General features: G+C 44.6%; 1 protein-coding gene and 1 long non-coding RNA gene across 5 annotated transcripts; one reads left to right on the top strand and one right to left on the bottom strand.

Annotated features, from left to right (window-relative positions):
* Positions 1 to 7,606: 7,606 nt before the first annotated feature.
* LOC119936772 lies at positions 7,607 to 36,113 on the bottom strand. Of its 2 annotated transcripts, XR_005453844.1 has the most exons (5): positions 36,028 to 36,113; positions 28,579 to 28,660; positions 28,021 to 28,099; positions 20,775 to 21,030; positions 7,607 to 7,730 (listed from the first exon to the last, which is right to left on the bottom strand). It is a non-coding gene; the product is annotated as an uncharacterized LOC119936772 (long non-coding RNA). The 2 variants fall into 2 exon arrangements; XR_005453842.1 differs by lacking the exon at positions 7,607 to 7,730 and having other exon boundaries at positions 20,663 to 21,030.
* A 138-nt stretch (positions 36,114 to 36,251) lies between these two features.
* On the top strand, positions 36,252 to 61,117 carry NFYB (nuclear transcription factor Y subunit beta). Of its 3 annotated transcripts, none has more exons than XM_038756278.1 (8): positions 41,778 to 42,164; positions 43,095 to 43,164; positions 50,285 to 50,380; positions 52,660 to 52,790; positions 56,072 to 56,269; positions 59,207 to 59,288; positions 59,648 to 59,727; positions 59,914 to 61,117. In XM_038756278.1, exons 3-8 carry the CDS (start codon positions 50,287 to 50,289, stop codon positions 59,944 to 59,946), a joined length of 618 nt encoding a protein of 205 aa, XP_038612206.1. In that variant the 5' UTR covers positions 41,778 to 42,164; positions 43,095 to 43,164; positions 50,285 to 50,286; the 3' UTR covers positions 59,947 to 61,117. The 3 variants fall into 3 exon arrangements, with proteins under 3 accessions (XP_038612205.1, XP_038612206.1, XP_038612204.1); XM_038756276.1 differs by having other exon boundaries at positions 43,048 to 43,164; XM_038756277.1 differs by lacking the exons at positions 41,778 to 42,164; positions 43,095 to 43,164 and adding an exon at positions 36,252 to 36,359.
* The last annotated feature ends 1,837 nt before the right edge of the window (positions 61,118 to 62,954 follow it).

Raw genomic sequence — 62,954 nt, 5'->3', positions numbered from 1 at the left:
GCATACCTGGGCGGGAGTCCGCCGGCCCCACCACCGCTCCCACCGCCGCTCCGCCTTTCCGCGCCGCGCAGGCCATGGCACAGCCCCCTCCTCCCGGCCCCTTCCTCCTCCCAAGCTGCTCTCCCCTCTCCTCCCAGCCCCCTCCTCCTCCAGGACCCCTCCTCCTCGACCCCTGCTCCAGAACCCCTCTAACTCCCCGCCTCCCCCTCCCAGCCCCCTTAATAATAATGATGGCATTTGTTAAGCGCTTACTATGTGCCAAGCACTGTTCTAAGCGCTGGGGGGGGGGGGGCGGGATACAAGGTGGGCATGATGTCCCACGTGGGGCTCACAGTCTTAATCCCCATTTTACAGATGAGGGAACTGAGGCTCAGAGAAGTTAAGTGACTTGCCCAAGGTCACACAGCAGACATGTGGGGGAGTCGGGATTCGAACCCATGACCTCTGACTCCCAAGCCCGTGCTCTTTCCACTGAGCCACGCTGCTTCTCTATCTCCCTCCTACCCCTTCCTCCAGGATCCCCCTCATCCCAGCCCCCTCCTCCTCCAGGACCCACCCTCCTCCCAGCCCCCTGCCCCTATTTATTTATTTTACTTGTACATATCTATTCTATTTATTTTATTTGGTTAGTATGTTTGGTTTTGTTTTCTGTCTCCCCCTTTTAGACTGTGAGCCCACTGCTGGGTAGGGACTGTCTCTATATGTTGCCAACTTGTACTTCCCAAGCGCTTAGTACAGTGCTCTGCACACAGTAAGCGCTCAATAAATACGATTGATTGATTGATTGACCCCTCCTCCTCCTCCCTACCCCCTCCTCCATCCAGGACGCCCCCTCCTCATCCTTCAGGACTCCCTCCTCCTCCTCGCCCTCCTCCTCCTCCTCCTGGGCCGGGCTAAGCACCTCTCTTGAGTCGCGGCTCCTCCTCCTCCTCCTCCTCCTCCCCCTCCCCCTCCTCCTCCTCCTCCTCCCTCTCCTCCCTGCCTCCCCGGGCTCCGCCTTCGGGACTCAGTTTCTTCTCCCGTAAATATCCCTGCACTCCCTCCTACTTAGATTGTGAGTCCCACGTGGGACAGGAACTGCGTCTGATCATCTTATTGTATGTAATAGTAATGGTATTTGTTAAGCGCTTACTATGTGCGAAGCACTGTTCTAAGCGCTTGGGGGGGGGGGATACAAGGTGATCAGATTGTCCCACGTGGGGCTCACAGTCTTCATCCCCATTTTACAAATGAGGAAAGTGAGGATCAGAGAAGTGAAGTCACTTTCCCAAGGTCACACAGCAGATAAGTGGCAAAGTCAGGTTAGAACCCATGACCTCTGACTCCCGAGCCCATGTTCTATCCACTGAGCCATGCTGCCTCTCTATTAAGCCCTTACTGTGTGCAGAGTACTGTACTGAACGCGCAGGAGAGTACACTATCACAATAAGCAGACACATTTCCTGCCCACAATTACCTTACAGTCTAGAGACTAACCTAATGCTTTGTACAGTGGTTGGCATGTACTTAAATGCCCCAGTTACAGTACCACCGAGCCATTCTGACTTTATGGACAGAAATCCCTGTAAACTCTCACTGCAGACAGGCTACCTCATCAATATTCACAGTCATCCTCATACTTTCCTTTCCAGCTGAACTTTTGCTGCACTCAAGATTTTGGGTTTATATTTCTTTCGTTTTGGCTTGGTTTTGTGGCCAGTCCCATTTTCTGCATGCTTTAGAGAAGTCCTTAGGTCAAGACGCTTTCAGAAAACATTGTGCTTCTCCTTTGCTGAAAAGAAAGTTCTCACTGAAAATATAAATCCTTTAGAACAAAAATGCACATTCAGAACCAATTCTAATATCAAGTACGTCTGCTAAAGCTTTTTTGTTGGTGTTGTTTTCAATAGGTTTCTTTTTTCTTTTCCTTTGGTTTTCACAATAAATTGGACAAGATCAACCTTAGGAAGCAGCGTGGCCTAGTGAAAAGAACACGGATCTGAGAGTCAGAGAACATGGGTTCTAATCCCGGATCCCCCACGTGTCTGTATGTGACCTTGGGCAAGTTACTTAACTTCTCTGTGCCTCAGTTACCTTATCTGTAAAATGGGGATTAAGATTGTTAGTTGATTGTTATTGAGGGGGAAAATTCCCATAGATTCATTACCAACCTTAAAATGGTATTCGTTAAGCATTTACTATGTGCCAGGCACTGTACTAAGTACTGGGATACATACAAGTTAATCAGGTTGAACACGGTCCCCGTCCCACCTGGGGTTCACAGTCTTAATCCCCATTTTACAGATGAGATAACTGAGGCACAGAAAAATTAAGTGATTTGCCCAAGATTACATAGCAGACATGTGGCAGAGCCAAGATTAGGCCAGTGATCTATCCACTACAGAGAAGCAGCGTGGCCCAGTGGAAAAAGCACAGGCTTTGGAGTACGAGGTCAGGGGTTCAAATCCCGGCTCTGCCAATTGCCTGCTGTGTGACTTTGGGCAAGTCACTTCACTTCTCTGGGCCTCAGTTCCCTCATCTGTAAAATGGGGATGAAGACTGAGCCCCCCGTGGGACAACCTGATCACCTTGTAACCTCCCCGGCACTTAGAATAGTGCTTTGTACACAGTAAGTGCTTAATAAATGCTATCATTATTATTATTACACCACACTGCTTCTCTGGAATTCATGTACCCTGCTCCCCCGCTAAAGAACCCTACCTGAATTTCTTTATTATTCTGTCCTATTCTGACACTTTATCAGGGTTATTTAAATGTTCGAAGAAGTCTGCCATGTACCTGATTGGTTGAAATAAGCCTTTGGAGTTAGGGGTACATTTTAAAGACTAGCAATCAATCATATTTATTGAGTGCATACTGTGTGCAGAGCACTGTACTAATCACTTGGAAGAGTACAATATAACTGAGTTGGTAGACCCATTCCCTGCCTACAGTGAGCTTATGGTCTAAAGGGACTAACTGTGCTCTCTACCCTCCTGGATCATACAGCCCAAGGGGGACGATATGGCGGGCGACATAAGCATAAGAATCAATCAATATAATATGCATATACAGTGAGAGAGTGAAACAAGTAATTACACAGAAAAGTTTGGATAACTGAACTCAATCTTTGGTTTTCAGCATAGGTCCAGATCAAAGGTCTCAAGTAAAACAAATGGAGGTTGTTGAAGAAACCATTCAAAGGTCTTCTTGCTCCAGGCCTCCATTGCCTTGTGCTAATTATGCATCCTTCTCTGCCCCTTTTAATAAATCATCAGTAAAAACAGCCAAGTTAATTTATGATTACTGGCTATTCATCCAGTTCCTTCCTTAATGTTGCTTCAGGGGTATACTGTCCTTACAAGATTGCAAAAAGTCATCACACAAAAAAAGATTTTCTGTACTAACTTAATCTTGTCAAATTGCTGGTTTTTCAGATTTTGCAGATAGGTGTAAGACCTATAATTTTATGCTGACTTGAAATCCCCTAGTTAGTGGAATTCCCCTTTTATTCTTTTGAAGAATTGTAGGGAACCTGGGAGGCAGGAGCCCTGGGTTATAGCTCCACATCTGCCATTAGTCTGCTATGTTAATTTGGGCAACTCACTTAACCTCTCTTAGAGAAACAGTGTTGCCTAGTGGAAAGAGCACCACTGGCCTGGGAGTAAGAGGACCTGGGTTCTAATCCAGACTTCACCACTTGCCTGCTGTGTGACTTTGGGTAAGTCACTTCACTTCTCCATGCCTCAGTTACCTCATCTGTAAAATGGGGATTAAGACTGTAAACCCATTGTGGTACAGGAACTGCATCCAAACTCATGATCTTGTATCTATCTCAGTGCTTAGTTAAGTGTTTGTCACATAGCACTTAAGGCAGGGAATATGTCTGCTAATTCTGTAGTATTGTCCTCTCCCAAGTGCTTAGTACATTGCTCTGCACATAGTAAGTGCTCAATAAATACTACTGATTGACTGATTGATCACTACCATTTAAAAAAAACCTCTTTTGCCAGTTTCCTCATCTGTAAAATAGGGATAAGATGCTTGCTCTCCATCTTAAACTGTGAGCCACTTATGGGACAGGGCCTAGATCCTATCTGATTTGGATCTACTCCAGTGCTTAGCACAGTGCTTTGTCACCTAGTGCATAAAACTTACTATTGTTATTAATTATTATCATTATTATTAACAGTAATAAGCCTAGGTTTTCTATAAGCCCTATTTTTCATCCTCGTGTAAATCTGGTCATGAAACTGATGACTCCTCTTACCAGTTCCATTTTATTGTTGTTTAGGAACTGTGAAATTTATTTTGATATTTAGTAATAATAATAAAGTAATAATAAAATGTGTTAAATGCTTACTATGTGTCGAGCTCTGTGCCAAGCCTTGAAGTACATGTAGGCTAATCTGACAGGACAACTAGAAGTGCTGATTGAAAGTTCCTGGGAAATCTATTTTACATTATCTTTTAATCAATCAATCAATGGTATTTTTTGAATGCTTACCATGTGCAGAGAACTGTACTAAGGTCCTGAGAATGTTCAATACAACAGAGTGTATAAATGCGATCCCTGCCCATAAGGAGCTTACAGTCTACAGTTTTAAGAATTTCTTCTATAGTCTATGGAATTGTGTAGGTGGTTTATGCAAAATCATGACATAGCATTAGAAAAGAGTGAAGTTATCAATGTCTTTTAAGGTGTAGCTACAGGTGGCAAATAAGCAAAAGATCTATTAATCTTTATTATTTCAGTAACATCTGGGATCTAGATGTGTTGGGAAGTCCACGGGTTTTTCTGTTTTTTGGTTGTTGTTTTTTATGGTGTCTGTCAAGCACTTACTATGTGCCAGCGCTGCACTAAGATACAAGGTAATCCAGTTGGACATGGTCCCTGTCCCACATGGGGCTCACAGTCTCAATCCCCATTTTACAGATGAGGAAACTGAGGCACAGGGAAATGGTACAGCTGGGATTAAAACCCAGGTCCCCTGACTTCCAGGCAGTATAGCATTTTATATTGGCAAGGTGGCTTCACATTATCGCAAGGCCATTAACCAAGCTGTGGCATTTCTTGAGCACTTACTTTGTGCAGAGCACTGTACTAAGCATAGCAATAATCACGATGTTCCCCTAAACGTCCCACAGCAACTATCGAACACAAGTACTGGGCTTGACAAAAAGTGTTCTGACACAGTAATAACATTCATCTGGTCTTACATTCTTAATCACAGAGAAATTGTGACTCGTTCAAGTTCACCCAGAGAAGTGAACTTCTAGTGGAAAGAGTTTGGGCCCAGAAGTCACAGGACCTGGGTTCTCATCCTGGCTCTGACACTTACCTGCTGTGTGACTTTAGGCAAGTCTTAGTTTCCCTCAACTGTAAAATTCAATACCTGATCTCCCTCCTACTTAGACTGTGAACCCCATGTGGGACAGGAACTATGTCCATCCAACCTGATTAACTTGGATCCATCCCAGGGTTTAGAACAGTACTTCACACAGATAAGCAACTTAATAAATTCCAGAAAAACAAAAAGTGGTGAAGTAGAACCATGCTCTTAGGTTAATTTTCACACCAGTGCTCTAATCCCAGGGACACTTTTCCAATTACTGGTACCTTTTAGATATCCATTGTTCACAGCTACCTTAGGTTGCTTTCTAAGTACCCTAGGTTAGCCTCTAGCAAGTGGGCAGAGAATTTAAAATGCCATTACAGCAAAATGTTTCTTCTTTTTCATTTCCTTCTGGGCCTTTTCAGCACCGTTGTAGAGCTAGGCTTCAATTCCCATTACTGGAACTTAGTTCTTTAATATTCTACTTAATTTTTATTTATAAATAGAACTAAACTTGAGATTATCAAAATAGCCATGAAGCCCAGTAATTAAATCAACTGCAGAACCCCTGGAGGAAATAAATCTTCCTTACTCCCTTGCCACTTCCACAACCACCCCCCGGCTAATTAAAAAGGGAATAAATGCACCACCTCCTCGTTTAAAACACATTTCATTTTTAATATCTTTAATTAGCAATTACAGAAAAGTAGCAGGTAGAATGCTCTCATTCCAGCTCTAGGAATAAATTAAACCACAATTAAGCAAAACATTTTGAAACGCGATCTACCAAGTTCAGTTCAGTTGATGGCTCCAGCCATCCTGTGGGAAGGGAAAGTTGACTGTGCCTTGACTAATTTATCCTCATTTTAATCTCATTGGTGATTTTCAACCTCCAAAGCGATAGCTAAGAATATTATCCTCTTTCTTTCCCTTTATTTCAGGTGCAGGATTGAGAGGAGAATATGGTTGTGAGCCCTGGGCCTCAGTATAGCTTTTTGCTTGTTAGATAAGCATACAAATTATAATAAAAAAATAAACAATTACTGATGTTACTCAGGCGTCTGCTGGGCTTTCAGCTTTAATGAGTTTTCAGTGTCTGACATTTTCCTCCTCATCTTGTCTAATGCCCTACTTTTGTTCTTTTCTCCAGTAAGCAGTTTGTGGATTTCAGTTCCCAGAAAGTACTTGGTTTCTTACGATAAATAAAGGAAGAAGGAGGCCCCTGTTTACTTCAGGAAAACCTGTTTTGGCCTTGATCACTGGGCTGAGAGCTGGGAAAATTAAAAAAGCTTCCTCCTCGTGGAACAGAACATACAAACAAGAATAAAGAGGCCTGCGATGGATAGTCCCATGAGAGGATTTGCCGGGAGCAAATGCAGGTTTCCCATATATACAACTCAATTTCCTTTTGGCTGGGGACCTGAATGAAGTGTTCTTTGAGTGTTGTATAATCCTTAGAGAAGCAAACAGGTGACAACACTAATAAGCATTCATACAAAATCGGATGTTTGCAATAAACTTTATAGCTTTTGTTAAGGATTCCGTGGTGGGTTGGCCTAAGGTGACTGGAATGTTCTGTGCCACGTTTCACGTCCAGGCAACACCAACCTCTGAATACAGGGATAGGTGAAATTGTCCCTTCATTGTAGGTGTGGAAAGTTTCAATCAGTCAATGGTATTTATTGAGTGCTTACTTTGAGCAGAGCACTGTATTAAGCACTTGGGAGAGAACAGTACAATCAATCCATCTTATTTATAGAGCACTTCTTGTGTGCAGGGCACTGTACTAAGTGCTTGTGGGAGTACAATATAACAGAGTTGGTAGACACATTCCCCTCCCACAATGAGCTTACAGTCTAGAAGAGGCGACCAACATTAATATAAATAAATAAATTACAGATAAGTACGTGAGTGCTGTGGAGCTGAGGGAAGGGTGAAGAAAGGGAGCAAATCCAAGGCAAGGGTGAATAGCGTTGATAGACACACTGTAGACTCATTGTGGGCAGGGAATATGTCTATTTATTGGTATAATGTACTCTCCCAAGTGCTTACTACAGGGCTCTGAACACAGTAAGTGCTCAATAAATACGATTGACTGACTGACAAGGAGCTTTCACTCTAGCGGAGTGTTCCCATTACATTTCTTAGGTAATAGGAGTGAGATGACCCACAGGGGTACGCGGATGGAGGCATACTGGAAGACAAACTGAAGCAAGGCAGTAGCTGCCCACCTGGTTCAATGTCACCACAGTTCTATGGACGGTTAAATCCCCACACCAACTTACCCTATGCATAACACGCCCTTCTCCCAGCAGAAGCCCACCTTCTGGCAGCTTGGCCATTCTCCCCTCAATCAGGGACAGGTGCATACGTGTCTCCTCTCCAAACCCGGGGGGATTTCCAGAGAGAGTCCTTCTGTACAAAACAGAGTTGAAAAAATATTACTCAGAGCCAGCAACTCCTTGTCCAAGACCACTTAGTGGCTATTTCAGGATTAAGACTTTCAGCCTTGGATCTTCTAAGCTGTTGATTAGCTCAGGACAGTGCGACCTCGGGTCTGTGGGCTCCAGGAGGCCCATAGAGTCACCTATACTGGCTCACCGGGGCTGTTTCAGGCCCCTGGATGTCAATCCCAGCTTTCTTACCAGGCGGGCTCCACTGCCCCAACTTCACTCTGCCATCCAGGAGCATAGAGACACACACATACATATACACACCTCTGGAACCATTTTATAAAGTTCTCTGGGAGGTCTGGGAGGGTGGGTGAGGGGGCAGTGGTACCCTAGAGCCCAACAAGGAGATGGAGACACTGGGGCTGATCTGGGATGGGGGTGAGGCCTCTGAAACCAACAGTTTTTAGGAGGGTTGCTTCCCTCAGGACTGTAAGCTTGAAGTGGACAGGGAACGTGTCCACCAACTCCATTAGATTGTACTCTCCCAAGTGTTTCATACGTGCTCCGCACCCAGTAAGCGCTCAATAAGTACTGTAAGTTGATTGAGGGATTGACCGATGGCTCTCCCTCCACCGCTAGAGTTAGAGTGATGAGATTCTAGGGAGCCCTAGACTCTCAGGTTGAGGAGCAGTCAAAGAGCACCACCATATCATTCTGCCCTCCCCCATTAACAGTGATCTAGAAGCAGAGAGTTAGTCCCCATTTCCCCAGATGGAATGTAAGTTTCCCTTGAAACAGTGGAGCTAGTTTTCTACCAGTGACCCAGAGAGATTTCCTTGTTCTTGAGGCAGGCCATTGGTCACTCATTTTCTCCCCCTTTTCCCACTGTCTCCCTGTCCATGTATGGAGTCTGAAATTCCCTTACAAGCCAAGGAGGGTTTTTTTGTTTGTTTTTGGTTTTTATGGTACTTGTTAAACACTTACTATGTGCCAGGGAGGGGTAGACAAGAGTTAATCAGGTTGGACACAGTCCCTGTCCCACATTGGACTAACAGTCTTAATCCCCATTTTACAGATGAGGTGACTGAGCATAGAGAAGTTAAGTGACTTGTCCAAGGTCACACAGCAGACAAGTGGCGTAGCCAGAATTAGGTTGGCTTTAGGCCTGTGGACCTAAGCTAACCTGCATGGCTTTTTATAAAGTTCTGACATCAATCAATCGTATCTATTGAGCACATACTCTGCACAAAACACTGTACTAAGCGCTTGGGAGAGCCCTGAGAGCTCACCTCCTCCAGGAGGCCTTCCCAGACTGAGCCCCCCCTTTCCTCTCTTCCTCCTCCGCCCTCCCCATCTCCCCACTCCGTCCCTCTGTTCTACCCCCTTCCCCTCCCCCCAGCACTTGTGCATATTTGTACATATGTATTACTCTATTATTTTATTAATGATGTGTATATAGCTATAATTCTATTTATTTTGATGGTATTGACACCTGTCTACTTGTTTTGTTTTGTTGTCTGTCTCCCCCTTCTGGACTGTGAGCCCGTTGTTGGGTAGGGACTGTCTCTATATGTTGCCAATTTGTACTTCCCAAGCACTTAGTACAGTGCTTTGCACACAGTAAGTGCTCAATAAATCCCAAGCGCTTAGTACAGTGCTCTGCACACACTGAGCGCTCAATAAATACGATTAAATGAATGAGAGTACAATACAACAGAATTAGTGGGCACATTCCCTGTTCATAATGAACTAATATTTCCTGCCTTCAAGTACTTTTCAGATAATGAACAAACAATACTGCACTGCTTCTTGCCAAAGATCTCCCTACCCTGTTTAATTGAAAACCATTTTATCGAACAATTGAAAAAGTAATCAGTGGTACTTATTTAGTATTTACTGTGTGCCGAGCACTGTACTAAGCACTTAGAAGAGTACAACACAATAAAGTTGGGATTTTCTCTGCCCACAGTGGGAAGATCCATGTAAACCACAGAACATTCTGGTTAGCCCTTCTAAGTTGTCTCTACAAGATTCTTCTTTCTAGCTCTTTGAGATTTGATATACTGGCTTCCCCACTGGTCATTTTGTCAACTCATTCATTAGGTGGAGCCTCTTAGAGAGGAATGAATTAGATGGGCCTGTATATTGGGCAGATTGGTCTCTCATACTTGTAAAGGAGCTTTGGATCATCTTTTTCTCAGCCATATTTCTTTGTACTTTGTAACAATCAATTGATTTTATGTTTGCTTACTGTGTGCTGAACACTGAACTAAGCACTTGGGAGAATACAAACAACAGACCCATTCCCTGCCCAACAATGGGCTTATTTATGTGAGTAACCCATTATTTAGACTGTGAGCCTTAGGTGAGACAGAGCCCCTGTCAAACATGATTATTTAAAATAGTTCTCAGCATATAGTGCTTACATGCCAAAATTCTTATTAGGTATTTGCTAATTAATTGTAGACAATGATTCAGAAGTCAAGCCTTTATTAGCAAGTTATCTGCGTAATGCAAGGCCAAAGAATACAATTCCTACTGCTCTAGGTAATTTGCAAGATTTTTCAGGAAGTGGCTCCTTTCAAGCACTCTTCCAACTATTCCCCAAACTTCCATCACCTTGCGTGGTATACGAACTGCTTGGTGTCGGGTGTATACATGGAAAAAGCAACAATGAACCTTTTCTTCAGATGGGCCTCTGGAGCTAATAAATAGTTGTCTCAAGTTGCTTATTTGGGGAGTTTCAGTTCCTGGAAATTTCTTCATAAAACCAGGCCTAGTAAAAGTACACAAGCTGAATTTTGGGCAAACCAGTCTGGAGAACACTGGACAGAATGAGGTCCCCACCAACTATCTGCACCCAATGTGGCCCACGATGCCCAAAGCAGTGAGTCCTCTGCACTGAGACCTGGGAGCATGGGACTTGATTGAGTTTAGGATAGTTTGGTCTCCTCCTCCTCCTCCTTTGGGCACTGGACAGGCCCATAGTAATAATAATTGGGGTATCTATCAAGCACTATGTACCAAGCATTGTACTAAGCTCTGCAGTAGATACAAGAGAAGCAGCGTGGCGCAGTGGAAAGAGCCCGGGCTTTGGAGTCAGAGGTCATGGGTTCAAATCCCAGCTCTGTCACTTAGCTGTGTGACTTTGGGCAAGTGACTTCACTTCTCTGCACCTCAGTTCCCTCATCTGTAAAATGGGGATGAAGACTGTGAACCCTCCGTGGGACAACCTGATCACCTTGTAACCTCCCCAGCGCTGAGAACAGTGCTTTGCACATAGTAAGCGCTTAATAAATGCCATCATTAGTATTATTATTATTACAAGATAATCACATTGGACACAGTCCCTGACCCATATGGAACTCACTGTCTACTCACAGTCTACTAGGAGGGAGATTAGATAGTGAATCCCCACTTTACAGATGATGACACTGAGGCACAGAGAAGTTAAGTTACTTGTCCAAGGTCACACAACAAGAAAGTGGCAAAGCCGGGATTAGAATCAGGGTCCTCTGACTTCCAGGCCTGGACTCTATCTGGTAGGCCACACTGCCCATGGCTAACCTAAAGCTCTGGGGCAGTAAAGGAGGCCGTAACTTGGGGAGATATTTCATCTACTCCAACTCAGCTTTATAGGCAGAGCTGTCCTTTCTGAAGTTTGCTTGTTAAAGATGGAAGTTTGGGGAGTGTGGTCTAGTGTCAAGACCATGGGACCAGGAGTCAGAAAAACCAGATTCTAGTTCCTGGCCTGCCTCTGGTCTACTGTGTGATCTAGGGCAAGTCATGCCTAGTGGGCAGAGCACAGGAGTCAGAGGACCTGGGTTCGAATCATGGTTCTGCCATTTGCCCACTGTGTGACCTTGGGCAAATCACTTAATGTCTCTGCTCCTCAATTTCCTTATCTGTACTATCAAGAACAGATACCTGTTCTCCCTCCCATGTAGACTGTGAGTCCCATGTGGGACAGGAACTGTAACTGATATGATTGTAATATATCTACCACAGTGCTTGTCAACTAGTAAGTGCTTAGCAGGCACCACAATATATATTATTATTATTATTATTTAACTTATCTGGGTCTCATCATCATCATCATCAATCGTATTTATTGAGCGCTTACTGTGTGCAGAGCACTGTACTAAGCGCTTGGGAAGTACAAGTTGGCAACATATAGAGACAGTCCCTACCCAACAGTGGGCTCACAGTCTAAAAGGGGGAGACAGAGAACAAAACCAAACATACTAACAAAATAAAATAAATAGAATAGATATGTACAAGTAAAATAAATAAATCAGTTTCTTAAACTGCAAAATGGGGATGAAATAGATTGTGACTTCCATGTTAGAATGGAATTGTGCCCATTCTTATAACCTTGCATCTGCCCCAGAGCTTAGCACACAGTATGTCCTTAATAATTATTATCTCCAGTATTATCTCCATTTTGCAAATATGGAAACTGAGGCATGGAGAGGTTAAACAACAACTCAAGATCACAAAGCAGGCTAATGACAGAGCTCAGACTCAAAGCTGGGTCTTTCGGCTTCCAGACTGGCTGCCTTCCACTATATTACACTGCCTCTCCTAGTAAACAAATGAATAAATCCCATTAGTATTTAGGAATTGTTTTGTAATGGGGATTGTTAAAAGGAATCTGGGAATATGTGGGAAAATTAAGAGATGAGGGAAAGAGGTGAGGGATTGGGAAATGGGTTGGAGGATAAGAGGTCAGAAGCAAGTTCGTTTTTATTAAGTGTCCATCTGTACAGAGATGCACTGGGCACAAAAAAAAATAAAGAAACCATGTAAGAGTGATTTGGCTATTTGCCTCGAATGTAGAGGTGATAAACATATTCTAAGATATTTAACCAGAGTGAACTGCAGGGGTGAAAGTGAAGCTAACACATTTTTGCATAACGCCTTTTCCTTTTTTGTTCTCACTAGGTGTGGGGAGGTGGGAGACAGAGTGAATAGGGCCTGGTGTGTTGGGTGGCAGCTCCCCTCAGGAGGAACGATAGCAGATGAGGTAGCATGCAGAGGCTATTGGACATATTCAAGATGATGGGGAGAAAAGTAGAGGAAAAGTGGTGAAAAATCCCCCAGCCGGGGGAAGGAGGAGGGAGGGGGCCTGATATCAACTCCTCCCAGGGCTCAGGGTGGCTTCTGCTACCTCCCACATGGGGGCAGTACACTCCCACTCCACCTCACTATGTCTAGCTATCATCATCAGTTTAGTACAGAGCTCTACATACAGTAAGCGCACAATAAATACCATGTTTATTCTATTAATTTTATTTTGTTAATATGTTTTGTTTTGTTCTCTGTCTCCCCCTTCTAGACTGTGAGCCCACTGTTGGGTAGGGACTGTCTCTATATGTTGCCAACTTGTACTTCCCAAGTGCTTAGTACAGTGCTCTGCACACAGTAAGCGCTCAATAAATACGATTGATGATGATGATGATGATGATGATGAGACCCAGATAAGTTAAATAATAATAATATATATTGTGGTGCCTGCTAAGCACTTACTAGTTGACAAGCACTTGTACTTCCCAAGCGCTTAGTACAATGCTCTGCACACAGTAAGCGCTCAATAAATACGATTGAATGAATGAATGAATTCATTCATTCATTGAGTAGATTAGCTTTTAGACTGTGAGCCCACTGTTGGGTAGGGACTGTCTCTATATGTTGCCAATTTGTACTTCCCAAGCGCTTAGTACAGTGCTCTGCACATAGTAAGCGCTCAATAAATACGATTGATGATGATGATTAGCTGGACAAGGTAAGGCAGACCAGGGTACTCTTTGTGCACAGTGAAAGCACAAAGTGGGGACATCTGGGAGAGTAAATGAAGGGGAAGATCATTTTCTTCCATTCCTAGCCTCTCTGTATCTGCTGGAAGCACTTAATGCATTTAGTAGTAGTAATAAATAATAATAATCATAATAATGGCATTTATTAACGCTTACTATGTGCAGAGCACTGTTCTAAGCACTGGGGAGGTTACAAGGTGATCAGGTTATCCCATGGGGGGCTCACAGTCTTAATCCCCATTTTACAGATGAGGTAACTGAGGCACAGAGCAGTAAAGTGACTTGCCCAAAGTCACACAGCTGACAAGTGGCAGAGCTGGGATTTGAACCCATGACCTCTGACTCTAAAGCCCGGGCTCTTTTCACTGAGCAGTAGTAGAGGTAGTAATGGTAGTATTGCAGGGAGCTGGCTGGGAATTGGGGCAGATCTGAAGCCAGAGGCCCTCCTGCCTCTATGATAACTACCAAATCAAAGCAGAGCACCAGGAACTTCCCAGTGTCTTAGCAAACTAATCATCTCAGTCATTTCTCTATTAAAGCACCCTACAAGGTAGCTTAATCAATCAATGGTATTTATTGAGCAATCGATCGCATTTTTCAAGCACTTACTATGTGCAGAGCACTGTACTAAGGGCTTGGGAAAGCACAACAGAATTTTCAGATGTTCCGTCCTTAACGAGAGCAGTCCATTAAGCACTTGGGAGAGTACAATATAAGAGTTAGTAGACACATTCCTTGTCCACAGCAAGCTCAAGGATAAACTAGAAATGAATCAACGCCCCCCTCCCCAAGGGACATCCCTGGTAGCAGCTCCTCAAGGTCAAAGACTGTTTCTTCTTTATGTTCTAAGAAGTCCCAGGGACTCTGGAGCAGCTCAACAACTATTCATTGATGATCAGGTTTCTGCAGGAACTAAATGATCAAAGACGTATTAACACTTAAGACCAGTGGAAGTGTTGGCTTCCCATATCTCTGTAGCTGACTAGGGTCTATAAATATTCACGTTTCATCTCAAAGTTTATTGGCACATTGAGAAGTGTAATGCCCTTGGGCATTGATTCAATTGTTGGGTGGCAGAGAAAGTACCTTTAATTGAACTGTCGACACTGTTCCCTGAAGCACCTGTTTCCTAGATTCAAGTGCAGGCCTGTTCAACCCCGCCTAATGCAAGAAATGTGATGAAATCACATCCTTGGGCTATATTATTGTAAGTAATTAATCAATCAATCAATGGTATTTAAGGAATAAAGATCAAACCTGACCCACACCATAAAAGGAATCAAAGAAGGAAATGAAAGAAACCAGATTGGCTGTCTCCTGGTTAGTATATTATGAAGTTGATGTTATGTATATAAACAGTCAGTGAACTTCTTTGGGCTTATATATATTTATGTATATGAAGTTGATATATATATATATAAATGTATATTTGTATATATTATTGATATATCACATACATAAATATACATAAACCCAAAGAAGTTCACTAACTGAAAAGGTCAATGTGGGACTCACAGTCCCAATCAGACTGAACACACAAACACTTGTACTTTGTTGTGCTGTCGTGTTTGTTGTTTGCAACACCTGGCCCAATTTCACTTTTGACTCCTAATTTCACAATCCTTAGAAAGTGTCTATTCCGAGAGATTGCTCCTTTCTGGGCACCCTGTGCCATGCCGTTCTGTCTGCTGCAGGTGTCTTGCTGTTTTCAGCTGAGCTGTAGCACTATCTGTGGCTTTGCTTTAGTACATTCTTAAAACATTTCTTCTGCTTTGATGTGTTTCAGGTGCTTTATTTCAGCTCCACTTACAATTACCATTTGGCAGTACTACTGTCATCCATTCTTTTCCTTTTAGACTGTAAGATCCTTATGGGGAGGGAGCGTGTCTGCCAATTTTGTTGTATTGTGCTCTCCCAAGGGCTTAGAACAGCGCTCCACATATAGTAAGCACTAAATACAATTGATTGACTGATTTTTCCCATATTCCATCCATTGGAACTTTGCCAAGGGAAGCACAGCTTCTATTGCTCTACACAGAGTAAGTGCTCAATAAAATACCACGGACGGACCAACTATTTTGCGCCTGCTTAATTTTTTTATGGTATTAATTATGGGCTTACGCTGTTCTAAACCCTGGGGTAGATACAAAGTAATCAGATTGGAAACAGTCTGCATCCCATAGGGGACTTATAGTCTTAATCCCCATTTTATAGATGAAGTAACTGAGGCACAGGGAAGGGAAGTGACTTGCCCAAAGCCACATCGCAGACAAATGGCGGAGCCAGAATTAGAACCCAGGCACTTCTGATTCCCAGGCCCATGCGCTACTCATTAGGCCCTGCTGCTTTTTAAGTCCTGCTTCAAGGACTTCTTTGTCTGTGCCCCTGTCTTTCCAGCTGACGTTCGCACGTTGATATTTATGATGCTTCGTGTGGCCCAGAAATGATACTGAAGAAACTGGAGTGATAGGAAACTGAGCCACAAGTCCTAAAGCCAGAGTAGCTGTAAGGCTTTAGTCCACCTGATACCTCAATCCTGTCAAATTCTGTCTGACGCATGACCCAAAGGATGTACTGGCCTTCTTGATTTGATTTTCCACTTCCTGTTGTGTTACTGGGTAGTGGCCACCAGACAAAAAAACATTGTGTGGTTGCATTTAGCTCCATGTAGGCCATGAAGGTCTCTGGTTGGGTGAAGAGTTTCTCTGTGGCAAGACTGTGAGCCCACTGTTGGGTAGGGACAGTCTCTATGTGTTGCCAACTTGTACTTCCAAAGCGCTTAGTACAGTGCTCTGCACACAGTAAGCACTCAATAAATATGATTGATTGATTGACTGTTTCAGTTTTATCCAGGCCATAACACGGAGACTCGGTGAATTGGTTTTCGATCATTTGCATGTCTTGGGTGTATACCTCTGAAGTCCCCCTACCCACGTTCAGCAACTCTTGCATGACTGTCTCTGGGATTTTGGATGGTAATCTTAACCTCATGAGATCAGAGTTTCCTGGAGGCTGCGAAGCATATTTTTAATACCTGAACCGGGACTGTCTGCTGCATCCTCCAGTGATATCTATATAGGATAAATTAAACAGGGCTGCTCCTACTAAGCAGACCTGCTTTATCCCAGTGGTGAAGGGGAATGGATTGGATGTCATCGTTCTTGAAGGAGTCACAGAATTTGAACTTGTCAGAGCAGTCAAATTTTCTAAGCAATTTCTGGAGTCTGGATCTTTTGTTAATATTGTTATTATTATATTATTAATGTCAAATGCTTTCAGAGGCCTCACCCGATTATGCCCTCATTTCCTCTCCTCCCATTCCCTTCTGTTATCACCCTTGCACTTGGATTTGCTCCCTCTATTCACCCCTCCCTCAGTTCCACAGCATTTATTTAGGCTTCCATAATGTATTTATTTAGATTAATGTCTGTCTCCTCCTCTAGACTCTAAGCTCTTTCTGGGGGGGGAACATGTCTGCCAGGGGTCTCCTGGCTCTGCCAGTTGTCAGCTATGTGACTTTGGGCAAGTCACTTAACTTCTCTGGGCCTCAGTTCCCTCATCTGTCAATGGGGATGAAGACTGTGAGCCCCCCGTGGGACAACCTGATCACCCTGTAACTTCCCCAGCGTTAAGAACAGTGCTTTGCACATAGTAAGCGCTTAATAAATGCCATTATTATTATTATGTCCACCAACTCTGTTATACTGTAGAGGGGTCTTGAGTCTGCTTCCTGCTTTACTCCTGCATCTGACATGCTACAAAGATCATGTCTGCTGTGCCATGTAGTGAACAAAACATGCTCTGATTCCAGGAGCATAGGGTCAGTGGCATTCTTCAATAGCTAAGCCAGAAAGACTCTGCCTAGGATTTTTTTCAGCAATGAAGAGTGAGTAGTGAGATTCCTCGGTGGTTGCTGCAGTCTAATTTTTCACCTTTCTCCTTGGCAATGGTAACGATGGTGGAAATCACTGTGGCACCACTTTAGTGTTTTACATGCTAAGAGCCTATTAATGTCTAAGCAGTGTGTCTCCACAGCACTTATGTACATATCGTAATTCATTTGTTTATATTAATGTCTGTCTCCCCCTCAAGACTGTAAGCTCACTGGGGGCAAGGAATGTGTTTGTTGTCATACTGTACTTTCCCAAGTGCTTAGTACAGTGCACTGCATATAGTAAGCGCTCAGTAAATTCGATTGGCTGATTGAGTGGCCTCGGGTGCTTTGTCATTCTCCAGGGCTCTGACTGCTATGAGGCAAGTACTATGTCTTTCTGTGTTGGTAGATTTTCCAGGATTTTACGGGGTCTGATCTTTAATAGCATGCTTAGAAGAATATCAAAGTTGCCATCTCTTCAAGTATCCCTCCTAGTCTGTGAAGAAACTGAAGCCAATATCTTGACTCCTCAGAAGTATTGTGATAGAATGTACTGCATAGGGACATATAACTTCTTTATCAGTCAATTAATCAATCTTATTTACTGAGCACTTTGTGCAGAGCACTGCACTAAATGCTTGGGAAAGCACAATATAACAGAATTGACATGTTCCCTGCCCACAACAAGCTGTTTTACTACCCCAGAGGGAAGTCTGTGTATGTGTGTGTTTGTGAGTAACAGGGAGGAAGAAGAGTGATGTAGTGACTGCCACTCACGGGAGAACATGGTCTGGGGCAGTGTACAGGAAGCTAGTTCTGTCTGACTTGACTGGGACTGAGAAGACCCAGAGCCCTTAATTCTACAAATGGGTCAAGCCTCCCTGTGACTATGGTCTTGTCTGCAGGGTCACTGAGCAGCCTCAATCCCCCAAGAAGGGACCTTTCCGGGCTCAACACAGAAGCATGTGGGATCTAATGTCAGCAAGAGGATAGTGTCTATCCATGTTTCTACCCTACTTTTCTCTGAAAAGCAGAATGTACACCCTCCTGCCTGAGATGAAGTCAACAGGGGTGTGGGCAGGGAGGACAGAAGGCAGATGTTGTACTAGAAACTGCATGGCTTTTGGGGCTCTATGTCAGGAGGAGGACCACATGTCAATCAGTGTGTCTATAAACCTTTGTATCAAACAAAAACTCTTCACTATTGGCTTCAATGCTTTCCATCACCTTGCCCCTTCTTCTGTCAGCCCTTCTCTCCTTCTACAGCCCAGCCTGCACATTCCACTGTTCTGGTGCTAACCTTCTCACTGTGCCTCGATCTCACCTGTCCCGCCGTCGACCCCTGGCCCACGTCCTACCTCTGGCTGGGAATGCCTTCCCTCCTCAGATCTGCCAAAAGATCACTCTTCCCCCCTTTAAAGCCCTACTGAAGGCTCATCTCTTCCAAGAGGCTTTCCCAGACTACGCCCCCTTTTCTTCAGCTCCCCCTCCCATCCACATCACTTCAATTCACTCCCCTTGCTCCTCCCCACCACCCCACAGCACTTATGTATTTATGTATAATTATATTTATTTATATTGATTCCTGTATACTTGCTTTGATGCCTGCCTTCCCCCTTCCAGACTGTAAGCCCTGTGTGGGCAGGGACTGTTTCTATTGCTGAATTGTCCTTTCCAAGCACTTAGTTCAGTGCTCTGCACACAGTAAGAGCTCAATAAATACGATTGAATGAATGAATGAACAAGCTTATAATCTGGATGTCTTCCATTTGGGTGTCCTGCTGCTAGTTACAAAATGCTCCTTAATTAGTAATATATCACAAAGTAGGTTTCTCTAAGCTTCTGATGTCTTCTCCAGTGCTTTGTCATATGTAACCTTTTTATTTGTCAGTCGTTTTCACCAAGCCAGTCTTCGTGCTTTGCCTGATGTGTCTGATGAGTTGGCAGCTGCTTGATAGATTAGTATCAAGGAAAAATGCTCATTTGCTGTTTATTTTGGAAATTGTGGAGGGGTTCTTTATTCCAGCAGCTCTGCCCTAAGGCTGTTGGGGAACTCTTTCCAGGTGTCTTCATTTTCCAGAAGCCCAACGTTTAGTCGTCTAGGTCATCTCCCCTTCTAGACAGTTCTCCCTCTCGAAACTGTAAACTCGTTATGGGCAGGGAACATGCCTACCAACTCTAGTGCATTGTATTCTCCCGAGTGCTTAGCACAGTGCTCTGCACACAGTAAGTGCTCAATAAATACCATTGATTGATTGATTCATTGATCTAGCTGGCCATTTTTCAATGCAAAGGATTCATTGTCAGTGTGAGCTTGGAGTGTATACAGTGATGGTCCATTCATCACTCTATTGCATGTATGGTGGCTGTAATCTCTCCCAAGTACTTAGTACAGTGCTTTGCACTTAGTAAGTGCTCAGTAAATTCCATTGATTGATTGTAATCTACACATCCTTCAGGTACTTTTGTGGCATTATGAAAAAAGAATGTATTTCTACTATTTAGACTGTGTGTACCTGTAAATTGGGGATTAAGATTGTGAGCTGCACGTGGGACATGGATTTGGACTGTGTCCAAACTGATTGATTTGTATCTACCCCAGCTCTCAGTACAGTTCCTGGCACTTAGTAAGTGCTAACAAACACCACAGAACCAAAGTACCCTGTTTTTGCTTACTAAGCAAGAAGGGGCCCAGGAATATCTTTCAAGCCCAAACCAGTGATGTTTCTGAGTGTTTTAACCACTACCACTACCGGGGATGACAGCATGCCTCAGTGGAAAGAGCATGGGCTTTGGAGTCAGAGGTCATGGGTTCAAATCCCGGCTCCGCCACTTGTCAGCTGTGTGACTTTGGGCAAGTCACTTAACTTCTCTGGGCCTCAGTTACCTCACCTGTAAAATGGGGATTAAGACTGTGAACCCCCCGTGGGACAACCTGATCACCATGTAACCTCCTCAGTGCTTAGTACAGTGCTTTGCACATAGTAAGCGCTTAATAAATGCCATCATTATTATTATTATTACCAGTATTTTACCTTTTTAAAGGTAGCCCAGTACTACATAGTGCAAAGGGAAAAAAAGTGCAAAGGCAAAAAAGAAAGTGAAATGAGAAGCATTTAAGTGGCTAATTGCACTACTGAATGATTGCTGGAAGCAGTCATTCTTAAATGCAGTAATCTCATCCCCCTAGAGAGATGAAAGAGTAGTTGCTCAAACACAAGGGAAAACACTGTCCCGCAGATAAGGAATGTTTAACCCGCCCCACCAATTTTTCACTCTGCCAGGATAAGGAGAATGAGGACCAGAAGCTTTCTTTACTTAGATAAACTGTTGGATTGACCCGCCTGCCCGGAGGACCTGACTGGACAGTTGTTACCTGTAGGTTTCTTTAGTCCTTCAGGGAGAACTTACAAGACAGAATGAATCATGCTCAGGAGTGACACAAAACAAGAGGCAATTTTGTTTCATCCCATGCGGCCTTCGAGGCAGACTTGACCTGAGCTTGCCCTCAATGGTTGGAGTTTTTGTAGCATGTTTAATCCAGGAACAGAGAACGTTTTACAGATAGAAAACTGTCCATCAGTGAAGCCCGATGGAATGGTAGGAGTCTCCAAACTTCAGGCAAAAGCACCCTGCAAAGGCATAAAGCAGTACATAAGGCAAGAAAATGACTCCCCTCCCCCCATTTGCAAGTATTATCTGGACCATTTTTATACATAAATGATACATTTTATAAATAAAATTTTGGCGTGTTTACAACTGCCATAAATACACCCATGCCTTCCCGAAATTCTACCAAGAAAACCCTCACCTGTTCTATGAAGCCTTCCCATATTTATCTCCAGTCACCCAGTGACTTCAATAATCCCTATCTGTGAATATTTTGGTCAGAAAGGTTTACAAGTTCTGTTCCTGCGTTTTGGGGGCACTTACATAAATTTGCTTCCATCTAAATGTGACTTCTGACTTTATGTTGTATCTATATTGTATAGGTGTTGTTTTTATACTTTCCTATTACATTTTAGGCTTCTTGAGGGCAGGGGTGGTGACTCACTCTTCCTCTGTAGTACCCTTATCACCTAGTAATATCCTGTACTAGTAGGATCTCCATAAATACTTATTTACTAGGTACTAAGCACAGGAGCCAGTACAAGGTATTTAGATCACACTTAAGAGGTAGGAAGAGTAGTTATCTTATCAAAAAAGTATTCTCTTACTAATCTTCATAGTACCTAGGAGCAGGCTCGAGTGAGGGTTTTAGGGAATAAGACTAGATAAGTGACAAGTTTAACTGTTTTTTCCCCATAAATGAAGACAGTAAATCATACAAAGATGTAAATGACTTGCCAAAAAGAGCTTTACTCCAGTTCAGTCAATCACTCTATAGCATTTATTAAGCCCCTACAGCTGGCAAAAGTTCATAGCATGAGTATACACGATTCCTGTCCTCAAGAATCTTACAGACATTTAAATTACAAGTACAAATAGAAGAGTATATAAAATATGCACATAAGAACTGCAAAATAATTATAACAGGTAGTAATTTTTAATTAGTGAGTTCAAATTTCAGTTATCCTGAATACAATGCATATGCTAGCTATTACGGAAATCAGAGAAATGTGTTAAAAACTACGAAAAAAAATAAAGTTAAAGGAAAACAGAAAGCAACCCAAGGAACTATCTTAATTCCTTCGCTTAATCCCCAAACACACTATCTTGAGATAACGGACTAGATCCTTCCAGAGCCTGTTGTCACGGACAGGGAGCATTAGGAAGCCATTAGGGAACCCATTGTGAGATCAGAGGGTCCCAGAATCAACAACTCTGCTCCAAAAAGAACCCGGTTTCAAGAGCAGTTGAGCAGGTCTCACGATTTTCTGCACCTCGACACCCTTCCTGATCTGTGTAGCCTAGAAGAAAGACCACGGGCCTCGGAGTCAGAGGTCCTGGGTTCCAATTCTAGCTCCACCACTTGTCTGTTGTGTGACCTTGGACAAGTGCCTTCATCTCTCACTGTCTCCATTTCCTTATTTGTAAAATAAATCCTCCACCCTGCTACTCAGATCATGAGCCCCATGTGGGACAGGAACTGTATCCAACCTGATTATCTTGTATCTATTCCAGCATTTGGCACATAACAAGCACTTAACAGAAAACATTATTATTATTATTAGACTAGATGCAGGGGAGCCAGGAAGCTCCTTTACTCACTGAAGTTGGGCTTCCAACCCTTACGCTTGCTGACCCTGCCCATCTCCAACCCCTTTCGCTCGGCGTTGTCTCTCTGTAACTGCCCTCCAAATGAAGGAAGTGCATGGCTAGCCCAGGTAAACACACCTGTCTGGACTGTTAGTGAGTGTTCTCAGCTGAATGGAGGCGAAAATGAGGCCATGGAGAGGAGATTTTGACAGCCCGTACGCATGATCTGATTCTATTCCACGGTAGGAAAGACCTCATGTCTTCTTCCAATTTGGAGGGAGAGGGAGCCTTCATTCATTCAATCCTATTTATTGAGTGTTTACTGTGTGCACAGCACTGTACTGTGCTTGGGAGAGTACAAAGTCCTGAGCCTGTGACAAAACACTGTTCAATCAATCACTTATGGAGGGGGTGGACTTTGAGGAAAAAAAGGCAGAAAATATCTTGAGATACTGCTGGGAAAGATGGGGGAGTTGAAGATGGGCAGGAGGAGGGACTGGAGAGGAAGAGGGAGATTTTAGGGACATCATGTCCGATGGCTTCAATTTTCTCTTTAAGTAGGTAGCCAGGTCATTAGGGGCAAGAGATGTGGGAGGCAAGAGGACAGGGGGTTTGAGAAGGGAGTTAAACATCTGAGAACAACTGACGAGGGCGTTGGGCACGGGAGTCAGTGAGGATGGAGAAATCATTTTTCCGGGCAGAGTTAAAGCGCACAAGGATCAACTCGAGGTGGATGAGGTCGGCCTGATCATCTAGATCTGTCAGCGGCGCTCTGCGGCTCCTGCATGAGAACAAAGGAAGCAGACTGTGGAGGTGGGCCAGGGCTGTGGGTTAGTGGTAGCAGATCAAAGAAGGGATAGGGAAGCCAGAGAGTTGAGTTCAGCAGAGAGGGTGGTGGTGAGGGAGTCAATTTGGTCAAGGAAGAGTAATAATAATAATAACGATAGTAGTTTGGGTATGGCGATTAAGTGGGGCGAGAACCTGGGATCAAAAGATTGGTGTTCTCTGCTGGGGAACAGGATAGACGTGAGTAGAGGAGGCAGATGAGACTGTGGACAGAGGGATTTCAGAATTGATGAAGTTGGTGACTGCAATGCCCACAGTAAGCACTCAATAAATACGACTGAATGAATCGAATGAGTGGGCGAGCTGGGGACGAACAGGAAGAGCTGAGGAGCGATTGAAAGTGGGCAGCCGAAAGGTCATCAGGAACACCTATGTGGATATTGAAGTCCCCGAGGATCAATGTAAGGATGGAAAAAGAGAGAAGGAATTTGAAAAAGGAACCAAAATGATTCCAAAAGTTGGAGGTGGGGCCTGAGGGGTGGTAGATGACTGCAACTAGTACCTGGAGTGGGTGGTAGAGGCATATATAATAATAATGATGATGGCATTTATTAAGCGCTTACTATGTGCAAAGCACTGTTCTGCTTACAAAGTGATCAGGTTGTCCTACATGGGGCTCACAGTCTTAATCCCCATTTTACAGATGAGGGAACTGAGGCACAGAGAAGTTAAGTGACTTGCCCCAAGTCACACAGCTGACAAGTGGTGGAGCCGGGATTTGAACCTATGACCTCTGACTCCAAAGCCCGGGCTCTTTTCACTGAGCTTTCTGCTTCCCCTATTAAATGGGCTTCAGAGGAAGGGAAAGACAGAGATGGGTGCGGGGGGTGGAATGGGGAGACAGCAGCATTGGGGAGCGAGAAGGAAACCTTTCTACCCCCTTCTAGACTGTAAGGCCGTTGTGGGCAGGGATTGTCTCTCTTTATTGCTGAATTGTACTTCCAAGTGCGTAGTACAGTGCTCTGCACACAGTAAGTGCTCAACAAACACGACTGAATGAATGAATGACTCTTCCCCCCTTTACCAGTGAGTCTGGGGGAATGGGGAATGAGCCCCCCCCCCCCCCCCTGCAAAGAGAGGAGCAGGAATGAACATATACACATATCTGTAATTCTATTTATTCATATTGATGTCTGTCTCCCTGCCTCTAGACTGTGAGCTCGCTATGGGCAGGGATTGTCTCTCTTCATTGCTGTTTTGTACTTTCCCAAGTGCTCAGTACAGTGCTCTGCATACAGAAAGTGCTCAATAAATACCACTGAATGAAGAGGGGTGCTGGGCGCGGAGGACAGAGTTGGGGGAATCAGAGGGAAAAGGGATTGAGGGCACATGGCGGGGCTCAGGCTAAGGACTCTGCCCTCTCCTCTGCCAAACAAAACTATTTCTCCTCCCTTATTGACACCCATGCCCATCATCCCCGTAAGCTCTTCCGTACATTTAACTCCATTCTCAGGCCCCCTGTTCCTCCCCCTCCTCCGTCCCTCATCCGCAACGATCTGGCCTCCTACTTCAATACTAAAATTAACTCCATTGGGTCTGAGCTCCCCAAAGTCACTCCTCCCCCTTCTCCAACTCCCCGGCTCTCAACCCTCTCCGCTACTCTCCCATCCTTCCCAGCAGTATCCTCAGATGAGATCTCCTCCCTTCTCTCAAGTGCTACTCCGGCCACCTGTGCTTCCGACCCCATTCCCTCTCATCTTATGAAATCTCTCGCTCCGTCCCTCCTCCCCTCCTTAACTTCCATCTTCAACCGCTCACTCTCCACTGGTTCCTTCCCTTCTGCCTTCAAACATGCCCACGTCTCCCCCATCCTAAAAAAAAACACACTCTCTTGACCCCACCTCCCCTTCTAGTTATCACCCTATCTCCCTCCAACCATTCCTTTCCACAAACTCCTTGAACGAGTTGTCTACGCCCGCTGCCTCGACTTCCTCAACGCCAACTCTCTCCTCAACCCCCTCCAATCTGGCTTCCGTTCCCTACATTCCACTGAAACTGCCCTCTCAAAGGTCACCAATGACCTCCTGCTTGCCATATCCAATGACTCCTACTCTATCCTAATCCTCCTCGAACTCTCATCTCAGCTGCCTTCAACACTGTGGACCATCCCCTTCTCCCCAGCATGCTATATCCAACCTCGGCTTCACAGACTCTGTCCTCTCCTGGTTCTCCTCTTATCTCTCCGGCCGTTCATTCTCAGTCTCTTTTGCGGGCTCCTCCTCCCCCTCCCATCCCCTTACTGTAGGGATTCCTCAAGGGTCAGTTCTTGGTCCCCTTCTGTTCTCTATCTACACTCACTCCCTTGGTGAACTCATTCGCTCCCACAGCTTCAACTATCATCGCTACGCTGATGACACCCAAATCTACATCTCTGCCCCTGCTCTCTCTCCCTCCCTTCAGGCTCGTGTCTCCTCCTTCCTTCAAGACATCTCTATCTGGATATCTGCCCGCCATCTAAGACTCAATATGTCTAACACTGAACTCCTTATCTTCCCTCCCAAACCTTGCCCTCTCCCTGACTTTCCCATCACTGTTGACGGCACTACCATCCTTCCCGTCTCACAAGCCCGCAACCTTGGTGTCATCCTCGACTCCGCTCTCTCGTTCACCCCTCACATCCAATCCGTCACCAAAACCTGCCGGTCTCACCTCCGCAACATCGCCAAGATCCACCCTTTCCTCTCCATCCAAACCGCTACCCTGCTGGTTCAATCTATCATCCTATCCTGACTAGATTACTGCATCAGCCTTCTCTCTGATCTCCCATCTTCCTGTCTCTCCCCACTTCAATCTGTACTTCACACTGCTGCCTGGATCATCTTTGTGCAGAAACGCTCTGGGCATGTTACTCCCCTCCTCAAAAATCTCCGGTGGCTACCAATCAATCTACGCATCGGGCAAAAACTCCTCACTCTCAGTTTCAAGGCTCTCCATTCATTCATTCATTCAATCGCATTTATTGAGCGCTTACTGTGTGCAGAGCACTGTACTAAGCATTTGGGAAGTACAAGTTGGCAACATATAGAGACGGTCCCTACCCAACAGCGGGCTCAAAGTCGAGAAGGGGGAGACAGACAACAAAACATATTAACAAAATAAATAGAATAAATATGTACAAGTAAAATAGAGTAATAAATATGTACAAACATATATACATATATACAGGTGCTGTGTGGAGGGGAAGGAGGTATGGCGGGGGGAGGAGGGGGAGAGGAAGGAGGGGGCTCAGTCTGGGAAGGCCTCCTGGAGGAGGTGAGCTCTCAGTAGGGCTTTGAAGTGAGGAAGAGAGCTAGTTTGGCAGATGTGCGAAGGGAGGGCATTCCATCACCTCACCCCTTCCTACCTCACCTCCCTTCTTTTCCTTCTACAGCCCAGCCCGCACCCCCCGCTTCTCTGCCACTAACTTCCTCACTGTGCCTTGTTCTCGCCTGTCCCGCCATCGACCCCTGGCCCACGTCCTCCCCCTGGCCTGGAATGCCCTCCCTCTGCACATCCGCCAAGCTAGCTCTCTTCCTCCCTTCAAAGCCCTACTGAGAGCTCACCTCCTCCAGGAGGCCTTCCCAGACTGAGCCCCCTCCTCCCCCTCCCCATCTCCCCGCCCTACCTCCTTCCCCACCCCACAGCACCTGTATATATATTTGTACAGATTTATTACTCTATTTATTTTACTTGTACATATTTACTATTCTATTTATTTTATTTTGTTAATATGTGTTGTTTTGTTGTCTCCCCCTTGTAGACTGTGAGCCCGCTATTGGGTAGGGACCATCTCTATATGTTACCAACTTGTACTTCCCAAGCGCTTAGTACAGTGCTCTGCACACAGTAAGCGCTCAATAAATATGATTGATTGAATGAATGAATGAATAAGGAAAAGAAAGTCCAGAGCTGCAATAGTTGACCTGTAGGCCCCATGGCAGTTTCCTCTAAATAGGTGGCGACTCAGCACCTCTCAACTGGGGGGAATCCACAAATTCGGAGCTGCGATTAGTGAGTCATTAGAGCGTCTAACAAGTTGTTAGTTATTGATGGATGATTGACGTTATCTCCTTGGTGAGTTGCTGTCCTACTTCTTTGGCCGTAGGCTGGGGGTGGGAGGGGTCCCGGTGTCCGGAGGGGTGGAGGTGGTGAGTGACTGGAGAGTAATAATTATGGAACTTGTTAAGTGCTTACTATAGTCCAAGCACTGTTCTAAGCGCTGGGGTAGATACAATAGTAATAATAATACTGATGATGGCATTTGTTAAGCGTTTACTAGGTGTCAAGCACTGTTCTAAGCTCTGGGGTAGATACTAGGCAATCAGTTTGTTCCATCTGGGGCTCACAGTCTTAATCTCCACTTCACAGATGAGGTAACTGAGACACAGAGAAGTTAAGTGGCTTCCCCAAAGTCACACTGCTGATAAGTGGCGGAGTCAGGATTAGAACCTATGACCTCGGACTCCCAAGCCCATGCTCTTTCCACGGAGCCACGCTGCAGTATGTGGTCCCTTTCTCCGGAGCGATCAAAGGCCCCGGCAGGGGGAATGATGGGGACCCTCCCTTGACTCCATCACTTAATTTTCTCTTCCCCCTACCTTCTCCCTTACTCGGCTGTTTTCCCCTCTTTCAGCTCTCCTTGGAAGGTCGAGTTTCCAGAACCCAACGCCATTTTACCTGCCACACACATAAACACAAAGCGAGTCACATCAGAAAACCCATCAATCATAAACAGATGACGATATGCGTTCTTTGTTATGAGCTCGTAGCAACAGGCCAACCTAACTCCTCAGACTCCTTCTGCCTCTCAAGGCACAGCTCATCAGCAAAGCTCTCCCCGCACCTCGTGTCCTTTCATTCATTCATTCATTCAGTCGATCGTATTTATTGAACGCTTAACTGTATGCAGAGCACTATACTAAGCGCTTGGGAGAATACAAAAGAACAATAAACAGTCACGTTCCTTGCCCACAATGAGCTTCCAGTCCTCCCTTCTGTAACATAGTCATGCTCAGCGATGCCCCATCTGAACATCATAATTTTTCCTCCACCACCTGTTCCTAAAGTTTTTCTTACCCCCTACGAAACCCCCAAAACACTGATCAGCACTGTTCTCAGTCAGCTCCCTAGCAGTACGGCAGTCTATCCAGCCTTACTTGATTCCCCTGAACTGGAGGTCAACTTCTCCTTGCTTACGGACAACTTCTCCAACAGTTCCAGTCTACACCTGTGGGAGTCCTGGGAAGAGAGGGCAAAAAAACATTCCTCACTTACACTTAGTTCCTTGTGAGGCAGACAGAACCCCATCCCATCCCACTGGTGCCTATATTGGCCACTTTCTGGCTAGCATTTAGCACTTAATTCAACAATAATATCATTGAATGGTATTAAGGATAGCTTTCTAAAAGGTGTTTAATCAAACCTACCTCAAATTCTTTAGCACACCTCAAAAGCTCCCATCCTCCGAACACTTCACACCCTTGCTTTGTCCCTGATCTGAAGAAGCAGTTTGCTATCAAATACAGGAGACAAGAAAACCACTTGTTTAATGGGAATGTGTTGGAGAAGCAGCGTGGCTAAGTGGAAAGAGCACGGGCTTGGGAGTCAGAGGTCATGGGTTCTAATCCCAACTCTGCCACTTGTCAGTTGTTTGATTTTGGGTAAGTCACTTAACTGTTGGGTAAGGACTGTCTCTATATGTTGCCAACTTGTACTTCCCAAGCGCTTAGTACAGTGCTCTGCACACAGTAAGCGCTCAATAAATACGATTGATTGATTGATTCCCTGTGCTTCGGTTACCTTATTTGTAAAATATGTTGCCAACTAGTACTTCCCAAGCACTTAGTACAGTGCTCTGCACACAGTAAGCGCTCAATACAACTGAATGAATGAATGAATAAAATGGGGATTAAGACTATGAGCCCCACGTGGGGCAACCTGATAACCTTGTATCCTCCCCAGTGCTTAGAACAGTGCTTTCCACATAGTAAGCTCTTAACATATGCCATTATTATTATTAAAAGAGTGAATGAAGAGTGGTCCATAGATTACGCTGGTGGGTTGGAAAATTGGTATGATTACCCCAAGATAGCTTCTTGGAGAAGGGAGGCTGATGCTGGGATTTACGGGACAGATGTTTGGTATGGCAAATAGGGGGAGGGAGATTTTTCCTTGCACGATAAGCAAGTTGAGCAGATTTAAGAAGGGAGGAAGTTTGAGTGAAGCACTGTTGATGTTCAAAACATTTAAGAAGCATCGGGGAATAATAATAATAATAATGGCATTTATTAAGCGCTTACTATGTGTAAAGCACTGTTCTAAGTGCTGGGGAGGTTACAAGGTGGTCAGGTTGTCCCACGGGGGGCTTACAGCCTTAATCCCCATTTTACAGAAGAGGGAACTGAGGCCCAGAGAAGTTAAGTGACTTGCCCAAAGCCACACAGCTGACAATTGGCAGAGTCGGCATTTGAACCCATGACCTCTGACTCCAAAGCTCGTGCTCTTTTCCACTGAGCCACGCTGCTTCTGGGGAAGCATGTGGCCTAGTGGAGAGAACATGGTCCTGGCAATCAGAAGGACCAGGGTTCTAATTCCTGCTCTGCCACTTATCTGCTGTGTGATCTTGGGCAAGTCACTTCACTTCTCTGTGCTTCAGTTATCTCATCTGTAAAATGGGGATTCAGATTGTGAGGATTATGTGGGACACGGACTGTGTCCGAGCTGATTATTTTGCATCTACCCCAACACTTGGTACAGTGCCTGGCACATAGCACTGAACAAATACCATAAAAAACTCCCCCAAACAACTGACAAATGAGATCCCCTTCTAATCTGTAAACTCCTTGTGGGCAGGGTAAAGCTTATACCTACCTTTTCGTATTTTTCTCTCCCAGACCAGTGAATGCTCAATAAATGCCATTGAGCCTTTTCCTTTTCCCAGTCCAGACTGGGAAAAGTTATGGGTGTTAAATAGTGCATTTTTAAACACGAGTACAGATGTCAAGGAGGGTGATCTTCACATTGTTTCTCCAACCATCCTTTGGGGCCCCTCTGAGTGATGATAGAAATTTGAAGGAGACTGCCAAGATCCGCCCTTTCCTCTCCATCCAAACCGCTACCCTGCTCGTTCAAGCTCTCATCCTATCCCGTCTGGACTACTGCATCAGCCTTCTCTCTGATCTCCCATCCTCGTGTCTCTCCCCACTTCAATCCATACTTCATGCTGCTGCCCGGATTGTCTTTGTCCAGAAATGCTCTGGGCATGTTACTCCCCTCCTCAAAAATCTCCAGTGGCTACCAATCAATCTGCACATCAGGCAGAAACTCCTCACCCTGGGCTTCAAGGCTGTCCATCACCTTGCCCCCTCCTACCTCACCTCCCTTCTCTCCTTCTACAGCCCAGCCCGCACAATCCGCTCCTCTGCCGCTAATCTCCTCACCATGCCTCGTTCTCGCCTGTCCCGCCATCGACCCCCGGCCCACGTCCTCCCCCTGGCCTGGAATGCCCTCCCTCTGCCCATCCACCAAGCTAGCTCTCTTCCTCCCATCAAGGTCCTACTGAGAGTTCACCTCCTCCAGGAGGCCTTCCCAGACTGAGCCCCTTCCTCTCCCCCTCGTCCCCCTCTCCATCCCCCCCATCTTACCTCCTTCCCTTCCCCACAGCACCTGTATATATGTATATATGTTTGTACATATTTATTACTCTATTTTACTTGTACATATCTATTCTATTTATTTTATTTTGTTAGTATGTTTGGTTTTGTTCTCTGTCTCCCCCTTTTAGACTGTGAGCCCACTGTTGGGTAGGGACTGTCTCTATATGTTGCCAACTTGTACTTCCCAAGAGCTTAGTACAGTGCTCTGCACACAGTAAGCACTCAATAAATATGATTGATTGATAAGTCTTGAAGAAAGCAATCGGAAGCTTCTAGTTTATTTGATCCAGAGTGTGAAGAACGTTTGGGGACTGGTAGCCGCTGGTCAGCAAGCAGTAGCCTGTACTGTTCCAAACGCTCAAGTGCAGTGCTCTGCACCCAGTAAGCACCCAATTAATACAATTGATTGATTGTGAGGAGACCAGGATTGGACAAGCTCACCAGAACTAAAAAAAAAAACAAACTAGTTTGGGTTAGACCCATGCTCTCCCCAAACTAATGATTCTTCATTTCCTTCTTTTTTCTCCTGCAGCCTGAGCCGGGCCACAGCTCTTTATTCTCCTGCGTTAGGGACACGAAAGGGGTTGGAGGGACCTTTGACTGTGTCATTTATGACAACTGTGGCTTTTCCCTAAACCAAATTTCAGATTTCAGGGAGGTGAACCTAGATGTCTCTAGATGTTGCCAACCTGTACTTCCCAAGCGCTTAGTCCAGTGCTCTGCACACAGTAAGCGCTCAATAAATACGATTGAATGAATATGTTTCTACATATTTATTACTTTATTTTACTTGTACATATTTATTCTATTTTATTTGGTTTATATGTTTTGTTGTCTGTCTCCCCCTTCTAGACTGTGAGACCGCTGTTGAGTAGGGACCGTCTCTATATGTGGCCAACTTGTACATCCCAAGCGCTTAGTCCAGTGCTCTGCACACAGTAAGCGCTCAATAAATACGATTGAATGGACGAATATGTTTGTACATATTTATTACACTATTTTACTTGTACATATTTTTTCTATTTATTTGGTTTATATGTTTTGTTTTGTTGTCCGTCTCCCCCTTCTAGACTGTGAGCCCGCTGTTGGGTAGGGACCGTCTCCTCTATATGTGGCCAACTTGTACATCCCAAGCGCTTATTCCAGTGCTCTGCACACAGTAAGCGCTCAATAAATACAATTGAATGGATGAATATGTTTGTACATATTTATTACTCTATTTTACTTGTACATATTGATTCTATTTATTTTATTTGGTTTATATGTTTTGTTTTGTTGTCTGTCTCCCCCTTCTAGACTGTGAGCCCGCTGTTGGGTAGGGACCATCTCCTCTATATGTGGCCAACTTGTACACCCCAAGCGCTTAGTCCAGTGCTCTGCACACAGTAGGTGCTCAATAAATACGATTGAATGAATGAACCGTGAGTTTTGCCAAGGCTTTGGGCACAAGAAGTCAGAGGAGCCTGAGCAAGGCCCTAACGGGGCCAGGTTGGGGTGAAGAGGAGTCAGGTCAGAGCGAGAAACCAGGGTTCCCCCCAGTCCCCTGCCTCTTTGGATATACACTCCCCCCGCCCCCATCCCACCCCGACAGGAAGCGGGGGAATGACAATATTGGCCCTCTGGAGAAGCCACCCAGGCCCAGGCCCTCCGCCTTGCCACCCAAGGATCATTCTCCATCACCCCCATCTTACCTCCTTCTCTTCCCCACAGCACCTGTATATATGTATATATGTTTGTACATATTGATTACTCTATTTATTCATTTTACTTGTACATATCTATTCTATTTATTTTATTTTGTTAGTATGTTTGGTTTTGTTCTCTGTCTCCCCCTTTTAGACTGTGAGCCCACTGTTGGGTAGGGACTGTCTCTATGTGTTGCCAATTTGGACTTCCCAAGCGCTTAGTACAGTGCTCTGCACATAGTAAGCGCTCAATAAATACGATTGATGATGATGATGATGATAACAAATACCATCATTATTATTATCCCAGACTGAGCCCCTTCCTTCCTCTCCCCCTCGTCCCCCTCTCCATCCCCCCCATCTTACCTCCTTCCCTTCCCCACAGCACCTGTATATATGTATATATGTTTGTACATATTTATCACTCTATTTATTTATTTTACTTGTACATATCTATCCTATTTATTTTATTTTGTTAGTATGTTTGATTTTGTTCTCTGTCTCCCCCTTTTAGACTGTGAGCCCACTGTTGGGTAGGGACTGTCTCTATATGTTGCCAATTTGTACTTCCCAAGCGCTTAGTACAGTGCTCTGCACATAGTAAGCACTCAATAAATACGGTTGATGATGATGATTATCTCGTTCAGCAGCGTGACAGCAGAAAGAGCCCGGGCTTGGGAGTCAGAGGTTGTGCGTTCTAATCCCGGCTCCGCCACTTGTCAACTGTGTGACTTTGGGCATGTCACTTCACTTCTCTGCGCCTCAGTTACCTCATCTGCCAAATAGGGAACTAGGACTGTGAGCCCCGCGCAGGACAACTTGATGACCTTCGATCTCCCCCAGCTTTTAGAACCGTGCTTGGCACATAATAATGGTAATGATGGTGTTTGTTAAGCGCTTACAATGTGCCAAGCACCGTTTTAAACGCTGGGGGAGATAAAAGGTCATCAGGTTGTCCCACAGTCTTCATCCCCATTTTACAGATGAGGTCACTGAGGCTCAGAGAAGTTAACCGACTTGCCCAAAGTCACATAGCTGACAGATGACGGAGGCGGTATTTGAACCGAAGACTTCTGACTCCCAAGCCCGGGCTCTTGCCACTGAGCCACGCTGCTCAGTAAGTACTCAACAAATACTATTATTATTATTATTACTATTATTATTTCTAAGAGCCAGAGCCTAGGGCCTCCCCATGGAGACTGGCCTTAGACGTGGGGGGGGGGGGGCGGTTTCTATTATCATTATTATTATTATTTCTAAGAGCCAGAGCCTAGGTCCTCCCCATGGAGACTGGCCTTAGACGGGGGGTGGGGGGGCGATTTCTAGTATTATTATTATTATTATTATTATTATTATTATTTCTAAGAGCCAGAGCCTAGGGCCTCCCCATGGAGACCGGCCTTAGACGTGGAGGGGGCGGTTTCTATTATTATTATTATTTCTAAGAGCCAGAGCCTAGGGCCTCCCCATGGAGACTGGCCTTAGACGGGGGGGGCGGTTTCTATTATCATTATTATTATGATTTCTAAGAGCCAGAGCCTAGGTCCTCCCCATGGAGACTGGCCTTAGATGGGGGGTGGGGGGGGCGATTTCTATTATTATTATTATTATTATTATTATTTCTAAGAGCCAGAGCCTAGGGCCTCCCCATGGAGACTGGCCTTAGACGTGGAGGGGGCGGTTTCTATTATTATTATTATTTCTAAGAGCCAGAGCCTAGGTCCTCCCCATGGAGACTGGCCTTACACGGGGGGGGGGGGGGGGGGCGGCGATTTCTAGTATTATTGTTATTTCTAAGAGCCAGAGCCTAGATCCTCCCCATGGAGACTGGCCTTAGACGTGGGGGGGGGGGGGGGCGGTTTCTATTATTATTATTATTATTATTTCTAAGAGCCAGAGCCTAGGTCCTCCCCATGGAGACTGGCCTTAGACTGGGGGGGGGGGGGGTTCTAGTATTATTATTATTATTTCTAAGAGCCAGAGCCTAGGGCCTCCCCATGGAGACTGGCCTTAGACTGGGGGGGGGCGGTTCTAGTAGTATTATTATTATTATTTCTAAGAGCCAGAGCCTAGGGCCTCCCCATGGAGACTGGCCTTAGACGGGGGGGGGGGGGTCGGTTTTTATTATTATTATTATTATTATTATTATTATTTCTAAGAGCCAGAGCCTAGGTCCTCCCCATGGAGACTGGCCTTAGACGGGGCGTGGGGGGGGGCGATTTATATTATTATTATTATTATTATTATTTCTAAGAGCCAGAGCCTAGGGCCTCCCCATGGAGACTGGCCTTAGACGGGGCGTGGGGGGGCGATTTCTAGTATTGTTATTATTATTATTATTTTTAAGAGCCAGAGCCTAGGGCCTCCCCATGGAGACTGGCCTTAGACTGGGGGGGGGGGGGTTTCTAGTATTATTATTATGATTTCTAAGAGCCAGAGCCTAGGGCCTCCCCATGGAGACTGGCCTTAGACGGGGGGGGGGGGGGCGGTTTTTATTATTATTATTATTATTATTATTTCTAAGAGCCAGAGCCTAGGTCCTCCCCATGGAGACTGGCCTTAGACGGGGTGTGTGTGTTCTAGTATTATTATTATTATTTCTAAGAGCCAGAGCCTAGGCCCTCCCCATTGAGACTGGCCTTAGACGTGGGGGGGGGGGGCGGTTTCTAGTATTATTATTATTATTATTATTATTATTATTATTTCTAAGAGCCAGAGCCTAGGGCCTCCCCATGGAGACTGGCCTTAGATTTGGGGGGGGGACCGGTTTTTATTATTATTATTATTATTATTATTATTATTTCTAAGAGCCAGAGCCTAGGGCCTCCCCATGGAGACTGGCCTTAGACTGGGGGGGGGGGGGTTTCTAGTATTATTATTATTATTATTATTATTTCTAAGAGCCAGAGCCTAGGGCCTCCCCACGGAGACTGGCCTTAGATTTGGCGGGGGGGGGGGGGGGACCGGTTTCTATTATTATTATTATTTTATTTCTAAGAGCCAGAGCCTAGGCCCTCCCCATGGAGACTGGTCTTGGGGGGGTGGGGGGGTGATTTCTAGTATTGTTATTATTATTATTTCTAAGAGCCAGAGCCTAGGTCCCATGGAGACTGGCCTTAGACGTGGGGGGGGGGGGGGTTTCTACTATTATTATTATTATTGTTTCTAGTATTATTATTATTATTTCTAAGAGCCAGAGCCTAGGGCCTCCCCATGGAGACTGGGTTTAGACAGGGGGGAGGGGGGGACCGATTTCTTTGCTTACCGGCTGAGAGGAGGCCCGTGGTTGGGTTGGGGAGGGACGGACGGTCTCCCTGTCTCTGTCTCTGTTGCCGAATTGTCCTTTGGAAGCGCTCAGCCCAGTGCCGCGCGCTGAGTGAGCGGCCGGGGGAGGGAGGGGGGCGGGGGGGGCGTGGCGCGCTCCGCCGGAGGGAGGGTGACCCCCCCGGCGGGAAGGGCCCGGCCGAGCCGGCGCGGAGGGAGGAGAGGCCGAGCGGGGGAAGCGGGGCTCCGCGCTGGGACTGGTTCCTTCGCAGCCATTTTCTGTCCAACCAAACAGCCGATTGGAGCCGGGAGCCAACCAGGGCTGCAGTGGAGGTTTGTGTCTCGCTTCGGCCAATGATCGCTCCTAAACCCCCGACACTTTACCTCGAATGAAATGTCCGTCTCTGCCGCCGCCGCACCCACCGCCGCGGGCCCCCCTCCCCGGCCCGGCCCGGCCCGGCCTGGCCCAGCCCGGCGGTGCTGTGCTGTGCTGTGCGCTGCGCGCTGCGCTGCCCGGGGAGGGGGCTGGAGCGGCGGGCAACCGGGGCGGGCACCGGGCGGCGGAGAGCCAGGGCCCGCGCCCATGGCGGCGGCTCCATTTTGGGCGGCGGGGGGCCAAGGGGCTCCGCCTGCCCGGGCTCTCCCAGGCCGCGGGACCAGGAGGAGGAGGAGGAAGGAGGGTCAGAGGCCCCCCGAACCGTGTGAACCCGCAGTTGTACATGTTTATTACTCTATTTTACTTGTACATATCTATTCTATTTATTTAATTTGGTTAGTATGTTTGGTTTTGTTCTCTGTCTCCCCCTTTTAGACTGTGAGCCCACTGTTGGGTAGGGCCTGTCTCTAGACGTTGCCGACTTGGACTTCCCAAGCGCTTAGTACGGTGCTCTTGCACACCGTAATTGCCCAATCAATACGATTGATGATTTCCCAGGCCGCGGGACCAGGAGGAGGAGGAGGAAGGAGGGTCAGAGGCCCCCCGAACCGTGTGAACCCGCAGTTGTACATGTTTATTACTCTATTTTACTTGTACATATCTATCCTATTTATTTTATTTGGTTAGTATGTTTGGTTTTGTTCTCTGTCTCCCCCTTTTAGACTGTGAGCCCACTGTTGGGTAGGGCCTGTCTCTAGACGTTGCCGACTTGGACTTCCCAAGCGCTTAGTACGGTGCTCTTCACATAGTAAGCGCTCAATCAATACGATTGATGATGATGATTCTGTTCTCTGTCTCCCCCTTGTAGACTGTGAGCCCACTGTTGGGTAGGGCCTGTCTCTAGACGTTGCCGACTTGGACTTCCCAAGCGCTTAGTACGGTGCTCTTGCACACCGTAAGCGCTCAATCGATACGATTGATGATTTCCCAGGCCGCGGGACCTGGAGGAGGAAGGAGGGTCAGAGGCCCCCCGAGCCGTGTGAACCCAAAGTTGTACATGTTTATTACTCTATTTTACTTGTACATATCTATTTTATTTATTTTACTTGGTTAGTGTGTTTGGTTTTGTTCTCTGTCTCCCCCTTTCAGACTGCGAGCCCACTGTTGGTAGGGCCTGTCTCTAGACGTTGCCGACTTGGACTTCCCAAGCGCTTAGTACGGTGCTCTTGCACACGAGTAAGCGCTCAGTCGATACGATTGATGATTTCCCAGGCCGCGGGACCTGGAGGAGGAAGGAGGGTCAGAGGCCCCCCGAGCCGTGTGAACCCGCAGTTGTACATGTTTATTACTCTATTTTACTTGTACATATCTATTTTATTTATTTTATTTGGTTAGTATGTTTGGTTTTGTTCTCTGTCTCCCCCTTTCAGACTGCGAGCCCACTGTTGGGTAGGGCCTGCCTCTAGACGTTGCCGACTTGGACTTCCCAAGCGCTTAGTACGGTGCTCTTGCACACCGTAAGCGCTCAATCAATACGATTGATGATTTCCCAGGCCGCGGGACCAGGAGGAAGGAGGGTCAGAGGCCCCCCGAGCCGTGTGAACCCGCAGTTGTACATGTTTCTTACTCTATTTTACTTGTACAGATCTATCCTATTTAATTTGGTTAGTGTGTTTGGTTTTGTTCTCTGTCTCCCCCTTTTAGACTGTGAGCCCACTGTTGGGTAGGGCCTGTCTCTAGACGTTGCCGACTTGGACTTCCCAAGCGCTTAGTACGGTGCTCTTGCACACAAGTAAGCGCTCAATCAATACGATTGATGATGATGATGATGATTTTGTTCTCTGTCTCCCCCTTATAGACTGTGAGCCCGCTGTTGGGTAGGGCCTGTCTCTAGACGTTGCCGACTTGGACTTCCCAAGCGCTTAGTACGGTTCTCTTGCACACAAGTAAGCGCTCAGTCAATACGATTGATGATTTCCCAGGCCGCGGGACCTGGAGGAGGAAGGAGGGTCAGAGGCCCCCCGAGCCGTGTGAACCCGTAGTTGTACATGTTTATTACTCTATGTATTTTACTTGTACATATCTATTCTATTTATTTTATTTGGTTAATGTGTTTGGTTTTGTTCTCTGTCTCCCCCTTTCAGACTGCGAGCCCACTGTTGGGTAGGGCCAGTCTCTAGATGTTGCCGACTTGGACTTCCCAAGCGCTTAGTACGGTGCTCTTGCACACAGTAAGCGCTCAATCAATGCGATTGATGATTTCCCAGGCCGCGGGACCAGGAGGAGGAGGAGGAGGAGGAAGGAGGGTCAGCGGTCAGAGGCCCCCGAGGGTGTCGACCCCGAGCCAGCCGTGTGAACCCGCAGTTGTACATATTTATTACTCATTTATTTTACTTGTACATATCTATTCTGTTTATTAGTATGTTTGGTTTTGTCTCCCCCTTTTAGACTGTGAGCCCACTGTTGGGTAGGGCCTGTCTCTATACGTTGCCGACTTGGACTTCCCAAGCGCTTAGTACAGTGCTCTGCACACCGTAAGAGCTCAATCAATACGATTGATGAATTCCCAGGCCGCGGGACCTGGAGGAGGAAGGAGGGTCAGCGGTCAGAGGCCCCCGGAGGGTGTCGGCTCCGAGCCAGCTGTGTGAACCCGCAGTTGTACATATTTATTACTCTATTTTACTTGTACATATCTATTCTATTTATTTTATTTTGTTAGTATGTTTGGTTTTGTTCCCTGTCTCCCCCTTTTAGACTGTGAGCCCACTGTTGGGTAGGGACTATCTCTGTATGTTGCCAACTTGGACTTCCCAAGCGCGTAGTACAGTGCTCTGCACACAGTAAGCGCTCAATAAATACAATTGATGATGATGAGGGGCGGACGACGCGGGGAAGGCCCGGCTCCCTCAGCCCCCGGCCTGGCTGGGGCTCCTCGCTTTGTCTCTTCTTCTTCCTCCCTTCCTTCCCCCCCCCCCCCCCCCCCCCCCCCCCCCCGCTTTGGGGGGCTTCTGTAGGGAGGAGGGGGCTTGGAGCTGAGGGGGGCTCGAGAGAGGAAGGGTACATAGTAAGCGCTCAATAAATGCCATTATTATTATTATTATTACTCTGTATTTTACTTGTACATATCTATTCTATTTATTTTATTTTGTTAGTATGTTTGGTGTTGTTCCCTGTCTCCCCCTTTTAGACTGTGAGCCCACTGTTGGGTAGGGACTGTTTCTATATGTTGCCAACTTGGACTTCCCAAGCGCTTAGTATAGTGCTCTGCACACAGTAAGCGCTCAATAAATACGATTGATTGATTGGAGCAGCGGAGGGGTCTCTGCAGAGAGTAATAATAATAATGTTGGTATTTTGTTAAGCACTTACTCTGTGCCAAGCACTGTTCTAAGCGCTGGGGAGGTTACAAGGTGATCAGGTTGTCCCACGGGGGGGGGGCTCACAGTTTTAACCCCCGTTTTTACAGATGAGGGAACCGAGGCACAGAGAAGTGAAGTGACTTGCCCAAAGTCACACAGCTGACAGTTGGCAGAGGTGGGATTTGAACCCACGATCTCTGACTCCAAAGCCCGGGGCTCTTGCCACTGAGCCACGCTGCTTCTCTGCAGAGAGTAGGGGGCTCTGGAGGGGGGCTTAGAGTTGGGGGGGGGGGTCTCTGGAGGGAGGGGCTTGGAGTTGAGGGGGTCTCAGGTGTGTGGAGGGAGGGGGCTTGGAGTTGGGGGGGTCTCTGCAGAGAGTAGGGATCTCTGAAGAGATGAGGGGGGCTCTGTGGAGAGTAGGGGGCTTTGGGTAGAAGGGGGCATGGGGATGGGGGGGCTCTGGAGGGAGGGGGCTTGGAGTTGGGGGGGTCTCTACAGAGAGTAGGGATCTCTGAAGGGGGGCTTGGAGATGGGGGGCTCTGCAGAGAGTAGGGGGCTTGGGGATGAGGGGGTCTCCGGAGGGAGGGGCCTGGAGTTGGGGGGGGGTCTTTGCAGAGCGTAGGGATCTCTGAAGGGGGGGCTTGGAGATGGGGGGCTCTGCAGAGAGTAGGGGGTTTTGGGTAGAAGGGGGTTTCTGGAGGGAGGGGCTTGGAGTTGAGGGGGATCTACTGAGAGCTCAAGGCCCTACTGAGAGCTCACCTCCTCCAGGAGGCCTTCCCAGACTGAGCCCCTTCCTTCCTCTCCCCCTCGTCCCCCTCTCCATCCCCCTCATCTTACCTCCTTCCCTTCCCCACGGCACCTGTATATATATGTTTGTACATATTTATTACTCTATTTATTTATTTTACTTGTACATATCTACTCTATTTTATTTTGTTAGTATGTTTGGTTTTGTTCTCTGTCTCCCCCTTTTGGACTGTGAGCCCACTGTTGGGTAGGGACTGTCTCTATATGTTGCCAACTTGTACTTCCCAAGCGCTTAGTACAGTGCTCTGCACACAGTAAGCGCTCAATAAATACGATTGATTGATCTCTGGAGGGAGGGGGCTAGGAGTTGAGGGGGATCTCTGGAGGGAGGGGGCTTGGAGTTGAGGGGGATCTCTGGAGGGAGGGGGCTTGGAGTTGAGGGGGTCTCAGAGGAGAAGCAGCGAGGCTCAGTGGAAAGAGCCCGGGCTTTGGAGTCAGAGGTCATGGGTTCAAACCCGGGCTCCGCCAGTTGTCAGCCGTGTGACATTGGGCAAGTCACTTAACTTCTCTGTGCCTCAGTTACCTCACCTGTAAAATGGGAATTAAGACTGTGAGCCCCACGAGGGTCGACCTGATCACCTTGTAACCTCCCCAGCGCTTAGAACAGTGCTTTGCACATAGTAAGCGCTTAATAAATGCTATTATTGTAGGAGGGGTCTGTCGGGAGGGAGCTTGGAGTTGAGAGGGTCTCAGTAGGGGTCTGAGGGAGGGGCCTTGGAGTTGAGAGGGTCTCAGTAGGGGTCTGGGGGGGGCTTGGAGTTGAGGGGGTCTCTGCAGAGAGTAGGGATCTCTGTAGGGAGGAGGGGGGCTTGGAGATGAGGGAGTCTGCAGAGAGTAGGGTTAGAGGGAGCTTGGAAATGAGGGGGGTCTCTGGAGGGAGGGGGCTTCGAGTTGAGGGGTCTCTACAGAGAGTAGGGATCTCTGTAGGGGGCTTGGAGATGGGGGGGTCTCTGGGTAGGAGGGGGCGTGGAGATGAGGGGGCCTCTGTAGGGAGGAGAGACCTACCTCCTTCCCCTCCCCACAGCACCTGTATATATGTATGTATGTTTGTACATATTTATTGCTCTATTTATTTATTTTACTTGTACATATCTATTCTATTTATTTTATTTTGTTAATTTGTTTGGTTTTGTTCTCTGTCTCCCCCTTCTAGACTGTGAGCCCACTGTTGGGTAGGGACCACGTCTATATGTTGCCAACTTGGACTTCCCAAGCGCGTAGTACAGTGCTCTGCACACCGTAAGTGCTCAATAAATATGATTGATTGATTGAGGGGGTCGGGGTGCTCCAACTCGAGTTTGACGGGCCGTTTGGGGCGGTTTCCCTCCTTGTCTGTCTGTCTCTCTGTGTGTCTGTCTGTGTCTCCTCCTCCTCTTCCTCCCCCCCCCGACGGTTCTCTCCGCCTCTGCCCCCCCCAACACGCCTAACCCACCAGGGCTGGGAAATAGAGGAGGGGGCGGGCACGACCCCCAGCCCTCTGGAGGCTTCTTAAAAGGAGGAAGAAAAAGCCCAAGGAGCAAAGAGGGGGGTTGGTTTGTGGACAGGAGCGGTGATGGAGAAGGAAGGCAGACCCTCAGGACTTCGGCTGCTCGAAAAGTACGGAACCTCTTCGGCTTCGTATTCTAGCCTTTTAAAAAAAAAAAAGTGCGGGGCATTAGTCAATAAATACCAAAAAACAACAACCATCTAACCAGTAATTAGAACTTCAGATCGAGGAATGAAAAACCCGGTGTTAGAGGTACAAGGTCCAGGGTTATTTAACTTTCCTGTCGCTCAAACTATAGATTATTTGAATAATGCCCCGGGCGGCAGCACCACAGTCGTGGTGGGTGGGTTGTGATTCAAATCAACGTGTTTGAGTTAAGGGGAAAAAAGATAAATCAAGTTTTAAAAATTTCATGTGCACAGGCTGTGCTAGGAGATAGGGTTTTTATTTATGTAAGTTTTGTGAAGCTTTGATTAGAATCCCTTAAAAGGCAGTTATTTGTGTCCTGCACTCCCTTGAGCCCCAATTTAGTGATTACCTTAGTGCAGAGCGCCAGAAATGACTTCTGTGTAGTCCTTAATTTCTCATTTAGATAAACATGCACGTTTCCTGAAAATTAAACAGCTGCATAACCGTGAAGGCTTCGTCTCTATCCAATAACGTAAAAGAATCCACTCCGTCGTAAATACTTGTCTGAAGCTACTTTAAGGCCAAAGGTTTTGTTAAAACGAAATCTGCCCGACCATGTACTACCTACTTGAATGTGAATAAAGATTTAATGATTTGGAGCTTGTGATGTATAGCTAGACCAGTGATCTCTGAGGGAAAAATATAAAAATCTTTTTCTGGCTAGGGTGAAGGCCCAAGTACTTTAAGGTAGGGTGTTAGAAAGAATTAACGTTCTTTAACAATTAAAAGATAGCAGTGTGTGGCAGCCTAGAAAATAAAATCATTTGTTACATTGTCCTTTGTTTCTGTGAAATTTTATTTCAGTATTGAATAACAGCTACTGCTTGCTGCTGCTCTTTATTGACCCACAGGGCCGCTACAGCGCAGTCTTCCCTTATTTAAAAGGAAGACTAAGGAAATTAACACAACATTTTGATTCTGGTAGGTATTTATGTCTGCATTTAATGCCACTTCAAAATGTAGACAAAATCCAATGAGGAAATGGATGTTGTAATTATAATACACTACAAAACATGTGATTTACAGGAATTCTTAATGATGGTATTTAAGTGCTTATGTGGCAAGCACTCTTCTAAAGCACTGGGGTAAATACAAGCTACTCAGGTTGGACACGGTCCTTGCTCCACAGTTGGGCCCAATCCCTACCCCAGCCAGACCGCGGTGTAAGAGGGAGGTAGAACAGGTTTTGAATCACCATTTTACGGACGAGAAAACAGACACAGAAAAGGTAATAGCAAGCAAGTGGCAGAGACACGCTTAGAATCAATCAATTGTATATTTTGAGTGCTTGGTGTGTGCAGAGCACCGTACTAAGTGCTTGGAGCAGCACATACAAGCCACTCAGGTTGGCCACAGTCCTTGTTCCACTGGGGGCCCACAGTCATAATCCCCATTCTACAGATGAGGTAACTGAGACATAGTTAAGTAACTTGCCCAAGGTCACACGGCAGACAAGTGGCGGAGCTGGGATTAGAACCCAGAACCTTCTGACCCACAGGCCAATGCTCTATTCATTAGGCCAAAATGCTTCCCGAAAATATTACGAGTCTTTGGTCTTTCAAGCTTGGATGAACAAATTTACTTTTTTGGATTGTGTGTAAAATGAGAACTATGGTAACTCACATTGGGCTTCTATAGAAGTAAGAATAATTAGGCAACCGCCAACTTGTCCAGACCAAGTGTCTTTCTGGGAGGAAATACAAAAAAAAGGCCAAGATTTTCTCTTCCAAACAACATTCATTATCAGGGATTCTAAATTGTGGGACCAGTCGTCAGTGGGCGATTGTGTTGTTGAAGGACTGCACTGTGCAGGAAGAATGCTTCTACCTTGATCGGTGGCACATGTATTTGCAAAAATCATTTTTCCACACCACATGGGGTTGTGCTCTGCCCAGACATGAGCGTCTGAAGGACTGTACTGTGTGCAGGAAGAATGCCTACCTTGATCAGTGGCACATGCATTTGCAAAAATCATTTTTCCACACCACATGGGGCTCTGCTATATCCAGACATGAGCATCTTGGGAGGCATGTTTGTTTCCTAATTTCCTAATAAGGGTTCAATTCAGAATGTGATGAAGACACCTATTATATAATTTTTCATACTATATTGTATGATTAAGCTCATTTTTACTGAGACCATTATCTACTGTGGAAACAAAAAAGCTGATCATATGATCTCTCCCATATATTTGCCCCCATTTTGGAAATTTATTCTCAAGTCTCTGCAGTCAGTGGCATTTATGGTGTGCTTATCCTGTGCAGAGCACTGTATTAAGCGTTTAGGAGAGTGTACAGTAGAGTCGGTAGACACAATCCTGCCCACAAGGATCTTCCAAACTAGATGGGAAGACAGGTATTTATTACAATACAGCTAAGGGAAAACAAATTAGAGACAGAGAAAAGCCATTGATAGGTGTGGTTTGAACACTCACTTTGTATTTCACCTGATTATAATACTATAAATATTTTTTCTTAATTTTATAAGCAGTCAATATTGAGCACTTACTGTGTGCAGCATACCATACTAAGAGCATGGGAGAATTCATTGTAACAGTTGGTAGAAACACTCCCTGCCCACAAGGTGTTTGCAGTTTAGAGGGGGAGACAGACAATATTTGCTTATGTAAAATTGCCAATATGTACAAAAGTGCAGTGGGGCTGAGGGTGGGGTGAATGAGGGGTACAGTGGCAGGAGGCTTAAAAGTGATCTCAGCTTTTAAGCTGATAGCTAGACTTCCAAAGCCTCAGCCTCTCTGTAACGTGCATTTCCATTGTGATTAGGGAACTGGGGAGTGTTTGACCACATGAGTCTGTTGGATACAGCGTGTCATGCATAGTACGGTGCCCTGCACACAGTAAGAACACAGTAAATACGATTGAGAAATGGTTTGTGTTCATGCATGTGGTGTCAATAATAATTGAAATACTTGTTCAGTCCTTACTCAGTGCCAAGCACTGCACTAAGCACTGGAGACAGTGAGGTCGGGCCCAATCCCTGTCCCAGCCAGACCTCAGTCTAAAAGGGAGGTAGAACAGGTTTTAAATCACCATTTTACCGTTAAGAAAACAGACACAGAAAAGTTATTAACAAGCAAGTGGCAGTGACATGATTAGAATCAAAATTGTATTGAGTGCTTAATGTGTGCAGAGCACTGTACTAAGTGCTTGGAACAGTACAGCAGAACAGAGTTGGTAGACATGTGCCCTGCCCACCAGAAGCGTACTCTGTAGAGGAGCTCAGGTCTCCTGATTCCTGGCCCAAGCTCTTTCCACTAGGCCAACGTGAGTTTTCCTTCATTCAGTCATATTTACTGAGTGCTTACTGTGGACGGAGCACTGTACTAAGTGCTTGGGAGTGTACAATACAACAATAAACAGACACATTCCCTGAAATGAGCTTACAGTCTAACAAGGACTTTTCAGAAAATCAGCCTGCGTTATAGAAGAACTGGGTGTAAACATTTTGGTCCCTTTCTAGAAAAAAATTTTTAAAATGGAATTTGGAGATAATTAAATGGGAGTGCTGTAGGGAAATGTGTTCACAAATATTCCCAAGCAGGGGTCTAGTGACAAAAAAGTGAGAAGGGAGACAGTTGTTAGCACAGTTTTAGTGTTAGTATCATTTTTGTTCACTTTTGTGGTCATATACTGCATATTTTATTGATCTAAACATTTTTATTTAATCTTAAATAGTGGCCCTGCTTCAGAACAATGCTTCAGTGAGAGGAATTGCATTCCCTCTGCTTTTAGTAAGTCTTTGAGGATCAGTAGTTACTAATGCTGTAAAAATAGTGTTATTGTACTTGGACGTGACGTGGGACTGATTTTTTTTTTCTCCCCCCATTTGGGTTACCTGTCTCTTAACAGTAGGTGTAGTAGGAAAGGAGCAAATATGAAACCTGAACTTCAAAATTAAATGCTCTCTCTGCATCTTTGTTTCCCTTTCACTAGTGGACAGTATATCTCAGCTGATTAAGCAATATGTAGAAATGCTTAGAGAGTTCTAATATGATTCCCTGTGCGACTTTAGGCAGGGATCTTAATTAAGCCTGTAACTCAGTCTATAAAATGAGGGAAAAAGACCTACCTGGTAGTCTTGAAGAATAGATAATATAATGATTATAAGGCTTTTTGAGTACTCAAAGCCATATAAATGCTAACATAATTGTTACAAGATGCTAGGACCCTTCATTTTTAGTGTACTTGATGAGAGATTCATTAGCCAAGAGGGGAGAGGTCTAATAGGGGAAGAATATGTTGACCAGAGCTTACAGTGGTTTGTAGGAGGTTAAAGGGGCAATAGTTTTGAAACTTGTTCAGGGAATCCAGCCATCGTCCAATCCTCTCTTCTAATTCGCTACAGAGCTTCAAGTTCTGTTGATTTATACTTGTCCTCGGATAGAGTACTAGGGAGTGTGCAGGAGACCTTTCACTGACCCATTATGACTTTGAAGGGAACTAATTAACATCTCCATCAAAGACCAACGTGCTTCCCATTTATTCCCATTCTAGTTCAGGGCTAGGAATTAGCAGAACTTCCCAACATTCAGGTTAATGAAGAGAAAGGCAGCAGTAGACAGATTAAGTGTACAGCAACCCAAACTCCTTCCTTATGTCCCTTTCCCTTTTGAAGTATGAAGCGTAGTGGAGAAACTGAAAAGAAATAACATTTTTGATAGAGTGTTTGTAAGATAGTTTAGTTACAAAGCAATGGGAATATCAGAGAATGATCTTCCCACAACACAAATCTGCCCTGGGTGTTTTACACAGTCTACAAGTCGGCACAAGTAGATTTGGTGTAGGAAGAGATGGTTATATGTGTATGTATCTGTTTTTGGTCAATGCTTAGTGCTGCTACGTGTCCTACCCTCTACCTCAGCTCTACTGTGCAATACTTTGCCTTTTTGCAGTATTTTAAACAGTAAAATAACAGTGGTGAGGGTATAAGGCATTTTGCTAGGGGTGGACAAAACTAGTACAGAAAAGCATATCTGAAGTACTGAAAAGGAAGCAGCATGGGCTAGTGGATAGAGCACGGGCCCAGGAGTCAGAAAGACCTGGGTTCTAATCGTGGCTGTACCACCTGCCTGATCTGTGACCTTGGGTAAGTCACTTAATTTCTGCTCCTGTTATCGCATCCGTAAAATGGGGATTATTGCTGTGAGCTCCATGCGGGACATGAACTGTGTCCAACCCGATTAGCTTGTATCTGCCCCAGCGCTTAGCACAGTGCCTGGCACATAGTAAGCGCTTAACAAAAATACCTTAGAAAAAATTGTCAGTCATGGTGATATCATCTAACCATCTGTCTCCTAACCCATTCATTAATTCTCAATGACCCAGTGTTACTGTAATAAGGTTCTTCAAGAACACAAGTACCAGGTTCTAGCAGAGATATGTAGATTTGGCTGTTCAGTGCCATGCTTTGGAAAATCCAGTAAAGTCATTGAATATTCATTTTTTTTAATCTGGAGGAGTTTCCATTTAAAATTGTATAAAATATATTCAAGGCTGCTTGGAGAACAAAAAATCATCAACACCTTATCTTTAGTTACCCTATTTTTCAGCAAACAGTGAAGCCAGTTCAGGCTCCATGTCTCCCAGGTTGACACCATCTATTTATCTCTCTAAGCATTATTTCAAGTTTAAGAAAGCATTGTCTTGGTTGTGCTTAAGTGTATCGACTTGTGTTCCATTTCATCATTCTTGTTTGCAGATGAAGAAATTAAGGCCCAGTTAGGTTGAGTAACTTGCCCAGGTTCCCACATCTTTTCAGGAGAGAGCCAGGATTGGAAATCCAGTGTGGAATGGTATCTTCTGAGCCAAGTTGCTTCCATAAAGGACCAATTCACAGTGAATCAGAGTGAAGCCAAAACTTTTTTTGGTGGGGTGTGGGGGACGACTTTAGGGGCTTTTCTCTTGCTGAACCATTTTAGTATGATGACAATGAGGGCTTCCTTTGTGGGGGTTTTTTGGTTTGTTTTTTTTTAATACATAAATTTACCTTCACACCTAATATATCAATCGGTGGTATTTGTGATCAGTAAATACCACTGAGTGATTTTAGTGCTTACTGTGATCAGAACACTGACTAGACACTTGGGAGAGTACAATACAATAGAGTTGGTAGTCATGATTCCTGTCCACAAAGAGTTTACAAACTCAGTCCATATTTCCTCCAGAAACTCCAGTAGGTGCCCATGCACCTCGGCTTCAAACAAAAACTCTTCATCATTGGTTTTAAAAGCACTCCATCACCTTGCCCCCTCCTACCTCACCTCACTTCTCTCCTTCTACAGTCCAGCCCGCACACTTTGCTCCTCTAGTGCTAACCTTCTCACTGTGCCTCGGTCTCACCTGGCTCGCCGCCGACCCCTAACCCACATCCTGCCCCTAGCCTGAAACACCCTCCCTCCTCAAATCCGACAGACAATTACTCTCCCCCCTTGAAAACCTTATTGAAGGCCCATCTCCAAGAGGCCTTCCCTGACTAAGCCCTCCTTTCCTCTTCTCCCACACCCTGACTTGCTCTCTTTATTCATGCCCCTCCTCCCAGCACCACAGGAACTTATGTACATATGTGAAATTTATTTACATTAATATCTGCCACCACCTAGACTGAACGCTCATTGTGGGCAGGGAATGTGTGCTTATTGGTATACTGTACTCTCCCGAGCACTTAGTACAGTGCTCTGCACACAGTAAGCACTCAGATTGACTGACTAGTGGAGGAGAAAGAGATTGAAATAAATTAGGAAAGCAACAGGGTAAGGAAATTGACCCAGTGGGAACAACAAAGGCTTGGGAATTAGAGGACCTGGGTTCTGACCTTGCCTCTTCCACTTGCTGGTGGTGTGACTTGAGGCAAATCATTTAATTTCTCTGTACCTCAGTTCCCTCATTTGTAAAGTGGAGATGAATTACTTATTTTGGTTGCTACCAGTCTTTCCTCTATTTTTTTTCCCTTTGGATTCCTACTGAATTTGATGGAAGCTCCTGCCGTGAAGAGATGAATTACCTATTTTGGTTGCTACCAGTCTTTCCTCTATATTTTTTTCCCTTTGGATTCCTACTGAATTTGATGGAAGCTCCCGCCGTAAACGACAGACAAGCCGGTGCCCAGGCACCAGATCAAGAACCTGTAGATAAAGGATTGTAGGGCTAGTGGCTTGTGCTGAGCTACTCTCACTCCTTTGTCCCTGCCAACCACGGACAGTGTCCCCTGCACCCCCAGGACAGTGAGGGCATCCAATAAGCAGACAGGCAGGGGTGCAGCCTATTTTGAAGGGCACCACAGGAGACTCCCTTGGGGGGCGGGGGGGGAGGTTGGTCAGAGATTTTCACCCCCAATAGCCTAGCTGCCACTTCCTTTACTTCTTGCTGTTTCACCCCTTGCCCCAAACTATGGTGAGAGATGGGCTGCACTGTAGGGGAAGTGGGGCACATGGATGTGACGTATGTCTGCCTGTCTTCCCTATTACAAACTTTTCATGATTAAGGATGGTGTCTTTTATTCTTTATTGTATACTCCAAAGAGCAGCCTTTATAGTAGTCGGCCTGCAGTAGCTTCTCAACAATTACTGATGAGGAAATGGAAATCATTCTCTTTCCTGCTTAGCTTTCAGTCTCATGTTTCAAGAAGTTAACCATAAAATACCTGAAAGGGTACAGTGTTATGAGGTGTCATGTCATGTTATATTGCCAATTTGTACTTCCCAAGCGCTTAGTACAGTGCTCTGCACATAGTAAGCACTCAATAAATACGATTGATGATGATGATGTCATCTTTTCTTCCCCCCTCTTCTAATTTTATCAACACTTACAGGGGTCTCTAGTAGTAGGAAGTCAATGAAAGTCTCTGCAAGAGAGAAAATACAAATATTTCCCTTAAAAGCTTAAGTCCAAAGGAGACATTAAAATGGAAGCGACTTAATTTTTTGAGCTGAGTGTGTTTTATCTACCTGTTGTCAGTGAAGGCAACGTTTGAAGTAGGACATTGCAGCTTTCTTAATAGCTTTCCTTAATATTATTTTTTTCAGAGATGGATGGCGACAGTTCTACAACAGATGCTTCTCAATTAGGAATATCTGCAGATTACATTGGTGGAAGTCATTATGTAATACAGCCTCATGATGGTAAGAAAATTGTTGTTTGCTGAGTGAAAACTCTCCGTCACTTGTTAAAATGTTCTTTCTCAGGTTTACCAGGTCAGTGTTTGTTGAACAGTTTGGTTAAGGCCTGAAAGGCAGATGTGGCTCAGCAGAAAGAGCCCGGGCTTTGGAGTCAGAGGTCATGGGTTCAAATCCTGGCTCCGCCAATTGTCAGCTGTGTGACTTTGGGCAAGTCACTTCACTTCTCTGTGCCTCAGCTACCTCATCTGTAAAATGGGGATGAAGATTGTGAGCCCCACGTGAGACAACCTGTTGTATCCCCCCAGCGCTTAGAACAGTGCTTTGCACATAGCGCTTAATCAGTCAATCAATCAATCGTATTTATTGAGCGCTTACTGTGTACAGAGCACTGTACTAAGCGCTTGGGAAGTACAAGTTGGCAACACATAGAGACGGTCCCTACCCAACAGTGGGCTCACCAAATACCATCATCATTATTATTTTTTTTTTCTATTAGAATTATAGCTTTCTTAAACCATGGGCTTCTAGAGATGAAACAGTGTATTGAAGTTTTTGTTTTTAGTCTGTGACTTCTTTAAATTATAAAATCAGAAACACTTTAAAACAGTTTGCTATATCCCAGTATGCCTCTGTCTACCTTGTTGTAAGTGAAATGATCTAGTGGTAAAATATAGTGCTATATTTTTGCTTATCCACTTCTCAGAGTTAACTACCCAAATTATGTGAAATAATTCTCAGAGTTAACTGTTCAGAGTATTTGAAATATTAAAAAATTAGCCACCTAAAGGCAAATGTTTTATCAGTCTACTAGGTTAAATGTATCATTGAGGGTATGATTCATTTCTGGTGTGATGATCATTTTCCACTGAAAGGTTTGTAAGCATGATTGTAATGTAGTAAAATCATTTCATCTCTTGTGAGCTGATTTTGAAACCTGAGATACCTTTCATTTGCAAAGAAGCAGCGTGGCTCAATGGAAAGAGTACGGGCTTGGGAGTCAGAGGTCATGGGTTCAAATCCCAGCTCTACCAATCGTCAGCTTTGTGACCTTGGGCAAGTCACATAGCTTCTCTGTGCCTCAGTTCCCTCACCTGTAAAAATTGGGATTAAGACTGTGAGCCCCACGTGGGACAACCTGATCACCTTGTATCCCCCTCCAGTGCTTAGAACAGTGCTTTGCACATAGTATGCGCTTACAAATGCCATTATTATTATTATTATTAGAAACAATTTAAGCCTGTTTATCCAGTGCAGTGATTGATAATTTCCTGTGTACGGCTAGCTCATGTAAACCAGCAAAATTCACTTCTCTAAATAAATACGCAATTTTTTTCCTGAAAATGCATATTTTCACTATATGTTTTTGACAACATACTGTTAGGGAATTAAGGTACATTCTGCCAACAATCTGTGTCTTTGTGGTTCGGATGTGATGCCATGTGCATACATGCACACATCAGTCAAGATGCGTGTATTAGAATGGGAGTACTCCTTTTCAAGGTGTTTGCCATAAATTAACTCTGTTATTATAGTAGAACAAAATGAGTTATAATGGTAATTAAGTAGGGTTCTTGTTAGCCTTTAGATGGGGAATAGCATTAGCAGTGCCTTTATTTGCTTCTGGAAACATGCGGGCAGTTCATAAAATAGAGTTTCAGAAACTTTTTGATTTGGGAATTGACAGCCTGGAAACTTCCCCTTTCTGAATCTTCCTAGAAGTCAGAATGGGCTGGTTACTATTGGAGTCAGGATTTTAAGTGTCGCTTTGAAAAAATAATGAAAGAAGTGAAAATATACGTTGTTTGGATAAAGTCTTCAGATATTCAGTGTGCAATTCCAAATTTTATAGACTAGTTTGTTTTTTAAAGTGTTAGCAAAACTTTATTATTTTCACCATAGATTGAAAAGAAATTTAAATTATTCTTGTATTATTTCATCTTGATTTAATAAAATAGTTGCCAGGGAATATTAGGGATGGTGGCAGGGTTGATAGAGAGCAAGGAAAGCAGATATAACCATCTGGAGCCTTGAATTCTGACCCTCCCTCTGGGTTGGTTGTTCTTTGGGTCCATTTTTTTCAGCCACCCCTGGGCATTTGAAAGAAAGTGCCATATATCTCTGGGCTAGAACATTGTGAGAAAGAAGTACTGTTGCGTTAAAATGTATTGAGGGCAGGGAACGTTCAGGTACTTCTGTTGTAATTTCCCAGTGAGTTCTCAGTAAATACCATTACTACAACTACTTCTGTAATTTTCCTGAATTCTAAACTTTAACTCTTTCAGATGCGGAGGACAGCATGAATGATCACGAAGATACAAATGGCTCAAAAGAAAGTTTTCGGGAGCAGGATATCTATCTTCCAATTGCAAATGTAGCAAGAATAATGAAAAATGCCATACCTCAAACAGGAAAGGTAATATAGGTTACAAGTTTATTGATAGTCTCAGTGTTTTTATTTTTATGGTAGCAAGTCTCTTGCTTTGGGACACTTAATTTAGCCATAAAAATCTTGTTTTAAAATGAACTCTGCATGTCTCATCTCCACAGATATTTCATGTTTTTCTGCAATTTTTAATTTAAGTATGAGACTTTTAACAAATATGAGATTGTGGGTTATATATTTAAAAGGTACTTACACTCATGATAAATTTGGTTTTATTTCCCAGCCCAAGACTGGAAATTTAACAGAAATGTGTGTTCCGATACAGCTGGCAAACAAATTAAATTATGCTCTTCTGAAATTGCTCAGTTGATCATTTTTATGACTTGCTTTATCTGACTATTTGACTTTCAAGAGATGCTCTTCATTCAGATACATGAACATTTTTATATTCTAGCTGGGACAAGTTCTGGCAAAAGGCAGAACTTGTTTCTTAAGGTTTTTTTTTTCCCTTTTCTTTTTGGTAAGTCAAGTTTGCAAGCTTAGAATATATTGGAATTCTACTTGTTACTTGGATTGCACAGTCTTCTACTTCCATACTGTTGCCACAGTAACCTACTTCATAATTTTGTTCCTGCTCATACAAATGTAAAATAAGAGAAACGTGACAGAATGCTTTAAGAATTCACTTTGGAATCCCTAAATGTACTGCATTTTTAGTTGCAGCTGGAGAGGAGATTTAGCCAGACTCACCAGTCATATGGGGAATGATGAAGCCATTAGCTTCACCCACAGCTCTTTGGGCAGGGAGGGCAACAGTAACTGGCACCCGAGGAGGACCAGGGCAGGAATCAGGATGGCAGCATTACCTCTGGGCCCCCGATTTCTGGTCTTCAGAAGGTGCCAGGGGCTGAGCCTGAATGGGGGGTCTTCCTGCTCTGCCTGACCCAGAGGACTGATGGGTTCAATGAGAATGGGGTGGATGGAAGGGGGTGGCCTTTCTGGGGTCGCTTCGGCAGTATCCGTGTCACACGACTGTGGGCTCAGCTGCTGTCGGATCGGGACCAGGTTGGCCTTGAGTTGGTGGCAGTGGCCGTGACTGTGACCAGCAGGTCTTGGCCTGGGAACTGTAGTGTGTATTGGGCTTTGTGGAGCACCCACCGCTGCTCCGGTGGATTCCTGGGGCCCCAGGAGGACTGGGCGAGCGCAGAGAAGGACGTTCATACCCGGCTCTCGCTGCCTGGACAGGGCCAAAGGGATGGTTCTCCTTTGGTGCCTTTTGCTTCCCCTTCCTCTGTCTCTTCCCTCCATGCCCTCCCTCTTTTCCCTCTTTCCTTTTCCATGTCTTTTTCCCATGCTCCCGTGCTCAATATGGAAAGTTGGGGCCCCTGGATGTAGCCCCTCCCCGATATCTAGATAGGGCAGCCTATGTCAAAGCCGATTGCTAATGTGGATTTTAAATAGATTAAGCTTGAGATCCAAGGATTCCAGTTCAAGTGTAAGTGGGAATGACTTCTTAATCTTTCATTTAGTCATTTGCCCTCATATCAATTATTCTGACTCCTCTGATTTTTATCTTGCCAGACCACAGTTGTGCAACTCTTTAGTATTTTTCAATAGGTAAATAAGCAGACAGCGAAAAGTCACACTGATGAAAGCCCGCTGTGCCCAGGCAAGGAGTTTTTGTCCCATTCCCAATACCAAACATTTTTGGTGTTTTGAAATGCATAGTCCAATCAAACAGTTTCACTTTGCCAGCTGGCAAGCAATTTAGAAGTGGGGAGAAAAATAGACTTTTTAGACTGTGAGCCCACTGTTGGGTAGGGACTGTCTCTATATGTTGCCAATTTGTACTTCCCAAGCGCTTAGTACAGTGCTCTGCACATAGTAAGTGCTCAATAAATACGATTGATGATGATGATGATAAAAATGCTTTCAAATTGGGGTCTATCTGGTAGCTGTAGTGTTTTTTTTCCTTGCTATTTGATAATCTCTTTTTTAGTCCCTCAGATCCCATCTTCCTCTGCTTGTATTTTCAAGGGGATTAGTTTTAAGAACAATTTTTTAGCCAAAGTCACTTTCATACTATTTTGGAGTCAGTGACAGAAAGAAGAGCGGCGTGCTTATGATTGGTGTCCAAGAATAGTAGGACTTTGCGTTGAATGTGATTAAAGAGCACTGAATGTATTTAAATATGACAAGAGAATGAAGTTCCCAGGGCCCATGGGGAGAAGGGCCTCCCACCCTTTAGCAGTTGCCTTTTGTATGAGGCAGTGGTGACATCCTGTGGTTGCCATTGCATGTACCTCTATACCTGCCCACCTGAGCGTTCTCTGTGAGTCAGGACTTTAACTATTGGCTAAACGGGCAACCTGATCTAGTGGAAAAAAGCAGGGGGCAGGGAAGCAGGAGATCCAGATTCTAGCCGAGTTCCCCCAATGGCCGGTGGAGTGTCCTTGGACTGAATTTCTGCGCCTTCTTCCTCATCGGTTAAAGGAGGGGATAAGATGCCTCTCTCCTTCCCTTGTCAATTGTAAGCCCCATGTGGGACAGGGACTCTACGGTCTATTGTCTATTAGTAAGTGCTTAATAGACAATTAAATTATATGTTTTTGTCATCAAGGTATATCCCTGCCACCGGAAATGGGAATCCCATGGCAGAGAAGAATCATTATGCTTTTTTTTTTTTTTTAATGGTATTTAAGTGCTTACTATGTTCCAGGCACATTTCTAAGCACTGGGGTATTCATTCATTCAGTCATACTTATTAAGTGCTTATTGTGTGCAGAGCGCTGTACTAAGCGCTTGGGAAAGTACAATACAGAAATAAAGACTGACAATCCCTGCCCACAGCGAGCTCACAGGGTAGATACAAGATAATTAGGTTGGATTCAGTCCATGTCCCACATCATCATCATCATCATCAATCGTATTTATTGAGCGCTTCTGTGTGCAGAGCACTGTACTAAGTGCTTGGGAAGTACAAGTTGGCAACAAGTTGAGCCCCACATGGGGCTCACCGTCTTATTTTACAGATGAGTCACAGAAAAGTGAAGTGATTTGCCCAAGGTCAAACAACAGACAAGTAGCAGAGCTGGGATTAAAACCCGGGTCCTTCTGACTCCCAAGCCTGTGCTCTATCAACACTGGGTTACTAGGTTGTGTAGACTCACTGGTTTCAAGAAGCCAAAGGCGGCAACTTTATTTTAAATTATGGCTCCAGCGGGTTTTTGTGCCTAGCCTTTCATTTTGCACATTGAAAGGAAGGCAATGGTTACACTGGAGACATACTCACCAATAATTTCTCATGTCAGATTGCTAAGGATGCCAAGGAGTGTGTGCAGGAATGTGTCAGTGAATTCATCAGTTTTATAACATCTGAGGCAAGTGAAAGATGTCATCAAGAAAAACGGAAGACTATCAACGGAGAGGATATTCTTTTTGCCATGTCTACCCTGGGATTTGATAGTTACGTAGAACCTCTAAAACTGTACCTTCAAAAATTCAGAGAGGTAGGTAAAATAATTCTTCTTCAAAAAATAACAGCGCTGACTTTGTTTTCTAATTTATCAGGTCTTGGGGAAAATACTCCTTTTCATTATCCCCAGGCATTTGTATCACTCTTCAGAGCAACAGTGATCCTACTCTTATTTAAACAGAATAAAATAGTCTTTTTTGCTTTTGCCAAAAGTGTTCCAGAAATTCATATCCTTCTTTCGCTATATTGACAGTCACATGTGCCAAAAAAGTCTGTGGCCCAGTATTTGAAGCCTACCCAAACTACCTACCTAAGGGAAGTTAATTGCCAAGAGCCAGATTTGTTCAGTCAATCGTATTTATTGACTCTTCTAAACACTTGGGGGAAATACAGTAGTGGTAATGATGTGGGCAGGGATGGTCTCTCTTTATTGCAGAATTGTACTTTCCAATCACTTAATACAGTGCTCTGCACACAGTAAGTGCTCAATAAATACGATTGAATGAAAATAAGACACAGTCCCTGTCCTCAGAGAACTGACAGTCTAATGCAGGAGACAGACACAAGACTATACTAAGAGGAAAAAACAAAAAGTGAAGGTTAAACAATAAAGATAAGTCAAAGATGAAGGCACCAAAGTTGCAGGCTTCTGGGACAGAATGGTAGTGGTGTCAACAGAGGTGGGGAAGTGAGGAGTGGGTGAGAAGGTCATTGGCGATTTTGGAGAGTGTGGTTTCAGTGGAATGAAGGAAGCAAAGAACTGATAGGTCAAGTAGAGTCAGTGGAGAAGTGAAGGCAGCAGGTATGCAACTCATTTGAGGGGTTTGGACAAGACTGTGGGTGATTCAATTGGTAGTATTCATCGAGAACGTACTCTGTGCAGCACACTGAGTACTTTTGTACCAGTTGGTAGACACATTCTCTGCCCACAACTTTTTCAATAGGAAGGATGAGCGTGTTTGAAGGCAGAGGGGAATGAGCAAATGGTGAGTGAGAAGTTGAAGGTGGTAAGTGGTAAGAGGAGATGATGCAAGACTCGGCTTAGGGAGTAGAATCTGAGAAAGCCTTGGGAAATCTTTTTGAGAAATAGCTGGGAAGAAGAGTGATGAAATTGGAAAGGATTTGGGAAACTTTGCATCTGTTAATATCTCTTGGCAATAAAATAGTTGGGGAGGACATCTTACAGTCTCTAGACTGTAAACTCGTTTTGGGCAGGGAGTGTGACTTCTAACTCTGTTGTATTGTAATAATAATAATGGCATTTATTAAGCGCTTACTATGTGCAAAGCATTGTACTCTCCCAAGTGCTTAGTACAGTGCTCTGTATACAGTAAGATCTCAGTAAATACCATTGATTGACTGACATGAGGAATAGCTACACTGAGTGAGGGATGGAGGAAGCCAGAGGGGCTGTTCCCGGGTTTAGGGAAGGGTGGTTGGTAGTGTGAGAGTAGATTAATGGAGGAGGGAAGTTGGGTAGAAAGAAGAGTGTTGAGGGCATGGATTTCAGGGTCAAGGGAGAGTTGGGGATGGTAGGAAGCCCAGGGGGCACAAGGTTTTGATCAGGAGGAAGAATTCTAGAGTTCAGAGAACTCTAGCGGGTAGCGGGAATGTGAGTGAGGAGGCAGGGTAGGTGCAGCAGCAGTGCAGTGTTAGAGGTGAGAAATGGAGCAGTGTGTGGGAGTGAGGCCAAATGTAATGTCCAGGTCGTGTGAGGGTGATAGAGGGTGAAGTATGACATGGGCAGAGTTGAGAAGTGTGGCAGTGAGGGGCAGTAGGAACCTCACTGTGGAAATGGGAAGTCCCTGAGGATCAGTAGAGGTGACAAAAATAAAAGTAGGAAGAAGAGGAAGGCATCAAAGACATTCTGAAATACAGAGGTGGGACAGGAAGTTAGTTGACAGAAATAGATGTTGTGAGTGATGTTGGTGGATTATGAAGTGAGAAGCAGCATGGTTTAGAGGTCTGAGAGTCAGAGAACCTGGATTCTAATCCTGGATCCTAATCCTGGATCCATTAATTGCCTACTGTGACCTTGGGATAAAATGCCGGTTTTTCCTCCTACTTAGACTGTGAGCGCTGCGTGGGACAGGAACTATGTCCAACCTGATAAACTTGTATCTATCCCAGTGATTAGAACGGTGCTTGACAAAGCACTTAAATACTGGAAAAGAAAAAAAAAAACTTCCCAAGTTGATGATGGTATTTGTTAAGCGCTTACTATGTGCTTACTATTGTTCTAAGTGCTGGGGTAAATGCAAGGTAAGCAGGTTGTCCCATGAGGGGCTCACAGACTTAATTCCCATATTACAGATGAGGTAATTGAGGCCCAGAGAAGTTAAGTGACTTGCTCAAAGTCACACAGCTGATAAGTGGCGGACCCTGGATTAGAACCCACATCCTCTGACTCCCAAGCTCATTGTGAGGGAGAGAGATGGAGTGATAATAGCATGGGGGAGGGGCAAAATGACACCTCCACCCTTCCCCTGTGAGATGTAAATTTTTCCCATCCTTCCTGTTAGCTATAAAATAAGCATACACCTGAATTCTAGGGTTTGCAATACAGTGCCAGCCAGCTGTGAATCAGTGTCCAAGTTCCCTCAAATTCAGCTTTCTGTTCATTACCTTCTGCATGGTGTTATGTATCTAAAATCTGCTATTTTTAGGGGCAGTTTTTCCTGATGTTAGTGCTTGAATTTTGGACTATGCTGGGCTGCTCAGTTATTGCCTTATTGGCTGAGAGCTGAAAATGGTATCACTCTCAAGAGTTTCTAGCTTCCTTAATTGAGAGAAATCCAGGGTGGTGATGGTGTGTATGTGTGTGTGTGTGTGTGTGTGTATATGTATGTATGTATGTGTGTTTGGGGGTGGTAGTGGTGGTAATGGCATTTCCCACTCCCACACTTTTTCTCGCCATGATAAACTACTAAAGAGGTCTCGGTAAACTTTCAACATTTTCCAATGTTTCCAGGCAATGAAAGGAGAGAAGGGAATTGGTGGAGCAGTCACAACTACAGATGGACTTAGCGAGGAGCTTACAGAGGAAGCATTTAGTAAGTAGTGCAAACTATTATTCTCGTATAGTAAACGGGACCAATTTTAATGGGACTAGTGCATCTGAGGATAGAATAATAAGCGTTGGGAGGGGAGGAAGTTCTGAGTGTAAATTATTTAAAATAGGATGAATATGTAGAATTAACTTCGTTGAGCTTTAACTTGCTATTTTCTTAGACTAAACTTAAAAATGCATTAGTGATCCAAAAAACATTCCAAGCTTGGCATTAGAATGTGATTGTTCCTCTCTGACTTTCCTGATTAGGTTCTGGTGGGGAAAGTGGTCATTTGGTTCGGGATACAAAGGTGGATTACATGCTATTAGGTTTATCCTAAGGATTATCTTCTTCATTTTTAGCTAATCAGTTACCAGCCGGTTTGATAACCACAGATGGACAACAGCAAAATGTGATGGTTTATACAACATCGTACCAACAGGTACCGTACTCTTCCTTGTGTTTAACCCGGCTTCCAAAACTAATTGTGTCTTTTGTGGGGGTTTTATTGGGGCTGGGTGGGGCGTGGAAGTGGCTGGGGATAGATGGGAGGAGGTGATGGGGGAAGATGTTACAAATTGCAAATACCAATGGAAACTTCTGCTCATATTTTACTTTATCATCTTAGATATCTGGAGTTCAACAAATTCAATTTTCATGATTTCGAGGAGCACTGGATCTGCAAGTGGGGCAACAAGGAAGAAGCAGGACAATTCTAAAGCAGAGACATTAGCATGGAAATGACTGGTGAAGCGGGAGATATGCCTCTTTGTACATTAAATAGCTTTGTACTGTAGCTTCCTGAGGCTTGCCTAAATTGAGATGTGAATTCCGAATTGAGAATCTTTTTCATGACTGGTTTTAAAAAAAAATTGGATTTTAAAGGTATTAAAATATTTTTGTTTTGTACAAGAGTTTGTTGCTCTGTGACTCCTGTATGCATTGTATATTGCGATTTATTACTGTCAGAGATTTGTAGACAGTTTCTTATTTTCATATTGAATCATGTTACTTTTGTAATTCAAGTAAACAGCTGGGTTAATTCATGATGTTTACCCTTTTAATAAAATAGGGTAGAGTTCATTTTGAATGCAAGTTGCCTTTGTTATAAAATTGAGTTGGTCTTGGTTATGTAATTTTGTCCTGCATGACAACCGTAGCTAGATTTTTTAGCTGTTGATGTATTTATTGAAATTTAATTTTTAAGGGGATTTTTTTTGTAAAGCATTTGAAGTTCAAGAATTGCTACAAATATTTCTTTTTTATGTAATTTTGAAACTAAATATTAACCCAGAAGAAATAAACTGTCCAACCTGTTAAACTTAAAAGATTTGGTACCTATTAACAGTGTTTGCTACAATCAAAACACTGTTTTTTGTGCCTGTTACAGTAGTCATTATTTTTAGTTATCACAAACCTTTGTTTAGGCTAGATTTTGCATTTTGGTAAATTTAATTTATAAGTGAATTTTGAACTAATTAATATGTTCAATTTAATGTAGTCTTACTGCTATTGAAACAATACTTTTTTCATTTGTTTGTTTTTTCTTATAAAGTACAATTATTTCCTGGCCCAGAAGAGGAATTTTATAGCCTGGTTGTAAATGACTTCATTTTAACTTTTTAATTGAAATGTTAAAATTTCCCTGTACTGCTGAGGGAACTCTCAGCACTGGTATAGCAACACTTTGTGTACAGTTTGTGCATGTGTGAACGTGTGTGTGAATGAATGAACGAGATGGTGAATGGTTGCTTCGTGACCTGAAGTGGAAGACTCAAACTTCTGGTTTGCTGTCTTCTGTCTTTGCAATAAACTATACTTATGTAATGTAACTTTGTTTTAATTCACCAGAGTGTTGTTAAAGAGTATGACTTTTTTTATTTTAAACTGTATTTAGTGTTCATTTTCCCCCCCCCCCCAGTTCAGTCTAGTAGTGGTTTTAAACCATAGCAGGCCCTTGATTTGGAAGGAGGACGTCTTCAGGAAGAGAAGCACAAATGTAAGATCTAGAGGTGGCTGTGTAATGAATCTTTCAATTGTATGTATTGAGAGCTTATTGTGTGCAAAGCACTGGTTTAAGCACTTGAGAGGGAAGCAGCGTGGCTCAGTGGATGAGCACGGGCTGTGGAGTCAGAGGTCATGGGTTCAAATCCCGGCTCTGCCAACTGTTAGCTGTGTGGCCTTGGGCAAGTCACTTAACTTCTCTGTGCTTCCGTTACCTCATCTGGAAAATGGGGATTAAAAAAAACAAACCTGTGAGCCCTCCATGGGACAAACTAATCACCTTGTGACTTCCCCAGCAGCTTGGAACAGTGCTTTGCATCATCATCAATCGTATTTATTGAGCGCTATGTGCAGAGCACTGTACTAGGCGCTTGGTAAGTGCTTAATAAATGCCATCATTGTTATTGTTACAATGTAGCAGATGTTCCCTGCCCACAGTGAGTTTGCAATGTAACAAATCCTTAAGAGGCTGATGTGCGGGGCCTATTTCTCCTTAACATGTTCCATTCTCCCAGTTTCAGTTTGCAGCTGAGCTAAAAATGAGCTTGTCTGACATTTTTAATTGGCAACTTCTCTAGTTCATTTAGTTTTTTAAGCCACTGAATGGATGATGATTGGTTTTCTAATGTATTTTTCAATAACTTTCAAGTCTAAGCAGTTAATATGAAAGTTTTTAGAACACTGGCTAAGCATAAGGGTTTTTTTTTCCCTTTTACCCCACCCTTTTCTCTATCAATGAAGGCTAGCATATCTTCTGCCACAAATCCTCAAGTTCAGCAAGTTTGTGATTATTAATTGTGCTCAATTACTAGAAGAAGGAAACCTTAAACTAGCTCTAGCTCAGTGGCCCTTCATGCTGGAAAGGAAGGAACAGCATTGGCAGTCTGCCCTGGACCATTGCACAACCATTTCACACTGCCAGGGCTTGTGTGTTTCTTGGCCTTGTGTTGCATGAGCAGAGTAGTTAATAATGGGCCCTTAATCCAGGGCATTTCTCAACACGTAGATTGATGTTTACCAGAGTGTAAAATCTTTTTAACACACACCATCCTATACTGTATTGAGATTACTTGAAGGCATTTTAGGGCTGAAAGGGGACTGGATGAAACATCACAGTCCATTCCCTCGTCTTCAGAGGGACTACATCTAATCCATCCTGGTGGAGGAAGAGCCTCCCCTGCTCCCTTCCTCTGCTCCAAAATGGCACTGGTATTGTCCTGATGTAGTTTAAAGCACATCTTATTGTGGAGGTTTTAAGTAAAGGGAATATGATGTTGGACTTGTGCTATTTTTCCAATGTACAGTACTCATGCAATTGTATTCCTTGGTGAGTTGTGAGCAGTATATGGAGGGATGACCTGACGCTTTGCCTCTAGCTGAGTTGGAGGGAACAACTGTAAACCTATTCCTGTTTGGCACTGAAAACAGTCTTTCATCTGGACATATTTCCACCTACAAATGGTTACTAAATGTGAATTACTAGAAAGGCTCCTATATTGCTGTGAGAGAATGGGGATATATTTTGCTGCCAACATTTTTCTATCTGGATGGAATGCAATACAGTAGTGGAAGAAGTGGTTGGGTCGAGACATAGCTTCTGTTTTGTGGGCTTTCCTTAATATGGGCTTCACCAAGGACATATTGTCACATTTTAGGAGGGCAGGG

The sequence above is a fragment of the Tachyglossus aculeatus genome, chromosome 14 (genome assembly GCF_015852505.1).
Source record: "Tachyglossus aculeatus isolate mTacAcu1 chromosome 14, mTacAcu1.pri, whole genome shotgun sequence".
Classification (NCBI taxonomy): Eukaryota; Metazoa; Chordata; class Mammalia; order Monotremata; family Tachyglossidae; genus Tachyglossus; species Tachyglossus aculeatus.
Note: the sequence above shows the minus strand (reverse complement) of the source record. Positions and strands in the feature narration are given on the sequence as shown.

Coding starts and splice junctions, on each gene's coding strand:
- NFYB (XM_038756277.1), top strand. CDS start 50,287: ATGGATGGCGACAGTTCTACAACAGATGCTTCTCAATTAGGAATATCT. Junction 50,381..52,659: donor TGTAATACAGCCTCATGATG/GTAAGAAAATTG, acceptor TAACTCTTTCAG/ATGCGGAGGACAGCATGAAT. Junction 52,791..56,071: donor CCATACCTCAAACAGGAAAG/GTAATATAGGTT, acceptor TTCTCATGTCAG/ATTGCTAAGGATGCCAAGGA.